Source organism: Chenopodium album, chromosome 6, assembly GCF_948465745.1.
Source record: "Chenopodium album chromosome 6, dcCheAlbu1.1, whole genome shotgun sequence".
NCBI lineage: Eukaryota > Viridiplantae > Streptophyta > Magnoliopsida > Caryophyllales > Amaranthaceae > Chenopodium > Chenopodium album.
This window is the reverse complement of record NC_137839.1, coordinates 64,617,637-64,689,725: the sequence shown is the minus strand read 5'-3', so window position 1 is coordinate 64,689,725 and position 72,089 is coordinate 64,617,637. Positions and strand designations below refer to the sequence as shown.

At 34.1% G+C, this 72,089-nt stretch overlaps 2 protein-coding genes and 1 long non-coding RNA gene across 3 annotated transcripts; 1 reads left to right on the top strand and 2 right to left on the bottom strand.

The window, feature by feature from the left end:
• Positions 1–28,858: 28,858 nt before the first annotated feature.
• On the bottom strand, positions 28,859–33,465 carry LOC145635018 (GDSL esterase/lipase At1g29660-like). The gene is made up of 5 exons (XM_081686325.1): positions 33,189–33,465; positions 30,386–30,510; positions 29,914–30,153; positions 29,536–29,776; positions 28,859–29,150 (listed from the first exon to the last, which is right to left on the bottom strand). Exons 1-5 carry the CDS (start codon positions 33,415–33,417, stop codon positions 28,918–28,920), a joined length of 1,068 nt encoding a protein of 355 aa, XP_081542451.1. The 5' UTR covers positions 33,418–33,465; the 3' UTR covers positions 28,859–28,917.
• A 9,431-nt stretch (positions 33,466–42,896) lies between these two features.
• LOC145635017 (uncharacterized) lies at positions 42,897–43,740 on the top strand. The gene is made up of 2 exons (XR_014113738.1): positions 42,897–42,948; positions 43,526–43,740. It is a non-coding gene; the product is annotated as an uncharacterized LOC145635017 (long non-coding RNA).
• A 20,213-nt stretch (positions 43,741–63,953) lies between these two features.
• LOC145637059 (GDSL esterase/lipase At1g29660-like) lies at positions 63,954–71,830 on the bottom strand. Its single transcript, XM_081688573.1, has 5 exons — positions 71,602–71,830; positions 69,665–69,789; positions 69,158–69,397; positions 68,791–69,031; positions 63,954–64,192 (listed from the first exon to the last, which is right to left on the bottom strand). Exons 1-5 carry the CDS (start codon positions 71,828–71,830, stop codon positions 63,954–63,956), a joined length of 1,074 nt encoding a protein of 357 aa, XP_081544699.1.
• Between the last annotated feature and the right edge of the window lie 259 nt (positions 71,831–72,089).

Here is a 72,089-nt window from a genome sequence, read left to right as displayed (position 1 = left end):
ATCAAGACCAAAACTGTTTTCCTTTCGTGCCCTTTTGCTTCTCCTTGGCTCCAAAATAAAATCATCGTTAGTAATAGGAGCACTAGCAATAGGTAAACTAATAGACCTACTAGCATGTAATTCATTATCATTAGAAGGAGACATTTTCCAAGGAAACATGTTCTCAAAGAACTCAGCATCTCTTGCCTCAATGAAATGACCACCTGCATAAGAGTTGTTAGCACCTTTAACAAAGAAACAATAAGCTGCAATTCGATAATCATAGCCAATAAAAATAGCATCAACTGTTTTAGGACCAATTTTATCCCTCTTGAAACTAGGTATGCCTACTTTTACTAGGCACCCCCACACTTTCAAGTATTTTAGGTTTGGCGCTCAACCTTTCCATATTTCGTATGGAGCCTTGTCAAGCTTCTTGTGAGGAACCCTGTTCAAAACATGACAAGAAAAAAGAATAGCCTCCCCCCACATGTTAATAGGAAGGCCAGAACTAATATGCATAGAATTCATCATATTCTTTAAAGTTGTTTTTTTTCCTTTCAGCTATACCGTTTTGTTTGGGTGAATAGGGAGTTGTCGTCTCATGTACAATGCCAAGCTTAAGAGTGTCAGGGCTGTACTCACCACCCCTGTCACTCCTAACCCTCTTGATCTTTTTATCCAGTTGGTTTTCTACCTCAGCTTTATATTTGAGGAACATTTCCTCAGCTTCGTCGTTAGACATGAGAAGATAAACCATGCAAAAACGTGAACAATCATCAACAAAAGTAATGTAATACTTTTTACCCCCTCTACTTTCGTGATTATTAAAATCACCTAAGTCATTATGAACAAGTTCTGGTACTTAAGTCTTTCTATCTACTAATTTAAATGGTTTCTTTGTAAATTTGGCTTTAACACAAATTTAACATTTCGAAAATTCTGTGTTACAAAAATTTGGAATCAAATTTTAGTGTTTAAGCCTTTTAATAGAATCAATATTAACGTGACTTAATCAAGCATGCCACAAATCAATAGACTCAGCAATATAAGCTAAAAAAATACTAGCATTCTTATTCATAGTGTCAACTTTAACATCAGGAGTAAAAAGCCCCCCATTACCAAAGCCCTTCACCAAAAATTCCCTATTGCATGTAAGAACTAATCTATCAGAATCAAAGGAGAGCTTTAGTCCAGCTTTCATGAGCAGACTGCCAGAGATTAAATTCCTGCGTATTTCTAGAACATGCAAACCATTAGTGAGAGTAAGCAATTTTCCAGAAGTGAGAGTGAGAACGATCTTTCCTTTGCCTTTGGATAGAAACACAAGCTGAGTTGCCCATGAAGACATTTTCACCATCAACCATGTCATGGGTAGTGAACATGTCCTTGTTGGCACAGATGTTCCTTGTGGCTTCAGTGTCAACAATCCACTCAGCAGCATTACCTGTAAAGTTAGCTTCTAAAACAACAACAACAATAACGTCAGAATCCTTGATAAGATTGCTTGACTTTGCCCATTCTTCTTCTTGACCCTACAATCCTTAGCCCATGTGACCAGGAAGACAACACTCATAACAGGTACCCTTAAACTTGTACTTATGAACCTTCCCATTAGGCTTAAGATAACTGTTTTAGGCTTTGGATTGGTTGTTTGATTTGGGTTCAACAAGGTTGGCTTTGGAAGAAGAAGAGGAAGGAAAAATAGAAGGGCCTTTGTCTTTGATACGGTTTTCCCTTCTAAATTTTGAGATGTCCTACAAGCTCCTCTAAGGTTAGGTCTTTCTTTTTGTGCATCAATTGGTTAAGAAAATCCTTCCAAGAGGGAGGGAGTTCCTCAATAAGAACAATAGCAAGGGTAGTATCAAAAATAGACAGACCTTCAGCAACCACATTAATACACACACTTCATAAGCATGAATCTGATCAATAATAGGCTTATCAACAACAACTTGAAAACTCAACCACTTACTAACACAATAAAGTTTAGTACCAGCATCATCAGTCCCATATTTTTTCTCTAAAGCATCCCAAATATCCTTAGTATGATTAAAAACCCATATAAATATCCAACAAATTATTCGACATATAATGCAACATGCCCTTACAGGTTCTATCATCTTTAGAAAACTTAATATCAGTTTCAAACCAATTATTCTTATCAACAGGTTCAACAATATCATCAAGAACATATGCAACATCAATCTGCTCCAAATTAAAATGCATCCTAACAGCCCAACATTTATAATTCTTTCCATCAAGAGGTTCTAGTTTAGACATATTAGTAATAAGGAATTTAGAAGCCATAATCATCTTTGAGATTGTTATACTAATAAGCAATAAAACAGAAATTACTTATCTCTTTATGCGTGAACCAAACTGACAATAATTGTATCGTGGAGAACCACTAACCTAAAAGACAATTTTGCGCTACCTCCCGATGCAGTAGACTAGAAGCAGGCGCCCTCCAAGATAAGCACGGCGTCGGAGTTTATGTGCACTTAAAAACCCGACTGGAATTCAGAATACTTGGCCAGAAACTCAAGAATAGGGTTTAATATTTTAGAGAAGAGAGAAGATTGGAATTGTTGTTGTTGTGATGACTGATGAGAGCAATGGTATTTATAGAGAAAAACAACTCATGGTAACCATACGAATGTGTCTAGGTTCATTCAGCCAAATGACTAGATACGTCACAAACACAAAAGTGTCTAAGTTTGTTCAACCAAGTGATTGGATACGTTACAAACATAAAGGTGTCTAGGTTCGTTCAACCAAGTGTCTAGGTTTGTTACCACTCTTTTCTGTTTTTTTCATCAAGAATTTCCAACACCTACCAATTATGCTCCAAATTCCATGAGAATTCCACCAGAACCAGATGCAAAATTGACACCTCTCAAAATATCTTGGCCCATTAGATCTCTATATGGAGCTATAGTCTCGTCGAATCCCAGATATGTAGCTGTAAAATTAACAAATTTGAATATACTATTAAGCAAATTACAATACAAAATTGCAAAAATTAATAAAGAGAATATATATTAATTAAACAAAATATTAAGTATTACTAAATCTAAAATATGTTGATGTCATTAATTGACTAAAATGTCTTATATATCAAGTTTTCTTAAAAAAATTTCCTTCTAAATTTACGTATATGATATCATTTTTTTGGTTGTCGTTTAATTTTACTAGCTAGAAACTAGGACTGGAAAGGTATGAAACACAAATTGCAGAACTTGACTTTGGCATTAACATTGTTGTATACTCGTACTTTTGGATTTTGTTTCGCTTTAACTCAAAACATATATAAGCTCAATAGATAATGCAATATTAAATATATTCTATCTAACCATCATTTTAGTATATATTTTCAATAACATAGTAAATATTATGATGGAGTAGCATTAAATAATAATCACTTAAAATAGGATTATGTCCATGTTTTTTTTTAAAAAAAAAAAAAATTATATAACAAATTTTGTTTTAAAGCAAGCCAAATCATGTAAAAAGTTATCAACAATAAAATTATAATAGAAATATTTACTAAAAGAAAAAAGTATAATCGAAATATAGAAAAAATCATTTATCACCACCATATAACGCACGGGTAATGATTTAGTTATATGTTAAAATAGGAAGAGACTATTGTATTTTAGCCCCATGATATAGATTGACATAGTAGTTATTAATTTGAAATTAACCACCATTCAAGTATATCCAGAAAGTCTATGATTAACCACTAGCATAGCCATGTCTAGAGTTGGCCGGTATGGGTCGGGCCGATCCGCGGGCGACAAGTGCATGACACGATAGCGACCTGACATGGTACGAAAACGAGGGGTGGGCCATGGACCGTGTTGTGAAGAAAAATTAAAAATTCGACACAAAACTTGGCAGGTTTAATCTCTTTTAGGTTGAATTTGTACCTTCATCCCCGAATATCTAGTTATGGTTCTAGACCACTATGGAGTTAGTGATCTCATGGATCGTGAAGGGGTGTAACCTTCATCTTGTGAACGGTTTACTCTAGCTTCCTTCCCTTTGGACGCCACAATACTTAAGTATATGATCACAGTGGGGCTCAAGTGTGGGATGTGTAAAATATTCCCTACAAGTATCATAAATCATAATTCATAAAATCACGCACAATAATAATTCCCAATTTCCTAAACCAATTCATCTTTCCCTGTTCAACGTTTCTTTTTTTTTTTCTTTTGAAAACCAGTTCAACGTTTCTCATTATTCTTTAAATTTAACATTTAATTCTCTTTTTTTTTCCATGTAAAGTTGTCAATTTTGGGAATTAAGAAAGCCTATTATGCGAATTATGTAAAGTTCGCCTATTATGGAAATTCAATTGCATGAAACTTGATATGATGTAAAGTTGCTTCAAAGAAAAAAAAAATGATATGAATTGGCAGTTAAATCTGATACATTCTATAATCTTGGTTCAATATTGTTTACTTGTTACTTATTTAATTTGTCTTTGCCGAATTACGCTCAATTCACTTCTTTGTAAGGTAAAGCTTAGTATTTCATCTATTTAGTTATTATAATTTATTTTGGGAAAAGGCTAAGGACCTGTTCTTTTCAGCTTAATTTCAGTTCACTTCAGTTTAATTCCCAATTTCCTTTCCTTATAAAAAATTCGGTTCACCTCAGTTCAGTTCAGTTCAGTAAATCATAACAGACCCTAATTACTTTGATGGACACCTCAGTTTAGTTCAGTTCAGTAAATCAGTCTTTATCAACTCAAGCATGCTGACAACACGTTGTGTATTGTAAAACCTATTTTAAAACTCTTACACCATTTGGTCCCAACAACGATTGATGGATTAGGGATCCAAATCGGTATACCAGCTAATTGCAGTGCCCTTTAAAGAGAGAACAAATAGTTTGACAAGATAATCACCTGTAGTTCCTGCGTTGTTGCATTTCTCTACAAAGTGAGCAATGTGCTTTTTTGGGTTACCTATTCCATCAAACTGATTGAATTTTGACAAGATAATCACCTGTAGTTCCTGCGTTGTTGCATTTCTCTACAAAGTGAGCAATGTGATTTTTTTGGGTTACCTATTCCATCAAACTGATTGAATTTGGGAGGTTGGTATTCGACAAGCATGAATAACCAATCAATTCGCTTAGTGAAAGGCTTCACGTATTGATTGTTTTCATAGCCACTTCCACCCATCTAACTTTTGATAGCATCGTCTGTCATGGCCTAAATTTGTTAAGTGAGACAAAAGGCTGGTCAACTTCCTCTTCAGACTTACTTTTTTCACTTTCGGAATCATCGTGAATTGATGGCTTTTTACTTCGTTCCTTCAACTTTTCAGTGAGCGCAGCAATTTGCTCATTTTGATGCTTTATCTAAGCATCTTTTTCTTCTCCATCCTTCAATAATTTGTTGAGGACAACATTCATGTCAGCAAGCTTCTCCTTGTTTGCCTTGTTTTCTGAATGAGTTACCATGACAGAAGCAATCTCTGGTTTCTCAAACTGAAAGTTTGGTAGTTCTTCATGTTCAGTAAAGGAGCACGAGCCAAACATAGGGATTTCGCCCAACCTTTTGAAAGGAGAGACGAGTAGTGATCTTGGAGAAGCAGGTGCAGAGCGTGCCGTACGAGGTTTGGTGGACACGGTTGCACTTCGCAGACCTGCTGCAACAGTAGTGACAATAGCTTTCTTTATTCTTCTAATTGAAACACCATCAGCTAGGTCTCTAAGGATTTTAGAAGTTTGAGAGACGTTATTTTGAGAGGCCAGTTCTCAAAGCAATTTGTTTCTATGTGTTTATGAAACAGAGATGAGATGCAGATATTGTCCCATCGAACGTGCCAAATTTGTTCACACAAATTTCGAGTCTAAAATAAATAATATAACAAGAAATAGAGTAACAAAATAAATTTTATTAATAATCAAAGTTTGGGTACAATCTCTATAACAAGTTTATGTAAAATAAACTAAGTTCTCTAATTCTGTCTTCTCAACTACGGGACACGTGACGTGTCAGGAGGAGTTGAATAATGCAGGGTGACGTGAGTAAGAAGTAAACCTAGATTTGAATATATTCAAATGTCTTTGAACGTTGGTTTGAGTGTACTCAAATGAGGGCTAAAAAGCTTGAATCTCAATCGAATTAGTTTAAGTATCTATGATGAGTCGGCACAGGTTTAGAGTGCTTGTTAACTATGAGAAAATTTTGGAGAGAGTTTGAAATGTTTTTTTAGCAAATGATTGCTGGATCCTTCACATTGAGAAGAAATGTCTTATTTATAGAGGAAAACCCTTCTTATTGGATCTCATCTATGTGGGCTTCATTGAATTGGATTTGGCCCAACACTTATTTTTTAGCGGGTTGGGCCCATGTTGTGACTTGAAAGTCAAATTTTTGATCTCTTTTATTAAGACTAGAATTAGACTAGCCTAAGTATTTGACCCCAATTATATTTATGTAATTCGGGTATCATTTTAGGGGAAAATTAATTAAACTGAGATAACCACAATTTTTCTTAACTCAATTACTTCATTTAAAATTTTGATACTTACAAAATTCTATTGTCAACAGTTAGCATATACTCGAAAGATATCATGTTAGCATAGTATATATATATACTAAGATTATCAAAGATATATCTTAGTATGTATCATGCGATATGAAGTCCATAAGCCGTAATTTTTTTTGTCACACTACCTCTTATACCAAGTTTGAAAACTAACTCAATCATAAGCTTTTGATTAAGTTATCCTCATCAAGTTAAGCTAATTTAGTGTTATTCGAGTCTTTCCTTGAAGTTGATAATGCGTTGTTATTCGTGTCTTTCCTTTTGAAAAACTTGGGAATACATTTAGTTTACCTATGAATGGCTTACCTGATTTATTAAAAATAATTATATGAATTATTTTTTTTTTAAAATAAAAAATAAATAAATAAATAAATAAACTTTTAGGGCATGTTCACATTTACTGAACTAAGCTGAACTGTGTAAGAAGGAATGAATGGTGATTAATGATTATATTCAAAAGTAATGTCAACTATATATATTACAAGCTATAGTCTAAATATGTGCAGGGAATAAACTAACTAAGGAAAATAATAATATCCTTATGAGGGGATATTATTTACAGCTAGCAAGGAATATATGCCTAACTAATTAGGAAGATTACAATGATACAAGTCAAAGATATTATTATACGGAGAAGATAACTAAGGAAAATATATCAATTTACTCCATTGATTGATATCTTCTCCAATATGCCCCCTCAAGACGGACGGCTATCAGATAGTCCGATCTTGGTCAAGAGAACGTCGAGTCGGGGTCGAGATAATGGTTTAGTGAGGAAGTCAGCGAGCTGATCACCGATGGAAACATGTACCACACGTAATGTCCCATTTTGTACCTGCTCACGGATGAAATAAAATGCAACTGCCAAATGCTTCATCTTTGAATGGAAAACGGGATTAGCACTAAGATAAGTGGCACTAAGATTATCACAGTAAATCACCGGTGTGTGAGTAATCTTAACACCTAGTTCGGTGAGTAAATTTTGAACCCACATAATCTCAGCAGTAGTAGTGGCAACGGACCTATACTCAGCCTCAGTAGACGAACGAGCTAGTGACTTTTGTTTCATAGAGCACCAAGTAATAGGATTGCACCCAAGGAAGACAACATGACCCATGGTTGATGTGTAGTCATCCTTATCCCCTGCCCAATCCGCATCGGAAAAGGCATGCAAAGTAGGTGGTGAATCACGATATATGTTAACCCCTTTATCAAGTGTACCACTTAAGTATCTCATAAGGCGTTTAAGAGCTAACCAATGATCCGAGGTGGGCCGATGCATAAATTGTGATAGCTAGTTAATTGTGTATGCAACATCTGGCCGGGTTAGAGTAAGATATTGGAGACCTCCAACAGCTGCTCTATAATCCTTCGGTTCTTCTAAGACAACACCCGAGTTGGCGGTCAAATGTTGTGTGGTGACCATAGGAGTAGGTGCCGGTTTGGTGTCAAGCATACCCATGCGATCAAGAAGATCAATAATATATCGGCGTTGACTGAGAAATAGACCATGAGAAGAAGGCATGACCTCAACACCAAGGAAGTACGAGAGTTCACCTAAATCCTTCAAGGAGAACCTGTTAGCAAAGTCTTTGAGAAACATATTTAAATTAGTAGCATTGGGCCCGGTTACAACAATGTCATCTACATACACAATAAGGTATATAGGTGTAGTAGCATGATGAAGGATAAATAATGATGTATTTGAAACACATCGTTTGAACCCTCTACCAATCAAAAATTTGCTAACTCAGTGTACCAAGCCCGTGTGGCTTGTTTGAGACCATATATAGCCTTCTTGAGCCTGCAAACATGAGTTGGAAAATTAGCATCAATAAAGCCCGGAGGTTGGGACATATAAACCTCTTCATGTAGTGTTCCCGGCCTGTAAAAACGCATTATTAATGTCGAGTTGGCGGAGATGCCAATTTTGAGAAACTGCTAAACTGAGAAGGGTGCGAATAGTAGCCGGTTTAATAACCGGACTAAAAGTCTCTGTATAATCAATGCCAGGGCGTTGTTGGAAACCCTTTGCAACCAAACGAGCTTTGTATCGTTCAATCGAACCATCCTTTTTGTATTTTATGCGGAAAACCCACTTACACTTGACAATGTTACGAACCGTATCCGGAGATGTTAGATCCCAAGTACCAAGATTATGAAAAAAGGCAAGCTCCTCCTCCATAGCTTTCCTCCATAATGGGTCTTGTAAAGCCTGTTTTACAGTTTTGGGTACCTCCGGCTTAGAATGAACAGAGGTGTTATTTACGTACTTTTTATTGGGTTTAAAAATGTTGTTTTTGGATCTCGTAATGATCCCTTGGGTTGGTTGAGTAGTTATTTGGTTATTTGAGTTTGTGTCAGGGGTAGGTGAAAGAGGTAGAGATGGGTTTTGTAGAGTATCTATAAGTGAGGGTGTAGGATTAGATGGTAGGGGCGGTGTGGGTATTGGGGAAATGGGTTGGGCTTGAGTTATAGAGTGGGTAGAAGAGGTGGGGCTATTTGGAGTACTGTTGGGCAGTGGGGTAATGGGTGAGTGTTGAGTAGTATCAAGTGGGCTAGAGACATGTGTAGGATGGGAGTTGGTATGGATTGAATTAGATGGAGTCAATGTTAGTGGACTTGGGCCAGAAGAATCTTGATGATCATGCAGTGGCATGTGAATGGGATTTTGTAAAATAGGCAACAAGATTGAACACCAAGAGTCTGGACTTGGAGTAGTAGTAGGTGAAGGCATTTTTATAAGCTGAGAGTGAGGAAATTCATTTTCAATAAATCGAACATGGCGGGATGTAAAAACACGATTAGTGATTGGTTCTAAACAATGATATGCACTTTGTGTTTTTTAGTACCCAATAAATATGCAAGGTCTTGATTTTGGATCTAATTTATGAGATGTGTATGGTTTTAACCATGGATAACATAGACAACCAAAACTACGCAACTTGAGATAATTGGGTGGAGACCCGAACAAACAATGATACGGGGATTTATTTGAAAGGGTTGGAGTTGGTAGCCTATTTATTAAGTAAGAAGCAGTTGAAAAAGCATAGGACCAAAATGAGAGTGGTAATTGTGCATGAGATAAGAGAGATAGTCCCGTTTCAACTATGTGACGATGACGTCGTTCGGCAAAGTCATTGTGTTCGGGAATGTGTGGGGGTGATGTGAGATGGGATACTCCATCTATAGTTAAGAAGGATTTTAGAGCTTCATATTCCCCCCCCCCCATTGTCCGAATATAAAACCTTAATTGATTTATGAAAGTATTTCTCAACTAAGGCTTTGAAACGAATAAAAACTGGTTTAGTGTCGGACTTATTTTTGAGGGTATAAAACCATATATACTTGGTATAATGATCAATAAAAATGACATAGTATTTGAATCCATCAAGCGAGTGAACTGGAGAGGTCCATAAATCAGTGTAGACAATGTCAAGAGGAGAGTGGGAAACTAAAGTAGATTGAGCAAATGGGAGTTTATGACTTTTATTGCATTGGCAAGCATTACAATTGAAGGATAAATAACTAGAGACATTAAGATTAAAATCTGAAATAATGTGCTTGAATATAGATAAAGATGGATGACCAAGTCTATGATGTCAATTTATTGCCGGGGTTTTGATAGTAGAGAGTGCTAAAATAGTTGATGGAGATGGCCATTCATAAACTCCTTGTTTAGTTGGACCCTTCATAAGAGGTGCCCCCGTGAGTCGGTCCTTCAAAAGAAAATAATCGGATGAGAATTCTATGAGAAGATTATTGTCTAGACATAATTGGAAAATTGAAATAATATTGCGGGTCATATTAGGAGCACATAGAATATTAGAAAATGTATAGTTTTAGAAGAGTTAGTGGGAAGAGAAAGAGAACCTATATGAGTGATAGACACTCCAGTTCCATTACCTATGACAATCTCCTCATTGCCATCATATGGGTGATGAAGGGAAAGATTGGACATGTCATGTGTGACATGATGAGTAGCACCTGTGTCCAAGAGCCAAGAGGATGGTGCACAATTATTGGTAGCCGTGGCGACATGGGCTTGAGGAGGAGGTGGAGGGTTAGAATTGGGTAGGAGAGTAGGTTTGGCAGATGGGAATTTTTGTTGGAAACAATGGAAGCGGTATAGTGAGTGTCCATGAGCATGACACCATTGACACCTCCCTTTATACCCTTGCCCATTAGGCTTGTCATTGATATGAGTTTTCTTATAATTTTGTCCAGACTTGTTTTGATGGTTAGTAGGACGATTGAGAGTATCATTTGATGGTGGGTGTGAGGAATGTGAGGTAAAGTGACGAGTAGTGGTAGCATGAGCCGAAGCGGGTAGCGGGGTGGGGGTGTTATTTGTACGTAAACTAACCTCTTTGATAAGCAGTTTTTCATGTAGTTCATCAAAAGAAATCAAGGTATCACGATTATTTGTTGCATCTATTACCGATTGATAGTTGGAATCTTGAAGGCCCTCGAGCACCCGTTCAATCAAATCATCTGGCTTATAAGGCTCACCTAGCACAGCAAGTTGGTTGGCACAAACACGTATAGCATTCATGTACTCCGTAATGCTTTGTGTTCCTTTTGTAATGGATTTCAGGTTTGCTTTGAGTAGCTTGGCATGGCCTCTAGTGTGGCGAGCAAAAGTGTGTGCTAGAATGTCCCACACCTCCTTAGTTGTTGTGGCTCTGGAGACGAGAGGAGAAATGTTGGATTCAAGAGTGCCGAGAAAGGCACCGAACAACAATTTGTCTTGTCTAACCCATGTGGCATGGGCTGGGTTTGGAGAAGATACAAGGTCTTTGGTAATTGTTGGTGGGGGTGCCAGGTGGGAACCATCAAGGAATTTGAAGAGCCCATGACCAACAAGGATGGCTTCTATTTGAAGTTTCTAGGAAAGATAGTTCACATTTGTGAGTTTAAGAACATTGGTAAGGTTAACAATAATGAGAGGAGAGGATGGTTCAACCTCATTTGGGATTGTATTGGAAGACATGGAAGCGTGGGGTAAAAAAATCAAGAGTTGAATCTTCCTGCTCTGATACCATGTAAGAAGGAATGAATGGTGATTAATGATTATATTCAAAGTAACGTCAACTATATATATTACAAGCTATAGTCTAAATATGTGCAGGGAATAAACTAACTAAGGAAAATAATAATATCCTTATGAGGGGATAATATTTACAGCTAGCAAGGAATATATGCCTAACTAATTAGGAAGATTACAATGATACAAGTCAAAGATATTATTATACGGAGAAGATAACTAAGGAAAATATATCAATTTACTCCATTGATTGATATCTTCTCTAATAAACTGAACTGATTGAAGCTGAACTGAATAGAGCCAAAATGAATATTTTATGTGTAATCCCCCATATTTTAAAATATATTATAAATGAAATTATATATTATTTATAATATTTACTTGTATTTTTCCGGAATTTAATTTCAAAAGTTTCAAATTATTTTTGGGGTTGATAAACGATTTTATTACAAAGAACTTTTTATGAACCTTCCTTCTGTAATTTATGTCCAACAAACAAACCAAACCCAATTTACTTTCTTAATTGACCCATTAATTTAATGAGAACCAATATCCCTACTTACCCTAAACCATTATCTCTCCTATAAATACCCCATACATCCCCAAAAAATTTCCCCACACAAAAGGTTAGTCTTATTTTCTTTCTCCTTTGTTTTATTAATTAGTGTAATTATAATTATTGATTATGGGTTTTGATTTTTATTGTTTGAAATTAATTTAATTAGTATCAAATTGTATTTTGATGATTAAACTTTATAATTTCAGATTTTATAAATGTTATAATTTTCAGATTTTGTAAATTTAATAACCTAGGGTTTTTAATCATTGAAAATCATGATTTTAGGGTTTTTATGAACAATCGATTTAGGGCTTTTATAGTAATGATGTTTTGAAATTTTGGTGATTATACTACTAATTAGTTTAACTTAATTCCAGATTATTTTGAACACGTAAATTCGTGTTTTAATGTTTAGATTTTGGTTCGTTAATATTAATCCCGTTTTAATCCCGATCAGGTTCTGAACTCATCCGATTTTGACAAATAAGTAGTGTTTTCCATGTGGAAAAAATGTTTTAAAAAAGCCTCACTACCTTTGGTAGTGATCACCACCCTCTCGTGGCCAAATTCAGCCTCTAAATATGATTTTCGGGCAGTTTTTGATTTTTAACGAAGTTTTTTTTATGCTTAATGTTTATGATTAGTTTTGGGTTTTGATTTTATAGTATAAAGTTTATATTTTTAGTATCAAAATCATGTTTTTATGTTTTAAACTAATAATTTCATATTATAATTGTTGTTATAATTTTCAGATTTTATAAGTTTAAAAACCTAGGGTTTCAATTTATTTAAATTGGGATTTTAGGGTTCTTATGACTAATTAAATTGGGGCTTTTGTTCCTATTGTATTTCTAATGCATAATTAACCATAAAAACATGTTTTTAATGAAGTTTTAAGGAGTTTTAATCTAAATTATATTGCTGGAAATTTGGTTAAGTATTAATTTATTATTGTTGCTTGTTTTCTAGGAAGTGATTATTTCTTAGGAGACTTTTAAGTGATTAAAAGTGGCACAAAGGATTGTTTATACGAGGTACGTACATGTCTACTTCATTGTAAGTAGTATCATGTTTAGGTACCAAAGAAAAGAACTTAGTTTCATGATTAGGGAACACTTGGATGGAAATTGTTTGGTTATACATTTAATTAATTCATGTGCTTATGTTTATGAGACATGTTTTGGTGAATTGATTATGTTTGTATGGAATTATGGATGCAAACATGTTGAATTATATTGGATTAATTGTTTGTATGGAATGTTGATACAGGCATATTTTTATTGGATCGGTTTGTTAACCACATTTGGATTATTAAAGGATTGAAATTGAATGGTTTAAGTGGAGTGAATTTATTAATTATTCCACAAGGTTGTGATTTATTTTATTACTCGAGCATGACTTGTTAGTATGTTGAGTAAAGGTGGATTAAGCCGAAATGGCTAGGTGAGTTGACTATGTTCAACAATTTGGATAATTTGGAAGTTTAATGGAATTAAAGGTCAATTTGTTATGTGATCATCATTGTCCTAAACAAGATTAAAAGTGCATTGATGTATGATTGTTACGTATGGTCTACTTGAATGAGTCGGCTATTAATTAAAATTGTAATCACGTAAAGTGAAACATGGATGAGCAATAAAACTCTAGAAAGCGTGCACTTCTAGAGTATTGACAATTATGGGTTGGGGTACACGGTGGTAGCCCGTGGCTTTCCGAGGCTTGTTTGATCAACATGTCCTCTTTTCTTTTGGTATTTACATTTTATTTTATAATGAAAGTTAGATGGGATCCTAGACTAATTTTGTGAGAATGGAGTCGCGCCCATTCTTGCATCGCGCTAAACTTTTATTTCAAATGATCATTTGGAACCAAAATGATTTGGTGGATTGGACAACCTCGTCTATTGCTTACTCCAACTAAATTAATTAAATTAAATATAAAGAGTCAAGTGTTTGGAATTGATTAGCAAGTATGTTGAGTCGATTGAATTGTTTAAGTGTGGAGTCTTGATTAATGAATTTATGTTGTATGTTTATTTACTTTAATTAGTTGAGCATGCTAGGCTTGGTACGTTGTAGCTTGTATGTACTCAGCTTTGCTGATTGCGTGCTTTTGTGTGTTTTCTTTTGGTCATGGCCTTCGCCTTTCAATGACCCTGTGATGATCCAATTATTACACTTGTATTATTGGGGAGCAGTATTGCACAGGTTAGCTTGATGATGTGAAGTTCGGGGATTTGACATATGCATTGTCAAGGGATTGGTGTGATTGAGAGTATTCGTTCTTTGTGTTGAACTTATTTATGTTTTACTATTTTAATTATGTTTTGGGATTTGAATATTGGTTTGGTTTTAATAAGGGCCTTTATGGTTCCAATTTGTAAGCTTTGACTTATTGGTTTTCTAAATTATATTATTTAAAGATGTAAGTTGGATTTCCGCTGCAATACTTTGATAAAGCCTTAACGTTTTAACACGTGGCGGTAACATGCCAATGGTTCTCCTCTATTTTTATTTAAAGTAAGTGGTTTGGAAAAGGGAGAATTATTGGGGTGTTACATTATGAGAGAAGAAAATTAGGAGCTGAACTGAACTGAAATTGAGCTGAAGTGAACAGCCCCTTAGTTTGAACAAATAACACCAAAAGCATATGAATTGATTAGCTCTCTTGCACAAGATACGTACGCATGATTCATTGATTCCTCTCTAAATCCAATTCATTCGGAATTGTCATCCTTATCTTTGTGTTTCCGACCAATTCTCCTAATATGGAAATAAGTCATCGTATCAAGAGCAAATGATTATGATATTTTCCCGGCCCCCTAGTTTGTCCCAAAATTGGAGACTGCATACTAATCTTAAAAATGCTAAATGGTTAAATTTTCAATTTTTTTAAAGGATTTTTTTTTTGTGTGTTTTTTGTGAGAACTAACGAATAAAATCCAGATTTTATGAGAAATTACCTAATAAATGATAAAATATTTTAAAATACTACCTATGACCAAATTTCCATCGTTGACCTAATTTTTCGGTGTTGACTCACCTCAAAATACCCTTGAAGTTATCATCTTGTAGCTTTAAACTACCACTAATTCGGTATATCCCTAAACCACTTCAAAACTAGCCTTTCCACCTTGAAAAGCAACCCTAATTGTGGTTTAAGGGTGTTTAGAGATAGCTCAACGCTAGAAAGTTTTGTTAACGGAGGAAATCTGGCCATAGTTAATAATTTATAACATTTTACCTTTAATTAAGTAGTTTCTTACAACATATTTTATTAATTAGTTTCTCATAAAATTTGGGTTTAATTTCATTAGGCACTTCTCACAAAAAGTCCTTTTTTTAAATATAAGTTGTTGTAGACACCCATTTGTGTCTCCCCAAAACCAAACCCGGTGATGAGTGCCTTTCACGTCGAATCATAATCGAATGAAACGAAGTGTGGAAAGGTCTAGTGTTGCGGAAAAGTTTATTTCTTTTCTCTTCTCCCTGTTTTTGAAAACTTTATTTTAAGAAAACAGCCAATCCAGTTTGGTTGGTCCATGATATGGGTCCAATAATGGTGTAGTTGGATGGGGCTTGCAAAGACTTTTCCAACGATATATTATAAGCCCAATTCCGATGAATATTGAGGAAGTTATGACCAATTTACTAAACTGGGGCCCGGTTTGAGCTTTAAGTACGGCCCTATGATCTAGGGGAGGGCCTAATATAATTTATCATTCCTAATGTAATTAGGAATGGTTTTAGTCTTCTAGAACATTCTAGAAGGTCTTATTATTCTTAATTCAATTAGGATTCTTCAGAGTTTTAATCAGATCAAATAGCATTTTCGTTGGGAATTATATTATTTTATCTTCCAGTACGGAAAATTTATCAGATTTTCGAAAACGCGTTTAAAATAAGTTTGGCGTCCAACCCCAGGCCTTGGCGTCTAGAACCAGGATTGGCGCCAGGCGCTAGCCATTGGCGCCTGGCGCTAGCCACTGGTCCTGGCACCAACTAGCCAGGGCTGGCGCCAAGGTGTTTTTGCGATCTTCAGACTCTGTTTTGTTAAATTATCTTTTTTGGATGATTTTCTCTATAAATATCGTATTAAAAACTCCGTTTTCATTCACCAATTCTCTTTATTCTTAAGTTTTAATCAATTCTCTTTATTCACCAATTATCAATATTCATCTACAATCAAAGCATTCATCTCTTTCATTCATTCTTTAGAATAAATATTCTTTCTTGCTTTTTTAATACAAAATTCCGCATTCATTAGATCTTGATACACCTAGCCATATTCGAAGTTGCCTTCGCCCTAGACGTGAAAGGTTTTAATTTCTGAGGGTTTGGTCCCAAATCTCTCTTTCAATTATTTAATTTAATTGTTTTGATTATTATTTTCCTTGAAGTTACTAACGTGTGTATTTTGTTATTAGAAAGAGGTACGAGGCATCCAAGTAAGTACTTTAATTGATTAATTGATTTATGATGTAGAAATCATGTTTACATTGTTGTTATGATATTCCTAGTATCATGTCTAGGGTAATTTTAATATTAAATATGATTGCTATGATGCCTTTTATATTCATCCTAATATTTATTCATGTTAGTATCATGTTAGGGCTAAAGATTTGATTTTTATTGTTTAGTAACATGATAGGATTTGTTATTAATCTTGTTAGTATCATGCCTAGGATCTTGCTATGCTTTAACATGATTATTATTATTAATTATGATCAATATTATTATTAATGATGTTGATTATTTATTATGTTGCTTGATTTATTTTAATTTTTATTGCTTGATCACCCTTTTATTGTATGTTTAAAGGGAATTGGTATTTGCAACCACGCTTAATAAGATAATTAATAATCTTGTTAGGGTTAATTGTGATTATAATTCAAGTGATCGCCAATAATAGGTTTATGTGTACATTAAATTCAACCAACATAGATTAAACAGGTTTAGGGTTAATCTATTGATTGCATATTAGTCAGAAAGCGCACATGAATACGAGCAGAATAAAGTAGAGGCCTATTATTAGGGCAGGTTCAATCTCTTTTAGGTTGGATTTGTACCATCATCCCCGAACCCTTATTTGGTTCATGACCTTATGGAGTTGACGATCTCTTGGATCGTTAAGGGGTATAACCTTCACCTCGTGAACGGTTTACAAGTTCCTTAAAAACTTGTTGGCGACTCTTTTGCTCTATCTTCTTCCCTTTTGGACGCCACCGTACTTTAGTGTATGATCACAGTGGGGTTCGAGCTAGTGGGATTTTTAAAGGCTTGAAATTATTCCCTACAGTTGTGTATGGTGCAAAAAGACCAAAAATATTGTTTGCCTTAAAGAGATTGTTTAAACATCATGATGGAATTGTAGTGCCAACAATAAAATTTATTACTTCAAGAAATAATAGACTCCCTTCGTATTTGAATAAGTTAAATACTACGTATTTCTCTTGTGCAAGTATGTCAAGATTGTCAAAGCACAACTTTGACTAATAATAGTTTTAGTTATCTACAAAATAAAATTATAACAACCGAATACTATTAAACAGGTTAATAAGATGAATTCAACATTTAATTAATATTTATTCTTATATAAATTACAAATATTAATCAAATAATTTGATAAATAGTGCAAATGTCTATACATTTCACTTATTTAAATATGGAGGGTCATAGATAGGAAGTATATAATAATCCATATAGATTTATTTCTATTGTCCCACTTTGAATTAATAAGAGAGTGACTACATTATAATCTAGCTTAGTCAACTACTCACGTAAGTAAAAGTCATTATACTTATTAATAATTAGTTTTGTGATGGAGCATAAACTCGAATTTATTTTGTGTGGACTGAGGAGAAGACACATAACGCAGTAGTATGAGTATTTAAATACTACTCCCTCTTTTTTAAATAAATTATTAATCCCGCTATTTTTTTTTTTTAAAAAAAAAGTATATTCTTTTTCTACTATTTTTTAATACAATATCTACCACACTTGCTTGTTAGTATGTTTTAGTCAATTAAATTGTCTAAAACTAAGCATGTGTTAGGCAATACTTAGAATGTATCTACATCATATTCTCTCTCTTTTAAAAAAAAATAAAAAAAAACAACCTTAAAATTTGCTCTATGCTCTCTCTTCAAACCTAGCCATCATAGTAAAACTTAGGGCTGCCATCGATTTTTATCGGTGGTAAGCTCCAAATTCTTCTTTAATTTAATGTTTTTAGCCATTAAAGATCAACAACAATAATATTTAGTTTAGTCAGTCCCTCCATGTAGGGTTTTGTATTGTTTGTTTGTTTGTTTTTAGTGTGTGCATGGATACAAATTAGAAAGATTCGTCTTGCAAATTTGTAGAATTGTGGGTCTGTTTAGTATAGGAGTGTAGATTTTTAGGGTGTGTTCGGAAAAATGTAAGTGTAGAGGTAGTTGTTAGATGTGATGGTGGTTGTTAGCTGTATGTGTAGCTTTTCACAAAAGTTAATAATGTTAACTTTTCACAAAAACTAATTCAAGCACTAAACTCTATCCCACCATTACATTCCCAAACAATCATAATATTTTTCTATGTAGTGGTTTGAATGAGTCAAACCACTAAAAGCTACCTAAAATCTACTCGAAAGCTAGTGTCGAACACGCCCTTAGAATATTCGTCTTATAAATTTGCAAATCTTGATGACCAATCAAGTTTTATCACTTTTGCAAATATACATCAATGGAGTTCCATCAAGAACGGTGCAAAGACATCTAAAATTATTCGGGAGCAGTTCAGAAGCGATGTCATTAGTTTAAGGGGTAATTAATTCTAGTATTGTGAATTTAAATCTCAAGGGTACATCTGAGATGTTGAATTCACCAAACCATGGAAGTGAGTTTTTTCTAAAAACTCGCGGTGTCCTATCCACACGCGTTAACCCTTCACGGTTAGGCTTCTACGCGGTGCATCTGGATAATTAACCATGGACCCTATTTGACTAAACCATATCCCGAACTTTAGAGAACTAGAGTCATGGTTAGGTTGCGAACTCATTGCATCATATTGTGCCTACTTGACTAATTGTGCATTATTTGTTGTGCATATATTTTCTATGTTTTTCTTAACCGTTTGTTGATTTGTGTTGAGATTAAAATTAATGACTTAAAGAACTTTGTCAATTAATTAATTAATTAATTAAGTTGAGTCAATAAAGTTTCTTTTAAATCGGAATTGACCTAGTACGACTTTAGGCATACCCTAGTTGACTAATAGTACCGAAAACAGCCCCAGATCAAAGCTCCAATGTTGGCGCCAAAGTCTGAGCTGTAGCGCCACTGTATGGTGTGTAGCGCCAGACATTTACTAAAACGTCTGGCGCCAACCACCATATTGTGACGCCAGTCCTGTCGCTTGGCCGACAGTTCGGATTATTTGTCGAGTCATCACCTAGGGTCTAATTAACCAGTTTACTAATTAATTCGGTTAATTTTTGCTGTCAATAACACCGTGTCGAGTCATTAATCGAGTCTTGGTCACATAGTCTAGCCGCATGGTCATGACACGAGTCTTAACATGTCACCTACACTCACTAGTATTAGCACACACTTTGAGTATACATCACCATGGCCATGTCTTAGGTTCATGCATGAGTCGGTCTTTTCCGTCATTTGAGTTGGGGGGTACATTCTATTCCTAATTCTTCATATCCCTCCATCTAAATCTTCTTTCGCATTCTTCCATCTTTCTTCACTTCATGTTGAATAAAGTTTGAGTCAAATAATTAATAATGAATATCCCCAAATTCCTTTCCCACAGTACTTGGTCGAGGAGAGAAGGGCGATTAATCAAGGACAACCTCTTTATTCAAGTCTTAATTTTTGATAAACCGATTCGTCAAAATAGGAAGGCTAAGAAGATAATGGCAACTCAAGAAGAAGTCAATGAGCTTAGGAACCAATTGGTTACCATGACTGAGACACTGAAGCTACTCACCCTCAAGGTTGATGCTCCCGTGAAACAACAACAGATGGATCTCATGCAAGACAGTCTAGGCAAGCTATCTAGTGACTATAAATTTCAGGGCATGAGTTCACAAGGGGTCTCGCTGGACAAGGAACTTCTTCCGCATAAGTTCAACGCCACTGACATCCCTAAATTCAAGGCAACAGATAACCCTTACTTCCATCTAAGAGCTTTTGAAACTATAATGAGCATTAAGGGTATCGATAAGAAGGTTTTCCCCTCTCTGTTCCCACTATCTCTCGAAACCGTTTGTCAACAATGGTTCTTTTCTCTCGAGAAAGAAAAAACCTCTTCTTGGGAGTCGATAACAAACGCTTTCATAGATAGATATAAGTGCAACATCCAAGACGAGACAGACCACAGGCAACTTGAGATGTTAAAACAAAAAGAAAACGAAGGGTTCACGTCTTTCTTCAATAAATGGAGGGAAACTTCTGCTAATATGGTCAAGGCTCCTACCGAAAAAGAATCTGTGACAATGTTTATCAAGAATATCCAAGGGAAGTATTCAAAGCACTTAAAGTACCAACACAACTTGAATACTTTCAAAGCTGTCTATAATATAGGCATTGACATTGAAGATGACCTTCTGAAAGATAATAGTGCGAAAGGAAAGAAGAGCGACCATCCTTCTTCTTCCTCTAATGAGGTACATGCTACAAACACCTCTAAACCACGAATCCAAAGATCAAAAAGGGTGTTCACTCCACTTGGTATAAGTTATGAAACGACTTTCGAGAAGCTACATCACAAAGGACTAATCATGCCCATAGGGCCCATCAAAGATCCGGTTCCAGAAGCTAGGCCACCTAAGTGGGACCCTAATAAGCACTGTAAATATCATCAAGGAAAGGGTCACGACACTGAAGAATGTTGGAAACTCAAAGAAGCTATTCAAGATCTGATCGATAACAATGAAACTTCCGAGATTCTAGCCATCGAAGATGACCAAACATCCTTTAATCCATCACTTCTTATCACACCTGTAGGAGAACCCATGATCGAGACAACTTATATGACCTCTCTCGATGAAGTGGCCATAATTGAGGAGAATGAAAGTCTTTTCTTAGAAGACTCGTCAAGTCTAAAAGAGGAAATTCGAAAACTGCAAGACGTCATTGCCATGCTCTTGAATGTGGTAGAAGGATTAGCAAATCGGGTGATGGCCATCAAACAAAATTATTGCTAAGAGTTTAATGAAGAACTCAATGCTCCTAAGCCACAGGAAAAACGGACCATTGTAGAATACACACCAATAGGAATGACTTACAATGAAGCTTTTGACTGTCTTCACGATCAAGGTCTCATTCACTCCGTTGGTCCTAGTCAAGACCCTCCATCTGAAAAACGTTCTCCTAATTGGGATCCAAATTCCTATTGTCGATACCATAAAGGTCGCGGTCACACTACTAAAAAGTGTCTCGCCCTCAAGGACCGTGTTCAAGACTTCATTGATTCAAATCTCCTTCATGTTCCTCCGTGCGACAAGAAGGCCAAGATTAGTAACAATGGTAACAGTGGCTGTAAAAGGAAGAAGAACGACTATCCTTCTTCTTCCGAAAACACCTAATCTAGTAATAGTGTTGGTACTTTCGACCTTAGTGAGATCCTAGCCATGGGTAATCGAAAGCAACCGAAAAGGGAATTTACCCCTATCGGAATTAGCTACGATGATGCTTTCAATCGACTCCATGCCAAGCGAATCATTACTCCCATTGGACCTAAAGAAGCCCCCCCTCGATTTGAAACTATTCCCCACATGTGTGTTGAATCGAGTTTGAGTCATGTGATTGACAAACAAAAAATGAGGGTAATGATAAAACAATACAAGACAAGAGGCGAGCTTCAATGACAAGATTTCATGACCTCTTTTTCTATTTCTTTTTCATCTTTTCTTTCCCCAATAAGTCTAGCATAGACACCTTTTCCTTTCCTTAGATTAACTTTGTAGATTCTTTATTTTCTTTTAATAAAAATGAGCGTTTATTTCCTTGCATATGATCATTTCATTACATTGCATTCAAAAAAAAAAAAAAAAAAAAAAAAAAAAAACCATGTCGAATTAAGCACAAGGTATACCAATGATTTGAGGCACCCCTTGTAGCCACATCATATCTCCTTTCGCCTTTCAAATATGCAATCCTTTCTTCATAAACCACTTTGAGCCTCGTCTAACGATAGACCTTTCTTTTTTCAACCTACATCTATCTAACCTTGGGATGGGATGGTGTGCAACTTATGCAATTCTAAAGGAAGCTTGAGTAATTCAAAAGATAGCAAAAATAGCAAAAAAATAAATAAAAGTGTACAAAAGGGTAAGTGTTCCAATGTCTTTGATATGAAAATATCTTCGATAAGAACACGTCTCAGATTGCGTCTCTTATCGAGTGCTCGGTACCGTGCCTGAGAAACATGAATGCCAAGTGAGTGATAGACCGCATAATCAGGATTGCCCACACTTATAAAAATAAAATAGATGCTAAAGCAAAAGATAAAAGAGAGCTAAAAAAGAGTAGAAACTCAAGCATAAAAATATAAAGATTCGAAAGCGAGGTTGCACACCTTGGGGGCTTATCTAGGGTCTTGAGCCTTTATCCCCTTCTTCTTTAGCCTTAAGCCTAACCACGTTACAACCCTTAAAAAGACCTTTTTGAGGTATACACACTTGTGCGAGGTTTGGCTAGAGCTACGTTCGGCTTGATTCCTAACGGATACGTAGGCAACCTCACATCGAGGTGCGGTCGTAATAAACATGCATTCATATTCACATTCACACACTTACACCATAATCATATCAAGGAATTCCCTATGCTCATCCCTTTTCATTTAGAGCTAGACTTGGGGGGTTGATCCCTATATTATTAGCTTACCTAGCCTAAGAGTCACCACCATTTGACTCTTTTCAATATATTTTTCCACACATTTAGCTCTTGCGGCCTAGCTTTAGTGTCACTTTCACACACTGCACACATACATGACCAAATATATTTCCCTTAGGAACCCTTTGTCATGAAATCTTAACGCTGAAGCATGCTTCGTCAAAATCACTCATAATTGTCATTGCATCACGAAGTATGAAGTGCCTAGCCTCCGTGCCTAAGTTACCCAAATACTTTCATCATTGAGTCAACCATTGAGATAGCCTAGGATAGATTAATCCTTGCACCTTGAGAGATAGTATCAAACAACATTTGACTAAGCTCATTCAACATGCATCTTCAAACTTCACTTTCAATTCTTTTTCGCGTTTTTCTTTTTCGGGAGAAAGTCGGTACCCTCAACAAAAATGACTGAAATTTTTGCTTTTTGCATTTTCGAGTCGCACGATCACATTACAATGCACAGACGAGTCATGTACACATTGAGTCATGTCGTGCCATATCACTTTGATTTGAGTCTAACACATGTGCCAAACACTTTGAGTCGAGTCAACCTCGAATCAGTCAATCAGCGAGTCAAGTTTATACTTTGAGTCGTGTCAAGTCGATGAGTCAAGCTACATTAAGCCTTAGGTCAACCCTAAGATAATTAAAGAAATTGCCAAAGTTCTATAGTAAAAAATAAATACAGGTGTAGCAGAACAGGGAAGACCCTATCAAAGCGTTCGACGACAGAATCAATTCTTAGCGCCAGAAATATTTCAGCAACGACAGAGCTCGAAGCCTCTCAGAAAGGTGATTTTGACCTCATACAGCAATTTCGGGTTCCTTGGTACGCCAGTTAGCCCCTATAAGCAATTTTACATGATTAAGTAGTCAGTTTGATTACAATCACAATAAGGGGTCGACCTGATGAAAGATCGTCTCGCTTAGCTTAAAGCGCCTAAGATATGGCTCATTACGGAAACACCGACATACTGGTTTTAGCAAAAGCAAAGTTCAGGCGAGCTTTAAAGATCGACAAACGTTGGTCTTCGGAAATTTTTCTTCAGAACATTATCGCAACAAACATTCAAGCACCGAAGCTCTATTGTTCAGAGACACGTGAACATTTCCATCAGAAGCTCTTTTGCTCCAGAGACGCGTGGGCATATCATCAAAGCTCTTTTGTTCAGAGACGCGTGGACATTTCATTCAAGCTCTTTTGTTCAGAGACGCGTGGACATTTAATTTAAGCTCTATTTTTCAGAGACGCGTGAACATTTCCATCAAGCTCTTTTGCTCCAGAGACGCGTGGGCATATCATTCAAAAGCTCTTTTGTTCAGAGACGCGTGGACAATCCTTTTCAAGCTCTTTTGTTCAGAGACGCGTGGACATTTCCTACAAGCTCTTTTGCTCAGAGACGCGTGGGCATCCTATTATCAAGCTCTTCGTTCAGAGACGCGTGGACACATCATTCAGAAGATCATATAAAAAAGAAGCTCTTTGTTCAGAGACGAGTGAACATTGAAACAGCAAGGTGGCGTTCCCTGGATTATGGAGAGTTGTCACAAACAGCTGAAGATTGTTTCAAGAGAAGCAATCTTCGATAGTATTCCCTTGGGCGCGGAATATTATCAATGCGGATGAGGATTGTTTCAAGAGAAATAATCTTCGATGATGTTCCCTTGGACGTGGAATGTTATCATAGCGGGGAAGATAGTTTCAGGCGAAGCAATCTTCTAATTTGGAAGCAGTTACAGGCGTAGCGGTTTTCAAGCGGGATGGCATTCTCTAGCTTGAAGGAGGTCATCAAAACAACAGCAGCAGCAACAAATCGGTTACTTTCAGAGACGTGTGCTCGACGGTGCAAGATACGCGTTTCTTAACTCTTTTATCTGTTTAACTAACGCTAGTTTTGCAGGTATCGGCGTTACAAGAGTGATTTAGGACCGCAGAACGTTCTGAGTCATTCTCCGTCCCTATCGCTACTTTGGCTTTCAATTCGTTTTCGAAACTTGCGTTTCTCCAAACTCAGTCAAAGTGGGGGCTTCTGTAGACACCCATTTGTGTCTCCCCAAAACCAAACCCGATGATGAGTGCCTTTCACGTCGAATCATAATCGAATGAAACGAAGTGTGGAAAGGTCTAGTGTTGCGGAAAAGTTTATTTCTTTTCTCTTCTCCCTGTTTTTGAAAACTTTATTTTAAGAAAACAGCCAATCCAGTTTGGTTGGTCCATGATATGGGTCCAATAATGGTGTAGTTGGATGGGGCTTGCAAAGACTTTTCCAACGATATATTATAAGCCCAATTCCGATGAATATTGAGGAAGTTATGACCAATTTACTAAACTGGGGCCCGGTTTGAGCTTTAAGTACGGCCCTATGATCTAGGGGAGGGCCTAATATAATTTATCATTCCTAATGTAATTAGGAATGGTTTTAGTCTTCTAGAACATTCTAGAAGGTCTTATTATTCTTAATTCAATTAGGATTCTTCAGAGTTTTAATCAGATCAAATAGCATTTTCGTTGGGAATTATATTATTTTATCTTCCAGTACGGGAAATTTATCAGATTTTCGAAAACGCGTTTAAAATCAGTTTGGCGTCCAACCCCAGGCCTTGGCGCCTGGAACCAGGATTGGCGCCAGACGCTAGCCACTGGTCCTGGCGCCAACTAGCCAGGGCTGGCGCCAAGGTGTTTTTGCGATCTTCAGACTCTGTTTTGTTAAATTATCTTTTTTGGATGATTTTCTCTATAAATATCGTATTAAAAACTCCGTTTTCATTCACCAATTCTCTTTATTCTTAAGTTTTAATCAATTCTCTTTATTCACCAATTATCAATATTCATCTACAATCAAAGCATTCATCTCTTTCATTCATTCTTTAGAATAAATATTCTTTCTTGCTTTTTTAATACAAAATTCCGCATTCATTAGATCTTGATACACCTAGCCATATTCGAAGTTGCCTTCGCCCTAGACGTGAAAGGTTTTAATTTCTGAGGGTTTGGTCCCAAATCTCTCTTTCAATTATTTAATTTAATTGTTTTGATTATTATTTTCCTTGAAGTTACTAACGTGTGTATTTTGTTATTAGAAAGAGGTACGAGGCATCCAAGTAAGTACTTTAATTGATTAATTGATTTATGATGTAGAAATCATGTTTACATTGTTGTTATGATATTCCTAGTATCATGTCTAGGGTAATTTTAATATTAAATATGATTGTTATGATGCCTTTTATATTCTTCCTAATATTTATTCTTGTTAGTATCATGTTAGGGCTAAAGATTTAATTTTCATTGTTTAGTGACATGCTAGGATTTGTTATTAATCTTGTTAGTATCATGCCTAGGATCTTGCTATGCTTTAACATGATTATTATTATTAATTATGATCAATATTATTATTAATGATGTTGATTATTTATTATGTTGCTTGATTTATTTTAATTTTTATTGCTTGATCACCCTTTTATTGTATGTTTAAAGGGAATTGGTATTTGCAACCACGCTTAATAAGATAATTAATAATCTTGTTAGGGTTAATTGTGATTATAATTCAAGTGATCGCCAATAATAGGTTTATGTGTACATTAAATTCAACCAACATAGATTAAACAGGTTTAGGGTTAATCTATTGATTGCATATTAGTCAGAAAGCGCACATGAATACGAGCAGAATAAAGTAGAGGCCTATTATTAGGGCAGGTTCAATCTCTTTTAGGTTGGATTTGTACCATCATCCCCGAACCCTTATTTGGTTCATGACCTTATGGAGTTGACGATCTCTTGGATCGTTAAGGGGTATAACCTTCACCTCGTGAACGGTTTACAAGTTCCTTAAAAACTTGTTGGCGACTCTTTTGCTCTATCTTCTTCCCTTTTGGACGCCACCGTACTTTAGTGTATGATCACAGTGGGGTTCGAGCTAGTGGGATTTTTAAAGGCTTGAAATTATTCCCTACAGTTGTGTATGGTGCAAAAAGACCAAAAATATTGTTTGCCTTAAAGAGATTGTTTAAACATCATGATGGAATTGTAGTGCCAACAATAAAATTTATTACTTCAAGAAATAATAGACTCCCTTCGTATTTGAATAAGTTAAATACTACGTATTTCTCTTGTGCAAGTATGTCAAGATTGTCAAAGCACAACTTTGACTAATAATAGTTTTAGTTATCTACAAAATAAAATTATAACAACCGAATACTATTAAACAGGTTAATAAGATGAATTCAACATTTAATTAATATTTATTCTTATATAAATTACAAATATGAATCAAATAATTTGATAAATAGTGCAAATGTCTAGACATTTCACTTATTTAAATATGGAGGGTCATAGATAGGAAGTATATAATAATCCATATAGATTTATTTCTATTGTCCCACTTTGAATTAATAAGAGAGTGACTACATTATAATCTAGCTTAGTCAACTACTCACGTAAGTAAAAGTCATTATACTCATTAATAATTAGTTTTGTGATGGAGCATAAACTCGAATTTATTTTGTGTGGACTGAGGAGAAGACACATAACGCAGTAGTATGAGATTTAAATACTACTCCCTCTTTTTTAAATAAATTATTAATCCCGCTATTTTTTTTTTTTTTAAAAAAAAAGTATATTCTTTTTTTACTATTTTTTAATACAATATCTACCACACTTGCTTGTTAGTATGTTTTAGTCAATTAAATTGTCTAAAACTAAGCATGTGTTAGGCAATACTTAGAATTTATCTACATCATATTCTCTCTCTTTTAAAAAAAAATAAAAAAAAACAACCTTAAAATTTGCTCTATGCTCTCTCTTCAAACCTAGCCAACATAGTAAAACTTAGGGCTGCCATCGATTTTTATCGGTGGTAAGCTCCAAATTCTTCTTTAATTTAATGTTTTTAGCCATTAAAGATCACCAACAATAATATTTAGTTTAGTCAGTCCCTCCATGTAGGGTTTTGTATTATTTGTTTGTTTGTTTTTAGTGTGTGCATGGATACAAATTAGAAAGATTCGTCTTGCAAATTTGTAGAATTGTGGGTCTGTTTAGTATAGGAGTGCAGATTTTTAGGGTGTGTTCGGAAAAATGTAACTGTAGAGGTAGTTGTTAGATGTGATGGTGGTTGTTAGTTGTATGTGTAGCTTTTCACAAAAGTTAATAATGTTAACTTTTCACAAAAACTAATTCAAGCACTAAACTCTATCCCACCATTACATTCCCAAACACTCATAATATTTTTCTATGTAGTGGTTTGAATGAGTCAAACCACTAAAAGCTACCTAAAATCTACTCGAAAGCTAGTGCCGAACACGCCCTTAGAATATTCGTCTTACAAATTTGCAAATCTTGATGACCAATCAAGTTTTATCACTTTTGCAAATATACATCAATGGAGTTCCATCAAGAACGGTGCAAAGACATCTAAAATTATTCGGGAGCAGTTCAGAAGCGATGTCATTAGTTTAAGGGGTAATTAATTCTAGTATTGTGAATTTAAATCTCAAGGGATGATTGTACGTGTTGAATGACTATTATTATTTAAATGAAATCACCCCTTCCTATTCTATTAAAATAAAATGATAAATAAATGTACAAACATAAATAACATTAACGATGAAGGGTCATAAGATATTAAGCTTTCTTATTGAAGATAATTTTATTATATGGTCCAATTTATTTGTAACATCAGAAGTACAAATGATTAGATTTAGGAGACATTGAAGATTGAAATTCAGGTTGACCATTATTAGATCAATCTGTGGATAATTTTATTAATTAACAAGACAAAATGAAATAAAAAAAAAGTGGGATTATTCGAAAACAAATATGAATGTTTATTAATAGAACCGCATATTTGGAGAAATAATAATATTAGTATCACTAATATCAGTTCTTCGCTTTGCCCTGCTGACCGCTAGTTAATTCATTGATGTTCATCGGATTAGCGATCCGACGATCTTGAGAACTATATGCAGCTTTTGCTACTCCTCCATTTACAACATCAGTTGGATGAAATCCGTCGAAGAATGCATACAAATCCCGATTGGCACATGGTGTACTATAAGGCTCGCACTGGAAATCACTCCTTAATGTGCAACAAGTCGAGTTTGAATTAATACCTGCATTATTTAGCAAAATGATTTTGTATATCAGATATATAGAATTTACGTTGTTCTAGTGCAGTTTGAACTAGTAACGTGACTGTTAAAGGACCAACTCAACCAAAAGCTTAAGTCGATGATTGACGGCCAAAAATATATATTTTATACTCTATCACGCCCCTCACACGATAGCTCATTAGGCTTGAATTGTGGATGCAGCATGGGACATCCTCATATCCTACACTTAATATTCCACTTAAAAAGAAGGGGTGGATGAGATTCGAACCCGTAACTTTTATGTCACGTTGGCTCTTGATACCGTGTTAAAAGGACTAACTCAACCAAAAGGTTTTTAACAGTGTTAACTAGTTTAATGCACATGTTAAATTGTTAAATGACGTACCTTCAGGAAGGGGGTTTAAGGCTTGCAGGGCGGAGACACTAATTAGTGTAAATTTAGCCCCAGAGAGCCCTACATTCAATTCATCCACAAGCGATTCAAGCTTTGTATTAAACATATTCGCTGCTTGGTTGATTTCATCTACACAGTCAGTTGCATTGTTCCTAATAATTTGAGACGGAATGCAACCAATATTACCCAAACCGAAAATGGCTACCATTCTAGCACCAGTATTGTATAGTGTCTAACACAAAAAAAAAAAAAAAAAAAAAAAAAAAAAAACCAAAATTAAGTAGACATTATCAACGTTGGTCAACTTCATTGTTTCGTAAATAAATAGATTAGGGAGGGATCAGAGGTGTGAAGTAACATAGAAAATACCCGTAATCGTGATCTATATCGAGAAATTAGTAGATCAGTATACTGATCAACGGTGTAGAGCCTCTGTGAAGGATAATATTGCGGCAAGAAGTAATTATTAATGTAGTCATTGCCACCAATATCCACAGTGTACAAGCACTTGTTCAAGTAGTTTGAAACTGGACCAAAAACCATTAATTGGAGCCTTAAGATGGTCATCATATAATTTTGTATTTGTCGATCCAACCATATCCGATCACCCTGTAATAATATTTATGATCAATACAAATGATTATATACGTCTAGTAGAAAATGCAGGCTTATGTCATGTTTATATTGAGTTAGTACCAGTAAGAATTTATAATCAATCGCAAGAGGTTGTGGTTTGTTATGAGTATGATAATTTTTTTAAGAAGCTAGTTATTATAGTACAATATCATTGTCAATTTAGAAAAAAATATATGAATTATACAAGTAGAAATAATGATCATACCACTTGCGATCCAGTTTCCATGAGAATTCCAGCAGATCCGGATGCAAAATTGACACCTCTCAATATATCTTGACCCATTTGATCTCTATATGGTGCTATAGACTTGTCGAATCCAAGATATGTAGCTGTAAAATCAACGCATTTGAATATTCTGCTGTTAAGAAAATTACCATACAGGATAGCAAAACTAACAAAAAAGGAAAAATTAAATACTAAAATTGGACAAAGCTTTGCGAATTTAACTCATTATATAGATAAACTCTATGATTAACCGCTAGCATAGCCATGACCAAGCCCATATGTTATAGGTCCTAAACAATCTAATATATATATATATATATATATATATATATAAAGGGGAGTTTTTTTCCCGAGTTTTTAGAGAGCCACGTAGGATCTAATTTTCTCAGCGCGCCATCTAGGATTATAAATCTTAGTAGTAGCCAATTAAATAAGAGATTATTAATTTCTTTTAGAATTAAATAATTTAAAGGAAAAATACACTTTAATAATCCCAACTATGGGCGATTTACCTACAACAATCCCAACTAAAGTTTATTTTTTAACAATCCTAACTATTAGATCAGTTTTCCTCCAGCAGTCCTAAAAACCGGTTACCTGCTAAAAGGGTAATTTTTTTTTGTTTTTTAAATGCCACATGTCAACACATGATTGGCTTAATTAAAAAAAAAACCAAAAAATAAAGAAAAAAAAAACAGAAATTGAATTCAACCAACCCAGCCAACCGCCGCCGTTCCAAGCCACCCACAGCCAATCGGAACCGGCCGACCACCTCCCTAGCCTCCCGAAAATGGCCGGTCGGCCCTCCCTACCCTCGAAACATACACCCCATATCGATCCCAACCCCCTAAACCACTCTCCTCCCTTCCAACTCCTTCGCCGGAAAATTGATTTAAACAAAACCACCAGCAGGCCCTCCCAACCCCCAACACCACCGGCCACGGTCCACCCCACACCAACTTTAAACTACTCGTGTCGCCGCCTGGTCGCCGCAACAATAGCAGCAGCAATCATAGCAATAACAACAGCAATATTCGCATCAAACCCAAAACCACGATCCTCGAAAAATCAATTCGACCTCCACTAACCACATTTTACATCAATTTCGACCCACAAATCGCAGCAGCAACATGAAACTAACCCCTCCCTCCGCGGCGTAACCTCCACCACCCGATAATTAACAGGATAGCCGCAACTTCACTACCAAATAATCAACACGAACGCCGCAACCAACTCCAGCACCGGTTTTTGGGGTTAGAGCAGGCTGACCGGCCGTTTTTAGGGGTTAGGGGAGGCGGCCAGCTGTTTTTGATGGGCTATGGTTTGGTCCTTGGGTTTCACGGTGGTGGCTGTTAAGGGTTTTTGGTTTTTGTTTTGTTTTTTTTTTTTTTTTTTTTTTAGACCAATCACGTGCTGACACGTGTATTGGTTACCTGCTACAACAAGTCATTGACTTGGTGTTGACCGGTTGGGTCTGTTGGAGGCAAACTCAGGTCATAGTTAGGATTGTTCAAAAATAAACTTTAGTTGGGATTGTTGTAGGTAAATCGCCCATAGTTGGGATTATTAAAGTGTATTTTTCCTAATTTAAATGTCATGTAAGCAAAATTGGCGAATGAGATTTTTAAGTTTAAATTAATTAAATATTATATATTATCTTTTAATATTAGGAATTTTATCTAAATATATAACAAATTTTAGGCTCATAAATACAAAAAAAAAACATTATTTAAAAAAAATCAAACAAACCGTGCATCGCACGGGCTTCATCGAGTTTTCTTTCTATATGGGAGAAGATTACGGCTCTTAGACCATTTTTAATGGTGAGAACGACGGAGTTTTTTCAAGAGAGAATATTTTTTGCAAAAGATACCAATAACTCCAAATTTAAGTTATTTCACAGTAGTCGTTTGAAAAATGACTACCACATTATTTTAGTAATATATAATATGATTGATTTTTTATTTTATTTTTTTTTACCTTATAAAATGGTCACAATTAGTCTTATTATAATTACAATGCAAATATATTTTTTTGAAATTTTCAATTCAACATTAAATAATTTTTTTTCGAGAAACTATAAAATAAGAATAAAATTTATATAAAAGTAACTAAAAAATTGATAAATAAACAAAATTAAAAATACTATTTTATATCTAAAATAAAGCAATATAATTAATTATCTGGAAGATATATATCAATTATAAACTATATAATCATGAAAATATTATGGTAGTCATATTTCAAATGACTATTGTAAAATTTTCGAATTTAGATACTCAACTTCGAATTTCATTTCACAAAAAGTGTAGGCTCTTTATCAATTTTTTTTTTTTTTTTTTTTTTTTTTTTTTTTTTTTTTTTTTTTTTGAATAGAGGCTCTTTATCAATATTATAATGCATACTTTATAATTTATTTATACCCATGCCACAGAGACTACAAGTAACATATACACTTCATCCAATGTATTTTGTACATCCTTTACAATATTCTTTACAATACCTTAATACTACTATAATGGATGTATGAAATTTTATAATGGGTATAACAAATTATGCCAAAGCTTAGAGAAAATATTATTCATGTATTGTGGGAAAAATTAAATATATTTTGTCAAAAGATTTGCATGCTAGTGATTAGAATTTTGAGCTATAAAGCCATCCTTTAATACACTTATTTTTTTATTTAGAATTTTTTTATTTTTAATAGTAACAGGTTGTTCAAAGGACAGACAACATTTCAAGGAGGTTTCTGGTAATTGATAAAATGAGGTATACTTACAGATATAATCCTCAATAGTCCGATTATTGGTAAATCTGCCAGTTGGTACGCCGCCAGGAAAATCAACCCCATACGGCGGGTAGTTTGCTTTAGACATTGTCTTGAGGTTATTGTTGTTTCCAACATCGGACAATGAGTCCCCGAAAATGAAGTAACATGGCACTTTTGGTTCGCCTTTAACCAAAACAGCGCAAACCATAAAAATAACAAAAATTATATTTCGTAACATTTTTGGAATTGATTGCGTGCGAAGTGTTATTCTTACAACTCTGTGATATTGAAGATGAGATTAGTGGTCTTGGATTGCATGTTGTTGCTACCATACTTATAGCACGTTATTGTGATAAGGAAATCCATGCAACGTACGCTAGTAGTCTACTACGGAGAAGCATTTTAAGATATTAAAGGATATACGTCATTTCAAAACGTTTGAGTTTGTTTAAAAATTCAATTATTAAAGGATTAAGACTAGTTGATGTTCATTTTATTGAACAATTAGTTGATAGTACAGTTGCTCTTATCAGCTTCTAAAGGACATGTGATTTTGTTAGATGATTGACCCGTTAATCAGATACATATGCTACTACGGAGAAGCATATTAAGATATTTTTGTAATAATCTATATTACTTTTACATTCTTAATAAATCAGCCACAATTTAGATCTAACATTTGTAGATCAATAGATGAAGGTTTTATAATGAAGCTAAAGGGTTAGATTGAAAATGACATTCAATTCAATTCATAGGAATGTTAATAAGGTTAAAGATGATATAGATTGAAGATAAAATATTTAAAAATTGGTTTTTTTTTTTTCCTAATTTTTTATTAAAAATAATGCGTGTAAAAGCAAAAAAAACTAACCAATTAATCCCTTGATGACTATGTAGCATAGATGCATGATTAGACAGTTAGGATTAGACAAATAATAAATCAACGATTCAGATTAAGGGCCTGTTCTCATATGATTATTTTCAGTTTAGTTCAATTCAGTTCAGTTAAGCTTTAATAAGTCCAGTTCAGTTTAGTTTAGCTTCTAATTTCCTTCTGTTATACAATATTCATTTCAATTCAGTTCAATTCAATTAAGTTCAACTCTAATAAATTAAGTTAAGTTCAGTTCAATTCAGCACAATTCAGTCAATGAGAACATACCCTTAATATCTTATTGTAGTTGACCATAGTCGTCCGTAATCGACAATTATACTAGAATTTTTACAAAAATGAAATAACATGGCACTTTTGGTTCGCCATTAACCAAAACTCCGTATATCATACAAAAAACGAAAAGTAGAATTGTCAACATATTGGGAATTGATTGCGCAGAAGATGGGAGTAGTGGTCTGGGTCTCTTGGATTGCATGTTGATACTGGCTTATAGCAAGTTTTTGTGACAAGGAAGCCAATGCAATGTATGTAGTTATGTACGTCATTTCAAAGCTTTTAAGTTTGATTGAAAATAAAAATAAATAAAAAAAAAAAAAAAAAACAATTATTGAAGGATGAAGACCAGCAAAAGATAATTTTATTTGAAAAATAGTTGGTTGTTAGTTTATCATAATAATAAAAGGAGATGTGTTTTTGTTAGAGCAATTGACCCGGATACGCTACTTGAATTGCATATAGATATTTTCAATTTTTGACATGAGCTTACAAATGTTATTATTATGACTATGGATGTTGATAATGGGTTATCATCCGCTGCAGATGAATTGATTTTGAATTAGCTTTAATGATATTAAAGATAATAATCTTAAAAATTAACCACTTAGAGTTTGAAGATGGAGTATCATATGAGTATTTTACTATAATTCTTGATGATCTAAATCCTTAATCAATCTTATTCTCTTAAACCAGAATAAGATTGATTTATATATAAAGAGAACACCAGTTTTGTGATGGCTCAATGTCGGAAAGATAAGTTCAGGGTGGAAAACCGGCCAAAAATAAAATATTATTAAAATATTTTACCTTTTATTAGGTATTAGTATCTTACAATGACACCTTTTCTATTAGATGGTTCTCACAAAATCAAAATTTATTTGTTAGTTTTCAAAATAAAATAAAATAAAATTAAATTAAATTAATAAAAAAATTGATAAAATTAATAAATATGTTCGCCACACATACAATACACTCAAACTTACCATTTACAAGCTTAATTTAAAATTTATTAATTAATAGAATTTGAATCACCCATTAAACTTCCAACCAAATATCTCTATCCTTTAATTGTGGGGCCAATTAACTCAGGAGCTAGTCCAGTAGGAAAAATAAATGTAACCATGTCATTGTTATTGCAAAAGATTTTGCATGCTCCCGGTTTACAATATATTTAATGTAAATCGGGGGCCCCGCACGTGCCACCCATTTACTGTTCTTTTTTTTTTTTTTTAAAAAAATAACAAAACTCGCGGAATTTCTTACCTCAAAATAAGAAAAACGCAGAACAACAATGGAGGAGAGAGAAAGTGAGAAAACGCAGAATTCGATCATCAATTGTGGAGAGAGAAAGTGAGAAAACGCACAAATTGCAGAATTCGATCATCAGTTGAGGAGACAGAAAGTGAAAAAACGCACAAATTGGAGAATTCGATCATCAATTAAGGACAAAGAAAGTGAGAAAACGCACAAATTGCAGAATTCGACCATCAATTGAGGAGAGAGAAAGTGAAAAAACGCACAAATTGCAGAATTCAATCATCAATGGAGAATTCAACTTTTGATACCACAAATTGCAACAATCTCATCCACAAATTGCAACAAAAATAGAGGCAATTTGAAACTGAATTTGAAATCGATTTAAATCGATCGATTATAGAAGAAGAAGAAACTAAGAATTTTGGATATGAGTTCGTACCAATATTTGATGATAACAACAATCCAGACAATGGAGAAGATGCCAAAGAAGCAATTGACAATGCAGATAATTAAGTGGTTCGTGGTAAATCAATTGATTCAAATTCAGAACAAACAACCAAATCAAATGCAACTGAAGGTAAATTATATAAACTTTTGAGATTGTATGCAAAAAGTAACCCTTTGAATGCATAAATGTTACCCTTTTCATGCATAAACGTGACCCTATTTATGCACAAATGTTACCCTCAGATTGTATGCAGAAAATTCAGATTGTATGCAAAAAGTAACCCTTTGTATGCCTTAATGTTACCCTTTTCATGCATAAAAGTGACCCTATTTTTCCCACAAATGTTACCCTATTGTTGCTTCCAATTTGAATGATATGCTGCCTCTGGTTATTATCTAATATGTCTGTATTAAATCACAGATACAAATCCAATTAATGCTTCTGGTTTAGATCTTAGAAGATCATTCTTTGTGTGGTAAGAGAAACTTTTGAAGAAATTTTGGAATTGTATGAAAAACATGCTGCTATACTGGGGTTTTCAATAAAAAAGCATACAACTAGATATAGAACATACACATAAATAGTAACTGAGAAAAATTATGTGTGTTCTGCTAAAAAAAAAGAGAAATTCAGGTGACAAGAAAACAAAGTTAGTTGAAATGGTTGATGAAGAGAATGTGAATGTAAAAACAAGAAAGCCAAGACAAGTATCCATTACATGATCGAATTGCAAGGCATGCATAAGAGCAAAAGTGAATAAAGAAGGACAGTTTGAGGTAGTGGATTATGGTATTCAGCATAACCATGAGCTAACAAGGTCACAGTGGCATTATTTGCATTGTTCTGAAAGAAAAATTACAGAAGAAAAAGCTAAAGCAATCAAAACAATGAAATCTTCAAGTCTAACTACAATGGACACTTACAATTACATGGCTACAGAGGCTGGAGGAGAACAGAATGTAGGTCATAATGTTGTAGATCACCTGAATTTCTGCTCAAGGTTAAGAATTGAACAAATTGAGGCTGGAGATGCTCAAACTTTAGTGAACATTTCAAATCAGGAAGAGATGATCCAAACTTCTTTTTTAGAGTGAAGTTTGACAATGAAGGAAGAATTTCCAATATCTTTTGGAGAGATTCAATGATGCTAGAAGACTCTATGATATATGGAGATGTGCTTGTCTTTGATACAATATACAGAACCAACAGATACAATCTTATATGTGCTCCATTTGTTGGCATAAATAATAATTGTATGTTTTCATGTGCTTTTATTGGGGATGAAAAAACAGATTCATTTGTGTGGCTACTAGAAACCTTCTTGAAAGCTATGGAGAATAGAACACCAACTTCAATATTCACTGACCAAGACCAAGAAATGGAAAATGCAATTGAGCAGGTAGAAGATTTATATTGACATTTTACAGATTTTAAACTATGACAATAATGTTTTCCTTTTTCCTATAAAGTTACCCTTTTAACTGCATAAAGTTACCATTTTAACAGCATAAAGTGATCCCTTTATTTTCAATGTAGGTGTTTCCTAATACAAGGCATAGACTTTGTATCTGGCATTTGGAACAAAATGCCATAACCAGATTTGGGGCTCTTAAAAAAGTTAAAGAATTCAAGTATGAATTCAACCAGTGCTTAAAGATGTGTGTGACAGAACAAGAATTTGAAGCAAAATGGCAGGCAATGATGTAGAAATATGAGTTGACAGTACACTCTTGGTACCAAAGAGTGTACGAGTTGAAAGAGAAATGGTGTCCTGCCCTTAGTAGAGATTTCTTTTCAGCATAGGAATCTTATCGTCACAAAGGAGTGAAAGCACTAATCATGCTATAGGAATCAGAGCAAGTAAAGCAACTACCTTGACAAATCTTTATACCATATTTAAGAAGATAACCAATCGTTGCAGAAGCATAGAGAAATATGATGAGTTTACCTGTAGCAAGTCAATACCATTCACTTCATTGCCACTGTCTGGAATGCTAAAGCATGTTGCACAGGTAAAACGTTAACTGATATGTACATAAATTATAGCAGTCTAAATGTAGCTAAATGATTTTGGGGAACAGGTTTTCACTTTGTCACTCTTTAGAGATTTTGAAGGGGAGTTTGGATACTCTATGGAAACAACTGTTTAAATGATAGGAAGAAATGAAGAATGTCTACTTTATCAGGTAGCCCTAGAAAACAAGCCATGGTCTGTACATCAAGTAAACTATATACATGAGAGCCAGAGTGTATGGTGTACTTGCAAAAATTTTAAAGCATCTGGATGGTTATGTTATCATTGTATCAGAATTCTACACTTGCATTCAGTAACAAGAATACCAGACAAGTATGTTTCAAAAAAATGGACTAAGTTTGCAAAAAAAGAGGCATGGGATAGGTTGAAGAATCAGGATCCTACACATCAATATATTCCATGGAGGCAAACAATGATGAGGAACTTCTACAATCTAATCTTAAAGAGTCAAGAAAATGAAGAGACAAGAGCATTTATGGAAGAAAGCTTCAGAAACAGTCTTTAAATGGTGGAAGACTTACTTGCTAGTTTTGCTCAGAGACAAAGTGCAGAAGCTGCTTCTAATATTCCTGATGTAGCAGACAGCACTCACAGCAATAATGATATTTTTTCGGCATCGAGTACAAGCACAAGTGTACCAACAATACTTGATCCAAAAAGGGTTGTAACAAAAGGAAGAAGCAAGAGAGCTAAAGGAGATCTTGAAAAAAGCAAGAGAAAAAGAAAACCAGCACTGCCACCTTTACATTCAGAATTTGGATCAAAAACACCTAACTTGAGACTCTTTTAGGAACTTTTGTAGATCATTTTTTTTTTCAAAATTAATATACTTTGTATTGTTAAACTATTTTTTTATTTTTTTACTCTATGACTAGTTTAATGAAATGTGATTGACACTGTTATTAACACATGTTTAATTAGTGAACCTTTTAAATCAAGATAAGAGGATCCAAACTATAAAAGTGACCCTTTAAACAGAAAAAGTGACCTTTTTACAGAAAAAGTGACCCTTTTCACATAAAAAAGTGACCATTTACACATCTTTTCACATGAACTTATGTTACCCTTTTCATGCATATAAGTGACCCTTTCCATGCATAAAAGTGACCCCTTTTCATGGCTAAAGTTACCCTTTCTACCCACTAAATCTACCTTTTTCCTGCATAAAAGTTACCCTTTCTATAAATAAAAATTACCCTTTCTACCCACAATAGTATCCCTTATCATGTATAAAGTTATTCTTTCTACCCACAGAAGTAACCCTTTTTGTGCTACAAAGTTCACCATTTTATGCACAAAAGTGACCCCTTAAAAAACATACAAATGAACCTTTCAATTACTTGATGTATGCACATACATCAGTATTCCAAAAAAAACAACAAAAAACTGTACACTAAGTTTAATTACATCATTGAACTTAATGTATGCACATACATTAATTTTTTTCATTGTTCAAAAAGTACTCCTAGACCTAATCAGCTAATAACTAACAATCATTTCACTCTTTAGAAGGAGTGTACTTTTTTGTTTGCTTTTTTGCCCTTTTCCTTTGGTCTTTTCTTCTTCTGCCTCTACCTTTGCTGCTGATTCTGCTGCCATTTTTCTTTCTTCTGCTTCTTTCTTCTTCTTCTTAGCAATTGCAGCCTTTAATCTTTCTTCAATTCCCTTGACACACTACTACAAAAAAGGCCTTAGAGAACTGTTAGAATAGGCTTTATAGATCGCCTTAGGAGCGTTCTTCTGCTAAGCGATGTATAAAGTATATAGAACGGGTCGTTTAGGCGTTTTATATATTGACAAATAGAGAACGGTTGTTAGTCACAACCGTTCTCTTTTCCGTTCTTAAATTCGTACATTAAGGAAGGAAAAGAGAACGGTTTAGGTTACTTAACCGTTCTATATTGCATTACAATAGAGAACGGTTAAGTTAGATAACAGTTCTTTAATGGTTTTTTTTTTTTTTTTAAAAAAATCCAACCATATGTATTTGATTATTCGAATTAGCCCTGTACGTATTTTATTTGTATTATCTTGTATTTTGATAAGCTGTATTTTTTTTTGTATTTCATTTTAGACCCGTAAGAAAAATGATCCTGTATACGTGCAATCATCAATCAATAAATAAAATTGAATAGAAATTGTAAAAGTCAGAGTCAGATGCCAAATTAAAACAAAATTTATCATCCTTTATAATCAATTAATTACATCTCAAATACATTGTGAATTTTGATACAATTCTCTAACCTAACTTAATAATTATCAATGTGCTACTGCTAACAATTTCAGAATAGCACCTACTTGAATTGTTCTTGACATTCAAAACCACCTCAGTAATCTAATTCAACCGCGACGCTTACCCCAACCTGAACCACCAGCGGCTTTCCCACCAACCCGAACGACCAGTAGTGCTTCCACCCGCTTCAACCACCGCAACGCTTCCACCAGCTTCAACCACCGCAACGCCTCTACCAACCTCGCTCAACCACCACACTACCGCAACGCCTCCATCAATACTGCACGCAAATAGTGAAGTCGCACCAAACACCCATAAATCAAAGATAAAAAATCAAATTTTAATCCAAATCGTGACATTAAAATCAATTGATAACAATTGTAAATCTAAAATTTATAATTAAGAATCAAACAAGCTACCTCTATAATGTTAAACACCAATCAACCCGCAACAACTTGTTACCATAAACAGAGCAAAACAAAGATTCAACGGGAGCTTTATTTGATTTCATTCGTATTCTAAGAGGAGTAAGATGAATTCCACCACTGCAAAATTTTATCAGGTGGCTAATATTTTTGAAGGAGTGAATTGTAATCTTTAATCGTAGCTAGTATATGATTATTGATTGTAGACACCCATTTGTGTCTCCCCAAAACCAAACCCAGTGATGAGTACCTTTCACGTCGAATCATAATCGAATGAAACGAAAGTGTGGAAGGTCTAGTGGTGCGGAAAGTTTTAATTTCTTTTCTCTTCTCTTTGTTTTTGAAAACTTTATTTTAAGAAAACAGCCCACTAGTAGAAAAAACGCTATTTGTAACGCCTTATTTGTAACCAACAGGTTTTTTTTAGTTACAAATACTATATTTGTAACCAACATTAGCTATGTCTGTTACAAATAGAATAGTATTTGTAACTGACAACATAATGTTGGTTACAAATACATCCTATTCGTAACGAACATCATAATGTTGGTTACAAATACATCCTATTTGTAACAGACAACATATAGTTGGTTACAAATAGGAAGGATATTTTATATACTCTCATAACCCTAACTACCACTACATCCGCCCCCTCCCCCCTTATTTTCTTTATGATCTGTATTCTCTCTCCTCCTCCGTTCTCTTCTTTCTCCCCTCTTTCACTCTTAGCTTCCTTTATTTGTTCCTCTCGAATATCTCCCATCTTCACTCTCTTCTTTCCCTCAACCTCTTAGCAATTCTCTCCTCCACGAGCACACACCGCGCCATGAGCTATTATCATCAACAATCGAGCTTCACCATCAACCATAGCCGCCGTTAACAACTATGCACACACCGTTAAACTACCGAGCATCCACACCGCAAGCCTCCTTCAACATCGGGAGCTTGAATCTCGCAGCAGGCCAGGTGAGGTTTTACATTCTAAATCCCTAATTTTGCTCAATTCATTTTTAGTATTATGAATTTTAGGGTTTTCAATTTGCTTCTGATTTATCTTTCTTTATATGTGATTGTGTTGAATTTACAACAGGGAAATTGTTTGAATTTATATCTAATTTGTCCTCAAAGTAGTGTAATTTGATGAATTTGTAGTCGTATTAGTTAGATTATGCGGTGAGAATGCATTATCTAGTCAAATCGAAGTGGAATTTGACAAATTTGAGTTATTTTAGGATGATAGAAATTGAAAATCATTAGGATTTTTGCTGAACCTTGATTTAATGATGTCGTAACTATCAAGTTGACTGCCGTTTCAATTTGATGGGATGTGGTTATAGCATAATCTTGCTATTTAGTTGCCAATTGTCGACTCCTCTCTATAATTATCAAAATTATATTTTGTTTTCTTCTCTACAATGCTGAGGTATTGTAATATTTATGGAGTTATTATGTTTTGTTGTAGTGAGAGTATAACAATTTTCAGGTATTGAGTTTGTTTGGTTTCAATTATACTTCTTGTTGTCGTTGTTATGTTGTCAAGAGGTTCATGCTCGCGATTGTAGAATGAGTATTAGTGAGGGTGAGGTGAATATGAGTTGTTGTAGCTTCTTTGTGGACCTTTTTTTAGAATCTTAAACATCCTTAGTTGAGAATTTGATTTAGAATTCTTTAGAATGTATGCATTAATATTGAACAGGTGTATGTGTTGTGATACTTTGGAAAAGAATTTTCCATTTTAACAAAATTTTGTGGAATGGATCCCTATAAAATGAGGCAATGCATGTCGCTTATTTGTATGTGTTCAAGTTTGACATTCATGTAAGGTGTAGAATGTCCTCTACTTGATTAATTAATTTGATGTTTGGCTTTTCATTTCCTTTTGATGTGGCTCTGAATTTTATTCATACAAATATGCTTTTCGAGTCTGAAATTTTTGCTTTATATGTAGTTCGATTCCATAGGTTATCAAGGTACTAGAATTATAATTTACAATCTATGGGAGGATGATGGAGGATAGTTGGAGCTGGATTTTAGTACCGATCCTCATGTATTATCAAACTGATTTCATAGGCCTAAGACATTTTTTTAATTTTTTGTATGAACAGGATATTCAAATTTGAGGAGTCAATAGAGATGAGAAGAGGTGGCTAGAAAGTATCCCAATTCTATACATTTCTTAACATATCATCATTCACTACGGGTATGTGAGGTTTATAGTTTAATTCTCTTTACATAATACTCGTTTTTTAGGTCAGACGCGCAACAAGTCACCCTAAGACTAGATGCATGGTCATAGACACTTATAGTCACAATAAATATTATAATGACACTAAATACTCTGACATACTGACTGGTGGTGCTTTGATTTCAGAATTATGCATCAATCCTTTATCTAAGAATTCCTTCTAATTTTTATAAATTTATTGATTGTTGGGTATTGTAGCTGTAATCTAAGACGGTTGATCTAACACTATGTGTCGTGGTATCCATTGATTTATGCGAGTTTGGTTAATTTTGATTTTTTTTTTTTTTTTTGGTAATCTAGAAAAATTGAAGTAACTCTTGCTAAATGCTTATGGTTGAACATTAGTGACTTGAGAATTTTTTTTTTATTCTGAATATATAAATATGTAATTTGATCTTATTTAGACCGTAATTGCGTGCTAACTTAGATAAATATAATGTATAAATTACCCTTTTGAACAAATCTATCATTTCCCTATGATCTAATTTAGAAGTCTCATTTTTTTTTTTTTTTTTTTTATGTGTTTGCACAGGAAAAGGAGCTTAACAACATTTGTGAAGGTTATACTAAGCGTGTAAGCCCAACGTGACAAACTATGATGGGAGCTATATAGACACTTTTTACTTTTTTAGACCTTTTTTTAGAATAATCTGTTGTAATGAAATGATGTAATGAGATAGAATATAATTTAGTTTGTATCAATTGAAAAGATTATTATTCTCCAGAATATTCACCTATTTATTTTTATCTTTTTTTTTGTTGTTGAATTGGTGCCTTTGATAATAATAATAATAATAATAATAATAATAATAATAATAATAATAATAATAATAATAATAATAATAATAATAATAATAATAATAATAATACGTAGTAATAATATTAAAGTTATATCGACCAAGCATTTACTAGGTATTTTTTTTAATATCCAAAATGAGCATTTGTAACCAACAATTGACATGTCTGTTACAACTAGGTACCTATTTGTAACTGACATATCAATTGTGGGTTACAAATATTTACCTATTTGTAACGAACATCTTAAATTTCCGTTACAAATACATAACTATTTGTAACTAACAATTGAATTATTAGTTACGAATAGGTACTCATTTGTAACGGACAATGTCAGTTACAACTGACAGGACTATTTGTAACTCTAATACCTGTAACGGCCAATGTTGGTTACAAAAGGCTCGTTTTTGTTAGTTACGAATAGAGTTTTTTCTACTAGTGGCCAATCCAGTTGGGTTAGTCTATGATATGGGTCCAATAGTGGTGTAGTTGGATGGGGTTTGCAAAGACCTTTCCAATGATATATTATAAGCCCAATTCCGATGAATATTGAGGAAGTTATGGCCAATTTACTAAACTGGGCCCGGTTTGAGCTTTATATGCGGCCCAATGATCTAGGGGAGGGCCTAATATGATTTATCATTCCTAATGCAATTAGGAATGGTTTTAGTCTTCTAGAATTTTCTAGAAGGTTCTTTTCATTCCTAATCCAATTAGCATTGATAAGTTAACTTTGTTGACTTTTCAGAGTTTTAATCAAAATCAAATAGCATTTTCGAAGAAATTATATTATTTTATCCTCCAGTACGGTAAACTTATCGGATTTTCGAAAACGCGTTGAAATCAAGCTTGGCGTCTAACCCCAGGCTTTGGCGCCTGGAACTAGGCTTGGCGCCTGGCGCTAGCCATTGGCGCCTGGCGCTAGTGCTGGTGCTTGGCGCCAGCTCTGTTTCCTGAGCGTCATACTCTGTTTTGTTAATTTATCTTTTTTAGCTGATTTTCTCTATAAATATCGTATTAAAAACTCCGTTTTGATTCACCAATTCTCTTTATTCGCAAGTTATTCACCTTCAATCAGTTTTCATTTATTAGCATTCTTTTAATTTTCGGTTAATCATTCATCTCTCTCATTCATCTTTCTTCAAAACTTGGTTTTCTCATACAAAATTCCGCATTCACAAGATCTAGAAACACCTAGCCATATTCGAAGTTGTCTTCTCCCTAGATGTGAAAGGTTTAATTTCTGAGGGTTTGGTCCCAAATCTCTCTTTCAATTATTTAATTTAATTGTTTGTTTATTATTTTCATTGAAGTTACTAACGTGTGTAATTTGTAATTAGAAAGAGGTACGAGGCATCAAAGTAAGTACTTTAATGGTTTTTATTGATGTTATTATGTAGAAATCATGCTTAGGTTGTTATTATGATTCCTAATGTTATGTTAGGGCGTTTTGATCTTCCTAGTATCATGTCTAAGGTAACTTTAATATCAAATACGATTAAAAGTATGATGCTTCCTATGCTCTTCCTAATGTTTATGATTGTTGGTATCATGTTAGGGCTAAATATTTGATTTTTATTGCTTAGTGACATGCTAGGGTTTGTTATTAATCTTATTAGTATCATGCCTAGGATCTTTCTATGTTTATTATGCTTTAATATTAATATGAATATGATTATGATTAAAATTGTTATAATTTTTTATTATTTTGATGATGATTTTATTTGTGATGATTATAATTTTTATTCATGATATTTATTATTTATTATGTTGCTTGATATTTATTATTGCTTGATCGTCTTTTATGCATGTTAAAGAGAATTTGTACTTGTGATCACGCTTAATAAGATATTTAATAATCTTGTTTAGGGTTAATTGTGATTATAATTCAAGTGATCGCTAATAATATATTTGTTCGTGCATTAAATTAAACCAACATAGATAAACAGGTTTAGGGTTAACCTATTGATTGCATGTTAATCAGAAAGCGCACATGAATACGATCAGAATAAAGTAGAGGCCTATTATTAGGGCATGTTCAATCTCTTTTAGGTTGGATTTGTACCATCATCCCCGAACCCTTATTTGGTTCATGACCTTATGGAGTTGACGATCTCTTGGATCGTTAAGGGGTGTAACCTTCATCCTGTGAACGGTTTACAAGTTCCTTAAAAACTTGTTGGCGACTCATTTGCTCTATTTTCTTCCCTTTTGGACGCCACCGTACTTTAGTGTATGATCACAGTGGGGTTCAAGCTAGTGGGATTTAAAGGCTTGAAATTATTCCCTACAGTTTTTTGGCGACTCCACTGGGAGGATTTCTATTTTAATTCCTTAATTTGTTTCGGCAATGATTTAGAATGAGTGGATGAGACTCGAAACGTTCTAAGTATTTCATGTGCGTAATTTTGATTAACATTATTGTCATATGCATAAAAAAGATCTCATTGAAAAACCATCCGTAATGAGTTAAAAACATAGGATTTTACACGTAGGAAATTTGTGGAATGTCTTTCACAACTAGGACTGAAATAACACCGCGCGAAACTGGAAGATTTTATCGAGCACAGAATGTTGCTGAGGCATGTGGGAAGTAGTGTCAGGGGCCAGAGCATTGGCGCTAGCATTTTAGTCGTAGCGCCAGACGCCAGTATTGGCGCCAGGCGCTACAGTTAAAACCTGGCGCCAGTCTCTGATTGCTGGCGCCAATTTCCCTCAATACCAAGCCAGAAATATGCGTTCTAATTTCGACCGGTTTTTCGTATTGTTTGCTCGATCCTACTTCCTGATTGAATTTTTTCTCACTTTTCTGAAACCCATATGTGTTCTACATATGGACATAACCCTCTTGGAATTCATGCTCCATCTACCCGATTGAACGCTCCGTGCAACAAAGGGTACATCCGAGATGTTGAATTCACCAAACCATGGAAGCGAGTTTTTTCTAAAACTCGCGGTGTCCCATCCACTCGCGCCAACCCTTCACGGTTAGGCTTCCGCGCGGTGCATACGGACAATTAACCATGGACCCTCTTTGACTAAACCATATCCCAGACTTTAGAGAACTAGAGCCATGGTTAGGTTGCGAACGCATTGCATCATATTGTGCCTACTTGACTAATTGTGCATTATTTGTGGTGCATATATATTCTATGTTTCTCTTAACCGTTTGTTGACTTGTGTTAAGACTAAATAAATAAATTAATGACTTAAAGAACTTTTCCTAATTAATTAATTAATTAATTAATTTGAGTCAATAAAGTCTAATTTTTTTTAATCGAAATTGACCTAGTACGACTTTAGGCATACCCCAGTTGACTAATAACACCGAAAACAGTCCCAGACCGAAGCTCCACTATTGGCGCCAAGGTCTGAGCTGTAGCACCACACTATGGTGTGTAGCGCCTGACGAAAGCTATGTTGTTTGGCGCCAAGATCCACAGTGTGACGCCAGTCCTGTCGCTTGGCCAACAGTTCGGATTATTGGTCGAGTCATCACCTAGGGTCTAATTAACCAGTTTGCTAATTAATTCATTTAATAACACCTTGTCGAGTCACTAATCGAGTCTTAGTCACATAGTTTAGCCACATGGTCGTGACACGAGTCTTAACATGTCACCTACACTCATTAGTCTTAGCACACACTTTGAGTATACATCACCATGGCCATGTCTTAGGTTCATGCATGAGTCGGTCTTTTCCGTCATTTGAGTTGGGGGGGGTACATTCTATTCCTAATTCTTCATATCCCTCCATCTAAACTTTTCTTCACATTCTATTCCAATTTTTCTTCACTTCCTCCATCAATCGCATGTTAAATAAAGTTTGAGTCAAATAATTAACAATAAGTATCCCCAAATTCCTTTTCCACAGTACTTGGTCAAGGAGAGAAGGGCGATTAATCAAAGACAACCTCTTTATTCAAGTCTCGCTTTTCGATAAACCTATTCGTCAAAAGTGGAAGGCTAAGAAGATGATGGCACCTTAAGAAGAAGTCAATGATCTTAAGAGCCAACTGGCTACTGTGACTGAGACACTGAAACTTCTCGCACTTAGGGTCGATGACCCCGTGAAGCAACAACAGATGAACCTCATGCAAGAGAGTCTAAGCAAGCTGTCTAGTGACTATAAATTCTAGGGCATGAGTTCACAAGGGGTCTCGCTGGACAAGGAACTTCTTCCACATAAGTTCAACGCCACTGACATCCCAAAATTCAAGGCAACAGATAACCCTTACTTCCATCTAAGAGCTTTCGAAACTATAATGAACATTAAGGGTATCGATAAGAAGGTTTTCCCCTCTCTGTTCCCACTATCTCTTGAAACCGTTTGCCAACAATGGTTCTTCTCCCTTGATAAGGAGAAAACCTCTGCCTGGGAATCGATAGTAAACACTTTCATTGATAGGTACAAGTGCAATATCCAAGTTGAAACCGACCATAGACAACTTGAGATGCTCAGACAAAAAGAGAATGAAGGCTTTACTTCTTTCTTTAATAAATGGAGGGAAACTTCCGCTAAGATAATTGAGGTCCCCACCGAAAAGGAGTCTGTGAAGATGTTTATCAAGAATCTCCAAGAAAAGTATTCAAAGCACTTAAAATATCAACATAACTTGAATTCTTTCAAGGCCATTTATGACATCGGAATTGAAATCGAAGACGACCTCGCAAAGCAAAAAGCTACTAACAATAGTAACCGCGGTGGCTGGAAAGGAAAGAAGAGCGACAATCCTTTTTCTTCCGAAAACGCCCACTCTAGTAATAATGTTAGTACCTTTGACCATAATGGTGTCTTAGCCATAGATAATCAAGGATCTAAAAGGAAACCCAGGTGAGAGTTCACACCCATTGGAATGACCTACGATGCTGATTTCGATCGTCTCTATGATCGAGGATTAATCAAACCTATTGGCCCTACCGAGGATCCAACACCAGAAAATCGATCTTCAAGATGGAATCCAAATTCCTATTGCAAGTACCATCAAGGAAACGGTCATACCACTGATGAATGCTACAGGTTTCAAAATCTCATTCAAGACCTCATAGAAGCAAACAAGGTCCCATTGCCTCTAGCTAGCGAGAAGACTGGGTGATGATGAAGCGAATGACACAAGACAAGAGGCGAGCTGCAACGACAAGATTTCATGGCCTCTTTTTCTATTTCTTTTTCATTTTTTTTTCCTTTCCCCAATAAGTCTAGCATAGGCACCTTTTCCTTTCCTTAGATTAATTTTGTAGATTCTTTATTTTCTTTAATAAAATGAGCATTTATTTCCTTATATATGATCATTTCATTTTATTGCATTAAAAAAAAAAAAAAAAAAAAAGAATCCATGTCGAACCAAGCACAAGGTATACTAATGATTTAAGGCACCCCTTGTAGCCACATCATATCTCCTCTCACCCTTCAAATTTACAATCCTTTCTTCATAAACCACTTTGAGCCTCGTCTAACGATAGACCTTTCTTTTTTCAACCTAAATCTACCTAACCTTGGGATGGGATGGTGTGTAACTTATGCAATTCTAAAAAAAGAACAAAAGCTTGAGTGATTCAAAAGACTAAAATAGCAAAGATAAGCAAGAGCAAATCAATAAATAAAGTGTACAAAGGGCAAGTGTTCCAATGTCTTTGATATGAAAATATCTTCGATAAGAACACGTCTCAGATTGCGTCTCTTATCGAGTGCTCGGTACCGTGCCTGAGAAACATGAATGCCAAGTGAGTGATAGACCGCATGATCGAGATTACCCACACTTATAAAAATGAAATAAATGATAAAACAAAAGAAAGAGCTAAAAAAAGAGTAGAAAACCTCAAGCATAAAAATACAAATATTCAAAAGCAAGGTTGCACACCTTAGGGGCTTATCTAGGGTCTTGAGCCTTTATCCCTTTTTTCTATAACCTTTAGCCTAACCACGTTACAACCCTTAAAAGACCTTTTTGAGGTATACACACACTTGTGCGAGGTTTGGCTAGAGCTACGTACGGCCTGATTCCTAACGGATACGTAGGCAACCTCACATCGAGGTGCGACCGTAATAAACATGCATTCATATTCACATTCACACACTTCCACCATGATCATATCAAGGGATTTACTATGCTCATCCCTTTTTCACTTAGAGCTAGACTTGGGGGCTTGATCCCTACATCATTAGCTTACCTAGCCTAAGAGTCACCATTATTTGGCTCTTCTAACAATAATATTTTCCCACACACTTAGCTCTTGCGGCCTAGCTTTAGTGTCACTTTCACACACCGCACACATACATGACCAAATATACTTCCCTTAGGAACCCTTTGTCATGAAATCACAACTTTGAAGCATGATTTGTCATATCAACATCACTCATCAATCATAATTATCATTGCATCATGAAGTATGAAGTGCTTAGCCTCCGTGCCTAAGTTACCTAAATGCTTTCATCATGGAGTCAACAGTTGAGATAACCTAGGATAGATTAATCCTTGCACCTTGAGAGATAGTATCAAATGACATTTGACTAAGCTCATTCAACATGCACCTTCAAAACTTTTGATTTTCTTTTTCACGTCTTTCTTTTTCGGGAGAAAGTCGGTACCCTCCACAAAAATGACGGAAACCCTCCACAATTACGGAAAATTTTTGCTTTTTGCATTTTTGAGTCACATTGAGTCAACACTATGCACACACGGGTCACGAGTCACACGTGTCATTTTACTTCGAGTCGGTCAATCACAGAGAGTCAAGTTTATGCCTTGAGTCGTGTCAAGTCAATGAGTTAAGCAACTTTAAGCCTTAGGTCAACCCTAAGATAATTAAAAAGATTGGCAAAGTTCTATAGTCAAAATAAATACAAGTGCAGCAGAATAGGGAAGACCCTAATCCAATTCCTGGCGCCAGAGATATTTCAGCAACGACAGAGCTCGAAGCCTCTTAGAAAGGTGATTTCGACCTCATGCAGCAATTTCGGGTTCCTTGGTACGCCAGTTAGACCCTATAAGCAATTTGACATGATTAGTAGTCGGCTTGATTACAATCGTAGTAGGTGATTGACTTGACAAAAGATCGTCTCACTTAGCTTAAGCGCCTAAAACACTGGCTCATTACAATTGGTTCAAAAGCAAGCACTTAAACGACAATATTTCCAAATATGGATTGTCGCGCATTCTTCTTAAACAACAATTTTTCCAAGATTGGATTGTCAACTCTGGCAAAGTTTCCAAGCATGGATTGTCGTGATCCTTTTTTATTGGCAAGTTTTTCCAAGTTCGGATTGTCATACATTCATCGGCTCGTTGGCAAGTTTTCCGAGATTGGATTGTCATACACCCAGTTCCCTATGGCAAAATTTCCCAAAGGATTGTTGTAGGTCTCTATTCATCATAAATTTCGGCAAAGGTTCCTCAACGTGGATTTTCATTCATTTCAGTAAGTGGCAAATTTTCCCGAAGTGGATTATCGGTCGACTCTTTTTTGCAAATGTTCCATGACGCGGATTGTCAATTGTGGCAATATTTTCCTAAAAGGATTGTCGCATAAGCGTTGGCAAATTTCCAACATGGATTGCTTTCAAGAGTTATATTCCAAGATGTGGATTGTCGATCGTAGCAAAGTTCTTATGAAAGATTGTTACGAAGCATTGGCAACTTTTCCAAAAATTGGATTTTGGCAAATTTTCCGAGATACGGATTGTCGCTTCATCGTGGCAATATTTCCGAGGATGGATTGTTACGAAGCATTGACAACTTTCCCTAAATCAGATTGTCATACATCATACAGGAGTTGTGTTGGCAACTATTTCCAAAGAAAAGAGGATTGTCATCATAGCAAAAGCACCGACATACTGGTTCACAAGCAGCAAAACACCGACGTACTGGCATAACAGCACTAAGGATTAAAAAGCAGTGATCTTTTCGAAGACTATCACAGCGGAAATTGAACATATCAAAAAGAAGCTCTTTGTTCAGAGACGAGTGAACATCGAAACAGCAAGGTGGCGTTCCCTAGATTGTGGAGAGTTGTCACAAACAACTGAGGATTGTTTCAAGAGAAGCAATCTTCGATAATGTTCCCTAGGATGTGGAATATTATCATTGCGGAGAGGATAGTTTCAGGCGAAGCAATCTTCTAATTTGGAAGCAGTTACAGGCGTAGCGGTTTTCAAGCGGGATGACATTCTCTAGCTTGTAGAAGGTCATCAAAGCAAGGATACAGCAAAGCGGCAGCAAATCGGTTACTTTCAGAGACGTGTGCTCGACGGTGGAAGATACGCGTTTCTTAACTCTTTTATCTGTGTAACTAACACAAGTTTTGCAGGTATCGGCGTTACAAGAGTGATTTAGGATCGCAGAACGTTCTGAATCATTCTCCGTCCCTATCGATACTTTGACTTTTGTTTTCGAAACTTGCGTTTCTCCAAACTCAGTCAGAGTGGGGGCTTCTGTAGACACTCATTTGTGTCTCCCCAAAACAAAACCCAGTGATGAGTACCTTTCACGTCGAATCATAATCAAATGAAACGAAAGTGTGGAAGGTCTAGTGGTGCGGAAAGTTTTAATTTCTTTTCTCTTCTCTTTGTTTTTGAAAACTTTATTTTAAGAAAACAGCCAATCCAGTTTGGTTGGTCCATGATATGGGTCCAATAGTGGTGTAGTTGGATGGGGCTTGCAAAGACCTTTCCAATGATATATTATAAGCCCAATTCCGATAAATATTGAGGAAGTTATGGCCAATTTACTAAACTGGGCCCGGTTTGAGCTTTATATGCGGCCCAATGATCTAGGGGAGGGCCTAATATGATTTATCATTCCTAATGCAATTAGGAATGGTTTTAGTCTTCTAGAATTTTCTAGAAGGTTCTTTTCATTCCTAATTCAATTAGCATTGATAAGTTGACTTTGTTGACTTTTCAGAGTTTTAATCAAAATCAAATAGCATTTTCGAAGAAATTATATTATTTTATCCTCCAGTACGGTAAACTTATCGGATTTTCGAAAACGCGTTGAAATCAAGCTTGGCGTCCAACCCCAGGCCTTGGCGCCTAGAACCAGGCTTGGCGCCAGCTAGCTAGGGTTGGCGCCAACTCTGTTTCCGGAGCGTCATACTCTGTTTTGTTAATTTATCTTTTTTAGCTGATTTTCTCTATAAATATCGTATTAAAAACTCCGTTTTGATTCACCAATTCTCTTTATTCGCAAGTTATTCACCTTCAATCAGTTTTCATTTATTAGCATTCTTTTAATTTTCGGTTAATCATTCATCTCTCTCATTCATCTTTCTTCAAAACTTGGTTTTCTCATACAAAATTCCGCATTCACAAGATCTAGAAACACCTAGCCATATTCGAAGTTGTCTTCTCCCTAGATGTGAAAGGTTTAATTTCTGAGGGTTTGGTCCCAAATCTCTCTTTCAATTATTTAATTTAATTGTTTGTTTATTATTTTCATTGAAGTTACTAACGTGTGTAATTTGTAATTAGAAAGAGGTACGAGGCATCAAAGTAAGTACTTTAATGGTTTTTATTGATGTTATTATGTAGAAATCATGCTTAGGTTGTTATTATGATTCCTAATGTTATGTTAGGGCGTTTTGATCTTCCTAGTATCATGTCTAAGGTAACTTTAATATCAAATACGATTAAAAGTATGATGCTTCCTATGCTCTTCCTAATGTTTATGATTGTTGGTATCATGTTAGGGCTAAATATTTGATTTTTATTGCTTAGTGACATGCTAGGGTTTGTTATTAATCTTATTAGTATCATGCCTAGGATCTTTCTATGTTTATTATGCTTTTAATATTAATATGAATATGATTATGATTAAAATTGTTATAATTTTTTATTATTTTGATGATGATTTTATTTGTGATGATTATAATTTTTATTCATGATATTTATTATTTATTATGTTGCTTGATATTTATTATTGCTTGATCGCCTTTTATGCATGTTAAAGGGAATTTGTTCTTGTGATCACGCTTAATAAGATATTTTATAATCTTGTTTAGGGTTAATTGTGATTATAATTCAAGTGATCGCTAATAATAGATTTGTTCGTGCATTAAATTCAACCAACATAGATAAACAGGTTTAGGATTAACCTATTGATTGCATGTTAATCAGAAAGCGCACATGAATACGATCAGAATAAAGTAGAGGCCTATTATTAGGTCAGGTTCAATCTCTTTTAGGTTGGATTTGTACCATCATCTCCGAACCCTTATTTGGTTCATGACCTTATGGAGTTGATGATCTCTTGGATCGTTAAGGGGTGTAACCTTCATCCTGTGAACGGTTTACAAGTTCCTTAAAAACTTGTTGGGGACTCTTTTGCTCTATCTTATTCCCTTTTGGACGCCATCGTACTTTAGTGTATGATCACAGTGGGGTTCAAGCTAGTGGGATTTAAAGGCTTGAAATTATTCCCTACATTGATGCTGATAGGTTGTGTTTCGAGGAGTTACTTAAACTGGAAGAAGAAGACGACGGGTAGCAGATTAATTGGACATCATCTCGGTGTTTTAAGAACATTGAAGGATGAAGGTGCAGGGAAGGAAGTAAGGATTTCACAAAAGGGAAGAAATGAGAGAAGAGGAATAAAGAGGGGAAGTTATGGAGAATGAGTGAATGACGGCTGTGGAGCTAGGGTTAGAATTTTGGGCTTTTGATATGTAACATATGTTAGATTTTTTTTTATTTCTTTTTTATTTTTCAAAAAATAATATTAAACATATAGAATTGGTAATTAAGTGGGGCGATTTATATTGCAAGTGTAAAATATGGACATATCAAATAGGACGGTTAACTAAGAAATGCGTTCTATATAATAAAATCACAATTTAATAAAAAATAATAAAATAAATCAAATAGAACGGTTAACTTAGATAGGTGTTCTATATAATTCTAGAGATCGCCTATCTAAGTTAACCGTTCTGTATCTTGCGTTTCTTATTCTAGTTTTTGTGGTAGTGACATAAGAAGGATCTTTCTTCTTTTCGTTGAACTTGGGTAATTCTGACAACACATCATTCCTAGATTCATTCTAATCACACAGCACCAGTGTGGTACGGATCACTCATCGCAGAAATTTCCTTCCAAAAATCTCATCACAACAGGAAAAAAAATATCATTAAGTAATTAATAAAAGCTTTAGAAAGTAAAAAACTACTGAAAAAATATATGAATAATTACTGTTTTGAGTGCATTTAATTTGAACAATTCGGATCGCCAACGAAATGGAGCATGTGATACATGACAAAGACCCCACAGTCCAAATTGTCAACTTTATCTTTTCTCCATTCCAACTCAACAATTTGAAACCTATAAGAAGGTAGCTGAGAACTCTTTGGATGATTTCTTTTGCCAAGAAAAGCACCCATTTGAACACACTAACATAAAATATAAAAGTTTAGAATACATTAAAATAAAATAAAAAAAGTTTAAATAGAAACAATGAATCAACAAAAGCATAACAATAAATCTACACAAATATACTAAGTGTGAAGACAATTCTTTTGTATATTCAAGACCAGAATCACGCAAGATAATGTTGTCAAGATAATATACCAACTCTTTTGTATGATCAATAACAAACAAAATGTAGTGATTCTCAATAAGAATAGGAAAATAGATCTGAAACAACAAAATTAAAAGTGATTTAGACAGAGCATATCATAAACAGAACTCTTTTAAAGTTATGATATTAAGTTTAGCATGAATATACCAGTTCAACATCCATTATATCACATTCTGGATTCTCATAGCTCACCCAACCTTCCCATATATCGTGCAAATTCTTAACAGCACTAGAAATGTCACCTTTGCCAATGTTTTCACAAACATGCAAGAATGTAAACTATATATATATATATATATATATATATATATATATATATATATATATATATATAAACAAATTACTTACACTTTGCCTCACACCAAAGAAGAATTTTCGAGGACAAGAAGTCTCAAAACAAGCTTTCTCATTCAAATACAGACAGTAGCAATCAATAATGCACCATCGAATCCTAAGTGGAGCAACAAGGGACACCATGTTTTCTCTTGGAATTAAAAAATTTATTCCAAAAGTAACAAGGCTCTCACTGCAACAATAAAAAAATAAGATCAGCATTAAAAAAAATAGAGGAAAAAAACAAAAAAAAAAAATAATTATCATAAAAAATGACAGTTAACTTCCTATTCATTGAATCATCCTCCAGCAAACAATAATCGAGAACTTCAAAATGTAACTGAGGCAAATTCCTGTAAATCCGAGCATTACCCTTCAAAAACAGAGTCACAAAAGGCAGATGCACACCTACTGGCCCACAGTCAAGTGAGCATAGAGATTTATTCGCTCTGATGATACGTCCAGCGGGAACATTTTCAGTAGGAGCTGGAATAATACCAGAAGGTCCGGCACCATTAAGACCTTCATTAACACTTTTTCCATGACCATTGTCATCATCCTTAGGAATATCTTCATTGAAACCTTGTGCAGGTTCATTTTAAGGAACAACTACTTTATCACCTTCTACAGGTTCATAAAAACCATGAAACATCTCATGTACAGACTTCATTTTATTACACTCATCAATTAAACCATCTAAAATCTTCAGATACTGAGGATCAGAGAGTAGCTGTTCAGTTTGAGAAACTGCAACAGCATCATAAGAAGATAATGAAACAGTTCTGCGAGAAGAAACCATCTCACTCAAGATTTGAAAACCAGTTGACTGAACCAATAATAAAATATCCATATTTCTTTTAACCAAAATAAATGTTTCATGAACAACCTATAAACATATGAACAAAGAAGAAACTAAACAAATGCTACAAATAAAAATAATAATAAAAAAAAAAGTAAAAATTCAGAATATATGCATAAAGTGACCCTTTTAAATTCATAAAGTGACTCTTTTATATGCATAAAGTAACCCTTTTAACTAAATATTTAGGGTAACTTTAATGCATATAAAGGGTAACTTTAGTGCACATAAAGGGTAACTTTTGTACACATAAAGGGTAACTTTTGTGCACATAAAGGGATAATAACTAAACATATAAAAAAGAAAGAAGACTTACATCAGTTGAAATTTCTTTAATTTCTTCATCAGTCATAATACCTTCCGGAAGCTCAAATGTGGCCAGTTGTACCACTTATAGAAGCACCCTGATCATATCCCAAAGTACGAGGTTTCTTAACAATAGTTTTCCTAATATTAGGCTGCGACACAGGATATGTAAAAGCATCCAACGGTCCCTGCCTATAACCATTTGATCTCTAAATTAATCCGCTTCTTAATCTTAGCATCCGTCCAATGTTGAATCAAAGGAAGAGTACTACTTTCCTTTTCACCTTGAAAATTTAAACGATGAAAATACATAATTTGCAAAGCCAACAAACAACCACTAACATTTTGAGCAGTTTCATCATTCTTATAATTCTGAACAGCCTTCTTTAACTTTTTCAAAACATATGAACACCAATCTAAAGCTTTAATTTCATCAACTTCTTCAACAGCTTTCAGCAACTTTAATGAAACAGTCCTATTAGTAGTAGGAGCTAAAACGTTAGACATAGCATGAAGAACAAAACACCTCTTAAATTCTTCCCCTCCATCAACCAAATCAACCATCAGAGACTCCAATTTCGACAAATGAAGGGGTTGCTTATCAGAAAGACCATAATCAGATCTCCATTCCTGAATGATACGTTTATGTACACTTTCATCTTTAGAATTTTTCTTAAGTTCAGGAACACAAATATCACTCATAGGCAAGCAAAACACATCGCATATATCATTTCTAGTAACAACAAATTCTTTACCAGTAGCAATGGTAAACATGCAGCTACCACCATTGAAGCTTTCAACAAGCCAAGGTAGCATTTGACGATTAAGAGTTTTCAATTTCAAATGTAATAAACCACCAAAATCAACTTCTTCAACAGTCTGTTTTTGCTTAGAACTAAAGTTCTGCAACAAAAATTCCAATGTATGTGGTCTACACCTTGCAATCAAGCGTCTTCGCTCCCTAAATAATAATAATAAAAAAAATAAAACAATATAAACTAAAAGCAAAATATAATTAAAAAATGCAAATAAAAAAAAAGATGTATGCTTACACAAAAGTCTCAAAATTAGAATCAGAAAGCATTTCGAAATCAGAATCATGCACTGTTTTGGCCTTCTTAGGTACAATTTTGGCCTTCTCAGACTCTGGTTTGGCATTTTAGAAACTATTATGGCCTTCTCAGGAACTGTCTTGGTCTTTTCAGGTACTTCTTTGCCCTTAGCAGGCTCTTTAGGCTTTGCTTTTCCCTTTGAAGGCAATTTATTATAACGATATCCACCTATTGAACCACCTGTATCTAATTAATACAGAGAAATAACCAAAAATTACAAATTCAAAAATTACTCATGGAAAAATTCAGAATAGTGTGCATAATGACCCTTTTAAATGCATAAAATGACCTTTTTAACTGCATAAAGTGACCCTTGTAACTGCAACAAGTAACCCTTTTAACTGAAAAAGTTACCATTTTAACTACATAAAGTGACCCTTTTAACAGCACAAAGTGACCCTTTTAACAACATAAAGTAACCTTTGTCATGCAAATAAATGACACATATAGAACACAATCCACAAATGCACAAACAAAATGCACATATTCCTGTTACTCAAAACACATCACAAAAAGTGACCCTTTTAAATGCATAAAGTGACCCTTTTAACTGCATAAAGTGACCCTTTTAACCACAACAAGTAACCCTTTTAACTGAAAAAGTGACCCTTGTAACTGCATACAGTGACCCTTTTAACAACATAAAGTGACCTTTTTAACATCATAAAGTTACCATTATCAAGCATATAAATATGTCTATTACTCAAACACAATGCACAAATGCACAAACACAATGCACATATACATGTTACTCACTCAAACACAGATGCACAAACACAATACATATATGCCTACTATACTCATACTCTAACTAAAACATAAAACCTAAACCTAAAATCAGTTTAATTAGCATTTTCTGCTAAAAACCTAACATGAAAAATTTGAAGAATAATAAGCAATGATAAAAAATTCTACAAACAAACATGCAAAATTGGTTAACATATAACAACACCACAACACATGTATAACAAATTTTAACAAAGTATATACAATGGACAATAAAATAAAGCAAAATTAAACATATCAATTTCAAAATTCAAATTAAATTATCATAATCTTCATGAAAAATCAAGTGAAAACTATAAAAATAACATGCATTACTAATTCAACATATATAAGCAAAAATTCAATTGAAAATTTTGATAAAATGATGAAACATTTAAGTAAACACACCTTCTTCAGCATCTGCAGACTTCTTTGTACTCTTCTTCTTCACCATTGCAGAATAAAACACTACAAAAATCAAAAACAAAAACAAAATAAAAAAACCTAAAAATTGAAGAATCAAAACAACTTAAACTATCAAAAATCTCAAAAAAAAAAAAGTAAGTAAACAAACCTGAATTTAGCAAATAACAACTTCACAAGTGAAAGAGAAGAGAGAAAATGCTCAAAAATCGTCGATTGAAGAGAGAGAAAAAGCTCGAAATCGCCAGTTATCGAGAGAGAAATCGCAGTTCAAAGAAAAAACGAGGAGAGAGAAAGTAATTAGTGAATGAATGAGGAAGAGAGAGAAAGTGCTTCTATATTTTGGCAATAATAAATGCGGCACGTGCGGGACATTAGATTTGGCAGTTATTGGTTTCCAGAAGCTCGCCATTCATTAAATTAGTGTAAATCCGCCTTTATTAAACACTAGGTTAAATCCCGTGCCATGCACGGTCATAATTAAACTTTACTCGTACAACAAAATTTATAAAGAATGATATTAATTCAACAAATTTATCCAAAAAAAATATTTGTAACAAAATAATAGTCTCTAATTAAAGATATTGATGGTCAAAGTTGTGTCTCAACAAATGTGCAAATTCAACCATAACTTATGAAAAACGGAGGAGCATAATATAATAAAATGATTTTGTTCAGTTGTTCGTAGAAAGTTAGAAACGTTATGTATATTTGTAAGATTTATACAAAGTACCCTACCAAAATTATTATTCCTATTTTTAATTAAAATAAATTTTAAGTCGGAGGAAAAAAATTATAATAATATTATGATAATCTTGGATGATGATATATGTCAATACCTTAATTTTAAACTATGTTAGTATATTTGTAATTAAAAGATTTATAGTATATAAAATATATGTTGAAAAATAATAATTAAAAAAAAAATTAAATTGAGTATGATTGGATTAAATGTGTTGTCAAAATGGAAATAAGTATTATGGTAGGTTATAAAATGGAAGTCATTAAAATTTGGCAAAAAAAACAAAAAAAAAAAAAAGAAAAGATAAAAAGGCGGGAAATTTTTTTATAACATTGTGACAAGTGTCACTTTAGGTTCGCTTTTAGTATAGGTTAATTGATTTGTGTTGTTATTGTGACAGAAGTCCCTGTGCATAATAATCAATATAAAGAAAGTAAAAGATTATGTAGCCCTTGAAGAAACGTGTATTTTGATTATTTTATCGATGATTTTAAGACTAGTGTGCAAATTTGTTTAATTTGAACGTGTAATTTGTTTTACGATTTTATGTTTGTTAGTTGCAGCGTGTCTTGTTTAAAATTTCCTAGTTTAGGACAAATAAATTAATGGCTATTAAGGGAATTTTATGGGTTCCTTTGTGTTATATAATTAAGGATCGATTGGGTGGACATTAAGGAGTGCAATGTGCGAGCATATGAAAAGCAAACTAGCTAATTCTGACCAAGAAATTACATACAGTTACAAGTATCCCATTGTTTTATCTTTATTGACATGATCTTCTGTATAAGCAAACCTGAGCACAGTTACCTAAATGAATCCAATTTTCTTCTTAATTAATAGAACTATCTCCACATATCTATTCTAAAATTTGCAATCTCCTACTCTAGTGGCTTTATCAACACTGATGGAGTAAGAACCATCATTTGGATTTAGATACATACTCTCTCCGTGTTACAATTTGACCAGCACATGAATTTAGGCAATTAATTGGCTTAAATAAAATAAAAGTTAAGTGGGATAAGTGGAGTATTAAAAAATTGTAAAAGAAATATAGTGGAGTTAATAAGAGCATCCACATTGGTGGAGTAACTCACAATTTCTCTCTCTAATTTTAATTTTTCCACATCATATTCCATTAACTTTAGCCACTAACTTGAGTCACTCATTTACTTTTTTCAAAATGGTGGGCTAGCTCACTACAATTAAAAAAAGGATTTTTTGTGAAAAACTACCTTTTATATACAACTTTTTTGTGAAAAAACTACCTTTTAAAAAAATTGTTGTAAATGACTACCTATTTTTTAAAAAATGTTGTAAAAGACTACCTATTACCAGAATCTTGTCGTTGACTTTTGTCGCCGGCGTTGACCACCCATGTGCCAGTCACATGACCTTTAAAAAAATTTTTTTCTTTGTTTTTCTATGCACCACCAGCAACACCACCACCGGCCCCACCACCACAACACATCAAAACACCCCGGCCTACACCTTCACGCATCCCAAAACCAACACAACCCTAGCCACTTGAAACCACCTCCAGCCTATTGAATCTAACACATCCAAGCCCACACTAGCTACTTCGCAATTCCGCGATCCTCACAGCAGCGCCTTCCCTTTCTCTTATCAGCACACATTCCCATCCAAAAATTAATTATTGTAAATTCCTCTCACAAACTTCAAACTTCCCTAAATTCAAACCACAATTGCACTAGTCTGTGGAAGGAAAAGTCATCGCACCTGCATCAAATTCGCAATCGCAATCAATACATAAAAACACAATCGCTTTAAACATTCAATTTTCGCATATACCTTACAATTGAAAAGGGGGTTTGCACAAATTAAGCAAGATAATACACATGGATTTAAGGAAAAATTACAATAATAGGAAGGAAATTCAATTGATTGGGGCTGAATTGGAGAAGAAATCGAGAAATTAGGGTTCTAGGGTTACAAAAAGGGGCTGAATTGGAGGAATTCGTGAAATTTGGGGGAAAATGGGTGAGAAAAGGGTCATTAAAGGGCATGTGCTACTCATGTGACTAAGTCAACGCCGGCGAAAAAAGTCAACGACTAGATTCCATTAATAGGTAGTCTTTTACAACATTTTTTAAAAAAGAGGTAGTCATTTACAACAATTTTTTTAAAAGGTAGTTTTTCACAATAAGTTGTATATAAAAAGTAGTTTATCACAAAAAATCCTTACAAAAATTGGTACTCGTATATGTTAATTTTAGGCAAAAAAATTAAATGAAAATATGAAAAAAATTTCACTTGTCTTCTTCTTGAAAAAAGTTTGTCACTGGGCTCGTGTGCCGAGGTTGTCAATTACTTGGAAGAGGGAGAAGCCTCACCCCATGAGTCACCTTTCACATTGTGGTAAGCTAGCCCAAAATATGAGAGAGAGTGTTGTGGGGAGGGTCTTGAGTCACCCATTGTGAGTGTTGTAATTTATTGAAAACTAATGATGTGAGAGGGAATTTGACAAGAAGAAAAAGAATTGGACCATTGAAGATAATTTTATGGAATAATTGTAAATAATCACCTCTCAAATCACCCAAAATTGATTTTAACACCCCATTTTATCTTTGTTTTAAATAACCACCTCTAAAAGTGAAAAACATTATAAATCAACACCTTTTAACATTAGTCAGATCATGTTTTCGTTTATTTATAAGCTAATTTTTGAAGGTTATTCTTCCTTCTTTAGTGTGCTTTCTTCACTTTTTGTCCTAATTGAATAAAAAATTGACTAAAAGTGGCGATTTTTAACGTTTTACAGTTTTTAAAGTGGTTATTTAAAATAAAGAAAAAAAATGGGGCGGTAAAATCAATTTTGGGTGATTTAAGCAGTGGTTATTTACAATTTTTCCTAATTTTATTCAATGGTCCAATACTTTTATAAGCAACACAAATGATAAAATTAAAAAAATTAAAAAACAAGAAATGTGGGAATCTATAATATAATTACAGAGTCGTTTTGATGAGAGTGCTCCAAAACCCAAATGCTCAACTCTCATGCATTAAGGGTTTTTTTTTTTTTTTTTTAAAAAAAAAAGAAAAAATAACTACCAATTCCACTATTTTATTTTTAGTTTTTTTTTTATCATTTTTTTTAAAAAATCAATAACTACCCATTCACTATTTCTTTTTGGTTTTTTTTTTTTTTTTTTTTTTTTTTTTTTTTTTTTTTTTAAAGGGACTAGTACTAACATTTCACTTTGTGATTTTTTTTTTTGGTACGTTGTATAACATATGACATGCATTAGCACGAGTATACATTTCTTTTATCAACAATTTACTATAGCACTCAAAATCCCCAACATTTCACTTTTTTTTAAACACTACATACTAACATTTCACTTTGTTTTACGAGTATTTATTTTGGTACATAGTATAATATATGTCATGCATCAGCACGAGTATACAATTCTTTTATCGACAATTCACTTTAGAACTCTAAATCTCCAACCCTTCAGTTATATGCATTTTTTTAGGGACTACCCTCCAAACATTTTTCACTTCTTTAATCATCAAAAACAAAAAAAAATATACAACACATTTTTGTGTAACTGGCCTCAGCGAATAACAACTTGCAACAGAACAAAGTATGTAACTCCTAGAGAAGGACACTAACCCATATGACACTAACCGAGTAATGCGAGTAACCCCTATAACATTGAACGGATAACCTCTATAACTTTGAAAAAGTAAACCCCAAAATAGCATTGCGTGGCCACCGACATAAAAGAGTAAGATCCTGGTTTTTGAGCTTCTAAGCAAAGCATAGAATATTATATTTCAGCACAGCACATCACAGCAGATGTCAACACATTATTAATACGATTATTAATATTCAGTACAACATAGTTTAGCGTTCAACAAAACCGACCAGTACAACTCAAGTCTAAATTAGAACATCAAAATCAACTTTCCACATTTTAAATATATTTTTTCTTATATATCCCGTATATTTTGCACGGGTACACCCTAGTTATCACCAAAAAATAAGAATGTTGATTAATAGAATAATATATGTGGAGCAACAATAATACAGTGTCACTAATGTCTGTGCGTCGCTTTGCCCTGCTGATTGCTAGTTAAGTCATTGATGTTCATCGGATTAGCGATCCGACGATCTGGAGAACTATATGCAGCTTCTGCTACTCCTCCATTTATAACATCAGTTGGATGAAATCCGTCGAAGAAAGCATACAAGTCTCGATTGGCGCATGGTGTACTATAAGGCTCACACTGGAAATCACTCCTCAATTTGCAACAAGTCGAGTTTGAATTAATACCTGCATTATCAAGCAATATGCTTTTGTACATTAGATATATAGAAGTTACATTATTTTAGATAGGGGTGAAAGTTCGGTTTTCGGTTTAATTTATAGCCCAAACTAAAACCGAACCACTCTAATTCGGGTTTTGGGATTTTCCAAACTACACCGTACCAATTTAGTTTTGAAACCAAACCACATAATTTTCGGTTTTCAAAAAACAAACCGAAACACGAAGTATTTGGGCCTTGTTATTTGGGCCTTAATCTGCAATTTTTTGTGGGCTTTCAAACCATGTAAAAAAGGAAGAATATAGACACCGTGTTGGACCATATACTATGTATAGCTAATGGGCTGGTGTTATGTTACGCCCTAATCTCATACGTTGTATATATAATTGTGTATACGCTAATACGAAATACAACACACTATTCACTCTATTCTCTCTAAATTGACATGATATCGGAGCCAATCAAATTCTAAACCCCAAATTTCTAATCCCTAAATTCTAAATTTTTAATCCTAGATTCTACATTTTAACTCCTAAGGGATGGTTTGGCATTGCTGTGGTTTTCTATTTTTTGGTTTTTTGTTTTCTAAAAGTATATGATATGTGTCCCATAATGAATCAAAAATTATATAACCTTATTAAAATTATGATAATTTTGTAAACTGACAATAGAAAAGTGGAAACACCTTTTTCTTGTTTCCTGATTTTTGTTTTTGGTTTTCAAAAAAACAGAAAACTAAAAACCAAAATTGATGTCGAATAAACCTTAAATTTTCTGATTTTTCAATCTCTAAATTTCTGAAATTCTATTCTTTTCCTCTACGGATTCTCTACTACTCCTTTTTCTTGATCAATAATGGTGATTGACAACAATTTGATGTCTTCTTCTCTTACTACCGCATACACTGATTAATTGACCACTAATTTTAGCATTCATCTTCCTTTCTCCACATTTTAAGGTGAGAAATCTTTGCGTACAAAAATCTCCCTAAGAATATCTAATTTCGCAAAATAACCTTCTAATCCCAATGATTATTCTTAAATCTTAATCAAACACAAAATTCCTCACATTAAATCAAATAGGTTGGTAGTATCACTCCCGAAACTGAAAGTAGTGGCCAATTCTTTAAAGCAGTGGCGTATCCAGGAATTCCGAACTGTGGGTTCGGAATTTTAAAAAACAAAAGATGCTAATGTATTAATTAAATATTTTATATATGTTCAAATTTTTTATTACAAATGGATGGATTAAATAGTTACAAAATAATAAATAAATAAAAAAAAACTCCTACAAAAGCATTCTTCGAGTTTTATACTTTGAAAGCGTGCTATAACATTACTACTTCTATAAATGATAAATCTATAATTATATTGCAAAAAATCAATATTACACGGAAAAACAAAAATCCCAAGTCCCCAATAAACACAAATTTGACAATGTAAAATTTTTCTAATTATCAATTAAAAGACCAAGTAAAAATTTTTAAATTCTAAGTTTCTAAATTCAATTTGTACGTCAACAATATATCAAAACTAATTAAACAAATCAATAATTAATCTAATTATCACTAATTTACAAACAAATAAAGATTTAAGAATTAAGAGGAGTAGAGGAATAAGAGGACTGTTGAAACTAATACGTACTAAAGGATAAAAACAATAATAATATTAGATAAGTATGAAGCAAGTAAAATAAAGAACTCAATAATATTTGTTCATGCTTAATTCACCAAATACAAGAGCCATATAGGTAGGCTAACAAACAACAAATAATAAGCAAAAAAACTGAAAGTATAATGCCATGATTAAACCCACTAAATAAACTCATTAACTTCTAAATTCATTTGACTCTCTAACTTAACAAAATGACCAACATACTACTCCTAAAATTATTGACCCAACTATGGACTAACTCATGAAGAACAACAAAAGAAATTGAAAGGGAAAAAAAAATAAAAAAGAAATAAAAATGAGGGTGGCTAGTCTCGAACCCATGATCAAGAGAAGCCTCACTACTCTATTAGTCACTCCCTTACCAATGTGCCAGAGTTACATATTTGTTTATTTACTTCATAAAAATTTCTTTTAACCATATTTATTTATTTATTTTTTTTTAAAAAAAAAAAAACAAAACTTATAATTTTTTTTCAAAAAATCTGGGGGTTCAATGAACCCCCTTGAACCCCCCCTGAATCCGCCCATGCTTTAAAGTTCAACGAGGGCTTTCATAACCGTTGTTGCGATGATGCGTGGAGAAAAGTCGACAGTGTAAGGCTAAGATCGGCGAGTAGAAGAGTAGGTCCTAGAGCTGTCAAAAATTGACTTGACCCGAGAACCCGACCTAAACCGGCAATGATTTGAACCTGACTTATACCCGAACAATGTGGTGAAACTAGTGACTTATAACCCGACCTGAATCCAACTTGATGTTAAAAGCCAATCGATTTGATCCAATACTTTATGACCTGAACCCAAACCTACACCCAACCTTATGGTAACCGTCAACCAATTTAATCCAACCCGACAACAATCCGAACCCGAATCAGTACCCGACCCAATTTGAACCTGAAAACGGTTATAACCCAACACAACCAATTATTGACCCGAGTCATGGAAGGTATAATGAAAAATTTTATATACTTTTTTTTTTTTCAGCTTATATATTGGTACAATTTTGTAAACCTTCAATCCTTAACAACATATTGGTACAATTTGTTCGGCTGATATACTTTTTGTTCTCTTTTACTTCGCGTATAGGTTTAATAAAATTTTGCTAATGCTTCATCAAATTTTGCTAGGTGTAACTATATATGTAGATTCAACTTGACCACTAAACATCAATATTTATTCGAATTGAACTTGAACTAAAACCAAGAATGGTCCAACTTTAAGATTATCCGATCAAATTTGATCCAACACTAACCCGAACCCCAATGTATCATCTATTAACCCACTCAAACTCAACTCAACACAACCCGAATCTGATATTGAACCTGACATGAATTTTACTCAAATCGAACCCGACCTACACCCAAAAGGGTGAACGACCCAGAATAACCTGAATCTAAATTGACCCGACCCGAATCTAAACCTGATTTGAGGCTATATTGACCCGACATAACGTGTTCCTGATTTAACCCGACCTGAACCCGACTTGAATACTCAAATTGACAACTATAGTAGGAGCTGAGAGTAGGAGAATGAGAGGCTAAGAGAGGATGGATGTAAGATTAGATTTTTTTTTTCTTCCTGTATATACTTAGGCTAAAATCACAGTTGGGCTAGGGTAAATTTGGGGTTTGGGCCGAAATTTCAGTTTGGTTTTAATTTTTTCGGTTTTTAATTCATCAAACCGAAAACCAACTTTTTTTTTTTTTTTTTATAAAACCATACCGGACTACATTAGAAAAAAATACCAAACCATAGTTCAGGTTTGCGGTTCGGTTTGATTTTAAACCGAATTAGTTTCACTCCTAGTTTTAGTGTAGTTTGCATGGGCAGATCTAGGGGGGGTTCAAGGGGGTTCATTGAACCCCCCAGATTTTTTGAAAAAAAATTATAAGTTTTGATATTTTTAAAAAAAAAAAAAAAAAAAGAAAACAAAAAAGGTTAAAAGAAATTTTTGTGAAGTAAATAAACAAATATGTAACTTTGGCACATTGGTAAGGGAGTAACTAATAGAGTAGTGAGGCTCCTCTTGATCATGGGTTCGAGACCAACTACCCTCATTTTTTTTCCCTTTCGATTTCTTCCGTTGTTCTTCATGAGTTAGTCCATAGTTGGGTCAATAATTTTAGGAGTAGTATGTTGGTCATTTTGTTAAGTTAGAGAGTCAAATGAATTTAGAAGTTAATGAGTTTATTTAGTGGGTTTTATCATGGCATTATACTTTCAGTTTTTTAGCTTATTATTTGTTGTTTGTTAGCCTACATATATGGCTCTTGTATTTGGTGAATTAAGCATGAAGAAATATTATGAGTTCTTTATTTTACTTGCTTCATACTTATCTAATATTATTATTGTTTTTATCCTTTAGTACGTATTAGTTTCAACAGTCTTCTTATTCCTCTACTCCTCTTAATTCTTAAATCTTTATTTGTTTGTAAATTAGTGATAATTAGATTAATTATTGATTTGTTTAATTAGTTTTGATATATTGTTGACGTACAAATTGAATTTAGAAACTTAGAATTTAAAATTTTTACTTGGTCTTTTAATTGATAATTAGAAAAAAATTTCATTGTCAAATTTGTGTTTATTGGCGACTTGGGATTTTTGTTTTTGGTGTAATATTGATTTTTTACAATATAATTATAGATTTATCATTTATAGAAGTAGTAATGTTTTAGCACGCTTTTAAAGTATAAAACTTGAAGAATGCTTTTGTAGGGTTTCTTTTTTATTTATTATTTTGTAACTGTTTAATCCATCCATTTGTAATAAAAAATTTGAACTTATATATTGAATATTTAATTAATATATGAGCATCGTTTGTTTTTTAAGATTCCGAACCCACAGTTCGGAATTCCTGGATACGCCACTGGTAGTTTGAACTAATAATGTGACAACTAGCTTAGTACACATGTTAAATTTTTACATAACGTACCTGCAGGAAGGGGGCTTAGGGCTTGCAGGTTGGAGAGACTAATTAGTGTAAATTTAGCCCCAGGGAGCATCGCATTCAATTCATCCACAAGCGATTTAAGCTTTGTATTGAACATATTCGCGGCTTGGTTGATTTCATCCACACAGCCAGTTGCATTGTTCCTAATAATTTGTGACGGAATGCAACCAAGATTACCAATGCCGAAAATTGCAAACATTCTAGCACCAGTAATGTATAGTGTCTAAAACAACAACAAAAATAAAACCAAAATTAATGTGTAGTAAACATAATCGATGTTAGTTAACATCATTGCTTAAAATATATAGATTAAGGAGGGATCAGTGGTGAGAAGCAACAAAGAAAATACCCGTAATCGTGATCTATATCGAGAAATTAATAGATCAGCATACTGATCAGGGGTGAAGAGCCTCTGTGAAGGATAATATTGCGGCAAGAAGTAATTATTAAGGTAGTCATTGCTACCAATATTCACAGTGTATAAGCACTTGTTCAAGTAGTTTGAAACTGGACCGAAAACCATAAATTGGAGCCTTAAGATGGTCATCATGTAATTTTGTATTTGTCGATCCAACCATATCCGATCACCCTGTGATAAAATTTTATGATTAATACAAATGATTATATTACAGGCTTATGTCAGGTACATATTTAGTTAGTACTAGTACGAATTTATTGATGAACTATTTCCTAACTTGTCATATATACTTGAGAGTTTGTGGTTTGTTAATTGTACGATTTTTTTATTTTTTTTTGTTTATGTTTTTTGAGAAGCAAGTTACTTCGTGCTATAGTAATGTCATTGTCTATTTAGAAAAAAATGTATGTATTATACAAGTAGAAATTACAATCATACCAATTGTGCTCCACTTTCCATGAGAATTCCACCAGAACCAGATGCAAAATTGACACCTCTCAAAATATCTTGACCCATTAGATCTTTATAGGGAGCTATAGTCTCATCGAATCCCAGAAATGTAGCTGTAAAATCAACAAATTTGAATATACTATTAAGCAAATTACAATACAAAATTGCAAAAATAAATAAAGAGAATATCTATTAATTGAACAAAATATTATGTATTACCAAATCCAAAATATGTTGATATCATTAATTGACTAAAATGTCTTATATGTCAAGTTTTCTTGAAAAACTTTCCTTCTAAATTTACATATGATGTCATCATTTTGTTTTTTTGGTTGCCCTTTAATTTTACTTGCTAGAAACTAGGACTAAAAAGGTGTGAAACAAAAATTGTGGAACTTGATCAACTTTGACATCAACATTGTTGTATACTTGTAGTTTTGGATTTTAGTTCTTTAGCTTTAACTCTAAACATATATAAGCTCAATAGATAATGCAATATTAAATATATTCTATCTAACCATCATTTTAGTAGCATGGTAAATATTATGATGGAGTAGCATAAAATAATAATCACTAATTTTGTTTTAAAGCGAGCCAAATCATGTTAAAAAGTTATCAACAAAATTATAATAGAAATATTTACTTAAAAAAGTATAATAGAAATATGAAAAAAATTATTTATCACCACCATATAACGCACGAGTAATGATTTAGTTATATGCTAAAATAGGACAAGACTATTGTAATTTAGCCCTATGATATAGAATATAGATTGACATAATAGTTATTAATTTGAAATTAACCACCATTCAAGTATATCAAGAAAGTCTATGATTAACCACTAGCATAGCCATGACTAGAGCTGGGTATCGGTCGGGCCAATCCGCGGGCGACAAGGGCACGACATGATAGCAGCCTGACATGGTACGAAAAACGAGGGGTGGGCCATGGGCCGTGTACTGTTGTGAAAAAAATTAAAAATTCGACACAAACTCAGCATGAGCCCGTGGGCGGCACAAACTTTTGACCCGCAAGCACGACCCATAATAATAAAAATAATTAAAAATAACCTATAAATAATAAAAATAAAAACAATTAAAAGAAATATTATAAAATGAAAATAATAAAAAGAACCATAATAATATAAAAAAACTATAACTAATAAAAATAAAATAATTTAGATATTAAAATTAATTAATTAATAATAAAGTATTTGATATATAATAAAAATAATGGGTTAGCTCGTGGCCTGGCATGACCCGGCCCGCCAGACACGTGGGCTGTGCTGTGAGCTGGGGTGTGCCATTTGGTGGCATGGCCCGCCATCACCCAGGCCCGACGCGACACGACATGACTTACCAAACCTACTGGCACGGCCCGAGATGGTCGGCAAGTAACGATGTCCGGCAATAGCCATGACCAAGCCGGCACGTCATGGTGTCCGGGCACTAGCCATGACGAAGCCCGTATGTTATAGGCCCAAAACTTCAGTTACACATTTTACACATAAATAAATAGACACATCAAAGCCATCATTTTCTTTTTATATGGTCGAGATTCCCAGTCTTATATCCACGGCATTGGCAGTACACACAACATATACAATTCATCCAATGTATTTTGTGTATAGTGTATTCTTTACAATATTACATACTATTGCTTAATACTAATATAATGAATGTATGCACTTTTATATGGGTATAACAAAACCTGCCAAAGCTAAAAGAAAATATTGTTGAAGTATTGTTAAAAAATTAAAATATATTTTGTCAAAAGAATTGCAAGCTAGTGATTAGAATTTTGAGCTATAAATTCTTTAATATATTTGGTATTTTATTTATGTTCATTCCTATCTAACAGATTTTTCAAAGGACGGATCAATGAGGTAAACCTTTTTGGTAATTGATGATATGAGGTATACTTACATATATAATCCTCAATAGTTCGGTTATTGGTAAACCTGCCAGTTGGTACACCACCAGGAAAATCAACCCCATACGGCGGGTAATTTGCTTTAGCCATTGTCCTGAGGTTATTGTTGTTTCCAACATCGGACAACGAGTCCCCGAAAATGAAGTAACATGGCACTTTTGGTTCACCCTTAACCAAAACCCCGCAAACCAGAAAAATAACAAAAATTATAATTCGTAACATTTTGGGAATTGATTGCGTGAGAAGTTAGTCTTACAACTTTGTGATACTGAAGATGAGATTAGTGGTGTTGGATTCATGGATTGCATGTTGCTACCATACTTATAGAGTTAAAGCACGTTATTATGATAAGGAAACCCATGCAACGTACGTCATTTCAAAATGTTTAAATTTGTTTAAAAAAAATCAATTATTAAAGGATTAAGACTAGTTGATGCCCATTTTATTGAATAATTTCGTTGATAGTTGGTCTTATCATCTG

What these genes read in the sequence shown, in the direction of transcription:
- LOC145635018 (XM_081686325.1), bottom strand. Translation starts at nt 33,417, where the DNA reads ATGTTACGAAATATAATTTTTGTTATTTTTATGGTTTGCGCTGTTTTG. An exon ending in GACTATTGAGGATTATATCT is followed by an intron (nt 30,511 to 33,188) that starts GTAAGTATACCT and finishes TTGATTTTACAG; the next exon opens with CTACATATCTTGGATTCGAC. An exon ending in GATATAGATCACGATTACGG is followed by an intron (nt 29,777 to 29,913) that starts GTATTTTCTATG and finishes TTTTTGTGTTAG; the next exon opens with ACACTATACAATACTGGTGC.
- LOC145637059 (XM_081688573.1), bottom strand. Translation starts at nt 71,830, where the DNA reads ATGTTACGAATTATAATTTTTGTTATTTTTCTGGTTTGCGGGGTTTTG. An exon ending in AACTATTGAGGATTATATAT is followed by an intron (nt 69,790 to 71,601) that starts GTAAGTATACCT and finishes TTGATTTTACAG; the next exon opens with CTACATTTCTGGGATTCGAT. An exon ending in GATATAGATCACGATTACGG is followed by an intron (nt 69,032 to 69,157) that starts GTATTTTCTTTG and finishes TTGTTGTTTTAG; the next exon opens with ACACTATACATTACTGGTGC.